The sequence below is a fragment of the Glycine max genome, chromosome 18 (genome assembly GCF_000004515.6).
Source record: "Glycine max cultivar Williams 82 chromosome 18, Glycine_max_v4.0, whole genome shotgun sequence".
Taxonomy (NCBI): domain Eukaryota; kingdom Viridiplantae; phylum Streptophyta; class Magnoliopsida; order Fabales; family Fabaceae; genus Glycine; species Glycine max.
In genome coordinates this window covers 18025131-18088596 of record NC_038254.2, presented here as the reverse complement: position 1 = coordinate 18088596, position 63466 = coordinate 18025131, and the positions used below count along the sequence as shown (strand labels likewise).

General features: G+C 33.6%; 1 protein-coding gene across 6 annotated transcripts; it reads right to left on the bottom strand.

Annotated features, from left to right (window-relative positions):
* Positions 1 to 19578: 19578 nt before the first annotated feature.
* LOC100813398 (paired amphipathic helix protein Sin3-like 4) lies at positions 19579 to 31913 on the bottom strand. Of its 6 annotated transcripts, none has more exons than XM_006602292.4 (26): positions 31697 to 31912; positions 31539 to 31574; positions 31350 to 31433; positions 31126 to 31201; positions 30337 to 30489; positions 30018 to 30204; positions 29470 to 29568; positions 29228 to 29359; positions 28872 to 29148; positions 28287 to 28423; positions 27038 to 27113; positions 26923 to 26952; positions 26545 to 26786; positions 26278 to 26432; positions 25964 to 26091; positions 25595 to 25849; positions 24546 to 25160; positions 23886 to 23956; positions 22138 to 22767; positions 21912 to 22012; positions 21676 to 21814; positions 21434 to 21586; positions 21129 to 21295; positions 20936 to 21041; positions 20595 to 20775; positions 19579 to 19960 (listed from the first exon to the last, which is right to left on the bottom strand). In XM_006602292.4, exons 4-25 carry the CDS (start codon positions 31197 to 31199, stop codon positions 20623 to 20625), a joined length of 4080 nt encoding a protein of 1359 aa, XP_006602355.1. In that variant the 5' UTR covers positions 31200 to 31201; positions 31350 to 31433; positions 31539 to 31574; positions 31697 to 31912; the 3' UTR covers positions 19579 to 19960; positions 20595 to 20622. The 6 variants fall into 6 exon arrangements, with proteins under 6 accessions (XP_006602355.1, XP_006602354.1, XP_006602352.1 ...); XM_006602291.4 differs by having other exon boundaries at positions 24480 to 25160; positions 26923 to 26949; XM_006602289.4 differs by having other exon boundaries at positions 24480 to 25160; positions 31697 to 31911.
* Positions 31914 to 63466: the final 31553 nt, after the last annotated feature.

Sequence of the window (63466 nt, the reverse complement as noted above, 5' to 3'; positions counted from 1 at the left end):
TAATATTTTTAATGTATTGAAAATAAATTTTATAAATTGCATAACATAACCACTTAAACATAGTTTTAAGGGTCGAAAACAGTTTTTTTTTTACTATTAATTTGAGGTCATTCTTGATGAAATTGTTACACGATATTTTTTTTATTCTTTGACGTAAAAACTATGAAATAAATCTGTCACAAATATTTTTAATATATTGGAAATAAATTATATAACATGGTGACTTAAACATAACATAACATGGCATGACCACTTTAACATAATTTTGAAAACTACATCAGAAGGATACTTAAACATAGTTGATCCCATTATCACAACATTTTATACTTTAATGACCAAGATGATGACCAGTCCCACAAGGTAGTGGACGTCAATTACATCGCAAATTTTTTCTCTCTCGTATCATTAGTTCTCCCTCATGATGATGATGTTGTTGTTTTGTCTTAGGGTTTTTACCGTGAGTTGCAACAACTGATGAATTTTGTCCTTACTCTCCAAACGGATATGGTGCATTGAACTATTATAAAGAAACTAAATATAATGCCACGGAATTTGATGTATTTAAATCAATACCAAATAAATTGGTCATCCATTCAAGGTTAGTTACATTGAATGACTCGCGAGTATAGCCAAAAGTTTGATGAACAAGTGATGGAGTACATGACGTTGACTGAGGATGGGGAATTGGGAAATGTGTTTCTTCAACGATTGTCCTTGCAACATTATGGATATTTGTTGTGCGTGGATCATTTAGTTGTTCTGCAACAGACAAGAACATAATAGTGTTTTGCATATACCATTTCATATACTTCGGTGTATGTGTCACTGACCCTTCAACCTATTGTCCAGTTAAAATATCATTGTATTTGTTTTTCCAGATATTAATCCACCCTACATGATATTCCATCCAATTATTGTAATGATTTCCTCGCATGTCAATCTAGTGAAGTCGATTAAGATTCATGGGATCAACAAGGATGTCTTGATGTAGTCCAAATTGTAGCTTGACCCGGTTTTGTTTTATATTTTTTTAAATATTTTATTTAACATTTTCTATATTTCTCTTCCTAATGTTAAGAATTTTTTTCCTAATTGTAGTACATTCCAAAGCTCAACTTTAAATCCTACATATAGTCACAACTTCATTTTATTAGTGCTTCATTTGTAGAAAATATACTAAATAAAATAATATAAAAAATATAGAAATATTAATTAAAAAATATACAAAAATATAAAACAAAATATTAAATAAAATAATATATAAAAATATAGAAAATATTAAATAAAACTAAAACTAAAAATATTAATTTAAATAAAAAATATACGACTTTGTATATAATTTTTAGTTTTATTTAATATTTTCTATATTTTTGTATATTGTTTTATTTAATATTTTCTATATTTTTTAATATTATTTTATTTAATATATTTCAATAAATGAAGCACTAATAAAATAAATTTGTGGCTATATGTAGGACTTTAAAGTCGAGCTCGTTGGAATGTACTACAATTAGGAAAAAAATTCTTAACATTAGGAAAATAAATATAGAAAATATTAAATAAAATATTAAAAAGCAAAAAAAATATTAAATAAAATAATATAAAAATATAGTAAATATTAAATAAAAATAATATACAAAAATATGTAAAATAAAATAAAATATAAAAATATTAATTTAAATAAAATTATTTACAACTTTAATATCGTTATTTATATTTAAAAAAATTTAGAAGTCATAAATTAACTTACAACTTCAAAATAAACAAAAAAACAAAAGTCGGAAAATGATTTACAATTGTGAACTCATAAATCATGGGATACCCTTCGACTTACCCCTTTCTTGAGTATTTTTTTTAATTTATCATGATTTGATAATTAAGAAAAAAATTACCCCTAAAAGGTCGTAAAAAAAATTATCCCTTTCTTGGTTTTTTTTTTTAAAAAAAAAAAGTCGTTTCGCAAACATATCATTGGTCTATGTCATATCATATTGAACTCAAATCTATTAAACAAGGTTTGAGGTTCAAGCCTTGAACATAATTGATAGAAAAGTAAAGGTGATTAATCAAATTCTTCAAAGTTCAAAGAAATTAATCATTAATGAAACTTATGTTTTTTTATCAAACTTATAATTTATTTTAATGATACTATAAATTACAATTTTTACTAAGGAGCTGTAAGGTTGCACTTTTTAGACTATCTAGTCATTTGGATTGAATTCTCCTCTTCTACTTAAGTTTTAGATACTAATATTTTTGTTGAGAGTTAAGCTACATAAAGAACTACATATAAGCTTGATTAAAATGTAATTGTCAATTCTTAAAAGATGTGACAATCTTATGAGTTTCATTGAATAGAATACGAAATTTAAAGTGATACATAAATCATGAAGCTACCAATCAGAATATTTTTTGGGTTAGATTTTCTTCTTATGCTTAAGTGATAACAAACTATCTAATTTATGTTTTTAAAACATTAAATATTTAGTTTTAATTTAATATTTTTATTAAATAATAAGATGATTATTAGAGGTATGTAAAAGATAACAAAACTTTGTTTTTTTTAACTATGTTATTGACATAAAATATTAACTAATTTTATCGATGATTAATTTTTATCTAAAATTCTTGAATAGGTAGATTCTTCATCTAGAAGACTCAACTCAAAACTTTACAATAAAATAAAAGTGATAACTTAATTTCTCTTATACATATTAATTTTCTTTATAATTTACCTCATTTAAATTTCTAAAAATTAAAAAACGTAAATTGATATTAACTTATAAGATTAATTTATTTTATTTTATCTTTTTTTATATAAATTTTTATGAATAAACTTATTTATTTAATTATATTTTTAGTTTTTTAAGATATTATGATTGTGCAATTTTGCTCTATTAAGATTGAGTCCATCAAGCTGCAAGCCATGAAGTGGGTTTCCCAACTACCATATAAGCTGGCTATCTTTCGAAACTGATTACAAGGGGTTGTTGATCATTTGTATAGCTCTAACTAATATCTACATCACAGAATGCGGATTATTATCCATCAGCTTCGAAATTTGCTAAGACTTCATGAAGGCTTTCAAGTTAATTTTCTAAATAGAAAGGCTAATATGGTAGCCCATAGTCTTGCTAGACACTCTTTAGAGAATCCTCGGAATAATATTTTCCGTTATACACCTCTATGCATTCAACATATTATTCAAATGAAAAAAGTGTTAATTTTCTTTTGTCACAAAAAAAGATTAAGTCCACAAGGTCGATTCCTACAGATCGCATTCAATATTTAAGTCATTAATTTGCTTAAAAAAATATCTTAGCCATGAACATTGTAGATTATTGCAATAAAAAACATTGTAGATTATTATTTTTTTAGTTTAGTCCTTGTTCGTTATAGCTTTCAATTTTAAGTTCGATTTTTTAAAAAGTTAAATCTTGTTTCTATTTTGAGTTTTAAGCTTTGATTTCTTAATTCACTATTTTTTTAAAAAAAAAGTAGTTGCAAAATCTTTAGGTCATTTTACATTTTCACCTTCACCCTCTCCATTGAACCTATCTCATGACATTTTTTTACTTTGCAACTTCATCTCACAAAGGCAATTTGCACACTCCAAACCGGTATTTTGTCTTTTTACTTTGTCTCATGCCAGAGATTTTCTTTCGAAACCACTATTTTTTTCATGATTAGTTATATGTAGCATTTCACAAATGAAGAATAAATTAGGTTTAAAAAACTTTATGTGTGATGAAAAAGAAATCAAAGGAGTTCAAATAAAAAATATTATATATAAAAAAGTATTTTAAAAAATGTAAAATATATTTACACTTTTAAATTTAATTACATTTTATTTCAAGTTAAAATTTTTACATTTTAAAAATAAAGATAAAAAAGACTTGAACATGGCCTGCTTGGGATACCAGTAGTTATACAATATATAAATGCTTATTAATTTTTGGCTAAATGACCTATTTTATCTTTTCATCTCATTTTTTGATTCATTTTAATCTTTTATTTTTTATAAAGTTATTTTAGTCATTTTAAAAAAAATTAAAATACTTCTTTCGTCCATCTAAAGCTAACATATTCATATAAAGATATTGACGACTAAAAATGTAACACCATATTTTTCATAATATCTAATTAAGTGGTTTTAATTAATTATCAAGTGTAACTAAATTTAAATTAAGTGCAAGTAAACTAATTATTTATGTGATGTCGTGTTTATGTTTGCGTCTACTTAGTGAGTTTAGGCCTAAGTAGATAAGCCTTGATGTGTGTTCGAGGGTGGGTGTGCTTAGAGAAAGACTAGGTGTGAAAAGGAGAATTGTAAGGGTCATAATCCGGCAAATTGCCCTAACCAGTGCACTTTTGAAAACTTATTCCCCAAATGGGGTTGTTTTAAAACTTATTGCACAGGGGTGCTGTTTTGGCACTTAAAGCACATGCAAGGCGCCAATGGTGGTGGCGCAATCCGGCAAGCTGTGACATGTGACCTTGGTGTCGCCAGCGAGAGTGGCGACTTAGCTTTTATGTTGGTGTCGCCATCTTAGATGGCGATTTTGCCATGCATGATGTGTGGCGCCAGTCAAAGTGGCGCGTTCCAAAGACACAGAGTTTTCAGGCCAACAGGCTTTTCAGGTGGTGCAGGTTTGCTTTTTCAGATGCCATATGCTTTTCAGGTGGCATATAGGTTTTCACATGGCACAACAAATGTATAGTGGCAAAATAAAAAAGATGTAGCCAGTGGTACTAGCGAGACATGCTAGAATTTTTCTTTAAATAGGTTGTTGTTGTGTGTGCGTTTTTTAAGTTTTCTTTGCAACACTGAAACCTTTCTCTTTGTCTGAGTTTGTTTAAATACCTTCTTCAAGTTTCTCTTTGTCTGAGTTTGTTTAAATACCTTTCTCAAGTTCTCAGGTTCGAACTTTTTAATTTTGTGCCATAAAATTTTTGGTTGAAGTAATTTTTTTAGGATTGGAATAAAATTTGCTTAATTTTGTGCCATAAAATTTTTGGTCGAAGTAATTTTTTTAGGATTGGAATAAAATTTGCTTAATTTTGTGCCATAAAATTTTTGGTCGAAGTAATTTTTTTAGGATTGGAATAAAATTTGCAGGTAGGTTGTTTATTATTATTTTAATTAAATTAGGTTTGAATTTGATGTTTTGTTTAAAATTTTACGAGGATTGAAGTAAAACTCTATGTTTAAAATTATTATTTGAAGTAATTTTTTTGAGGATTGGAATAAAAAAAAATTAATTAAATTAGGTGTGCGTTTAAAATTTGTAAGGATTGAACTAAAACTGTGTTTAAAATAACAAATGTTTGTGGCATCATATTTATTTGAAGAAAATATTTTGAGTCCGGTAAAATTTTTGAATATGAAGTTTCTAATATTTTTTTAGTTAGATTAGTTTGGTATTAAAAATTGAGGAGTTTTCCACTAAAAAAAAATTGTGACATGATATTTATTTGAACTAAGTATTTTAAGTGCGATTTTTTTTTTTAATATGAAGTGTAGTATTTTTTTAATTAGATTAGGTTGGTGTTGATGCTTTGTTGGTGTGCCTTTGTAATAATAACTTCGTTCATGGTTTGTAATGTGATTAAAATGTGTACTTTCAAAGCGTTATTTGATGCTTTGTTCTACCTTTTTCAATTTAAACTTTGAAGTTTCTGGCATCATATTTATTTTAATGTATTTGGAGTAATTTTTTAATTACTTTTTTTTTATTTTGAAGTTATTATTGTTAAGATTAATTATTTATAATAGTAACTTCGGTCATGGCTTATTTTGCCTTTAAAATGACTACGTTGAAATCGTTCATGTTTTTTAAGTTTGTGTCATCATATTTTTTAAAGTTAATAATTTTTTTTAAGAATAAAGTTTTAATGTCAAGTTACAGTAAAGAGGTATTTTGTGATTAGATTTTATTATTTTGAATTTATTATGATTAATTATTAAAAATATTATTTTTGTAGGTACATCATGAATTCAGTTATAACAATGTTGTATTTCAATGGAAGGGTATATGAAGAGAATGATGGTGTAATATTTGAAGGGAGTAAAAAAGCGATTCAGATAAAACATGGAATTAATTTCAATGCTCTGAAAAAAAAAATCAGAGATAAGGTAAAGTTAGAAAATAATGAAATTATTTCTGCTATCAGTTGTAGATTTTTAGTTTCTGGAAAGTATGTTGCTTTGCAAATTTGTGATGACGAAGATGTTGAAACCATGCTCAAAAGTTTTCAACAACAAAATCAAATGTCAGTTTTGGAATTGTACATAGAAAAGGATGTGGCTGGTGGTTCTATGTTTCATTCTACAAATTCTCTTACATCATGTGGAAATAATTTATCTAATAATGAGGCGCAATCAGCAAGAAATGTTAGCAATTTACATGGTGACGAAGATGATGATGATGATTATCTTGTGTCTAACTCATACGTTGAAGGCTCTTTAGACGAAGATGATAGTGTTGACAGTATATCTGATATAGACGATGAAGTTACCGAGATGATCCAATCAGTGAGAATTGTTCACCTAGCAGAAGGTATAATTTATTAAATAAAAAATAGCTAAATACATTTATCATTTTATGACAATTGTATTTAATGATAAATAAGTATGATTGTGACATTGACCTGATTTTTTTTAACTATAAGGTGTAGAAGGAATTCAAAATTCATTTTGGAATGATGCTTTGCATTATAATAATGTCAACTGGAATCATCCTGATGAGGATGACATTTGCAGTTTGGCGATGCCATCGAGTTTTAATGTTGGGCAAGAATTATATGTTGACATGGAATTTGATAGTAAAGATGCGATAAAAAATGTAGTCAAACAATATGTTATGAAGGTGCATCAAAATTTCAAAGTTGTTGAAACCAAATCGAACAAGTATGTTGTTTGTTGTTTGAATAAAAGCGCAGAGTGTCCTTGCCCTTTCTATTTGAGGGTAATTTTATCTTAAAAAATGGATTCATGGAAAGTCACACAATGGGGTGGACCTCACACATGTCTCAATATGACCATGACACAAGATCACAAGAAGCTTGATTCAGATTTAATTGTCACTTGTGTAGTAGGTACGTATTATGTGTGCATGTTATGCTACTTTTGCGTTAATTGTCATTTAAATTTTCTTATTTTATTGACAGGCATGATCAAAGAAGATCCGTCAATAAAAGTGTCTTTGATTCAAGAGAGGATTAACAGTGAATTTGCGTACAAGGTGTCGTACAAAAAAGCTTGGTTGGCAAAACAAAAAGCCATTGCAATTGAATATGACGATTGGGAAGACTCATATGCGAAACTTTCGTCGTGGCTAACACACATGCAAAATCATTCTCTTGGATCATATTTTCAAATACTACATGACGATTTTATTGTTGGAAATACGGTTAGTCGCGAACACCATCAGTTTCATAGAGTGTTTTGGACTTTTGGTCAATGTAAAGAGGCTTTCAAGTATTGTAAGTCAATCATACAAGTTGACGACACACATCTGTATGGCAAATACCGTGGCACTCTCTTAATGGCCACATCACAAGATGAAAATGGTGGTGTCCTTCCTCTAGCATTCACCGTGGTCGAAAGAGAGACGTTAACTGCGTGGTCGTGGTTTTTGGCACACTTGCGTGAACACGTCACAGATAAAAATGATATTTGTCTCATATGTGATCGTCACACGAGTATAAAGTCTGTTGTGACTAACAAAGCACTTGGTTGACAACCTCCCTATAGTTATCATGTTTACTGCGTGCGACACATAGCAAGCAACTATCGCAAATTCAATAATGCTAAACAAAAAGAAATGTTGAAGAAATTAGGTAACATTTCATTTATCATGGTCACGTTAATTTAAGTTTGATATATAGTTAAAATTGTTGTTGCTAACTAATTTCATGCATGCTACACTCCTTGCAAGCACATTTTTGACCAAAATTTAGAAAAATTCTGTCAATTGAGTCCAGCCATAGCAACATGGATTGATCACATTTCAAAGGAGAAATGGACGATGACTTATGATAGAGAAGGACGTCAGTATGGCCACATGACAACGAACCTCTCAGAATGTATAAATAAGGTTTTGAAGGATTGTCGCAACATACCGATAACAACGTTGGTCAAATCAACATATAGTAGGTGTCAAAAATACTTTGTTGATCGTGGCCGCCAAGCCCAAAGACAATTAAATGAAGGTCAAGTATATTGTTCTAAGCTTGTTAAAGAACTTAGAAAAAATCAAGAACAAGCTTGTTCGCATATCGTTCGCATGTATGATATCCACTCGACAAGGTTTGAAGTAGAGGAGACCTTCAATCCTATCACGCAACGTGGCAGACAAAAGTGGGCAGTTAACTTGAATGACCATTATTGTCAATGCGGAAAGTATTCTGCGCTTCACTATCCATGTTCACACATTATTGCAGCTTGTGGTTACGTGAGCATGAACTACTACCAATATATAGATGTTGTTTACACAAATGAGCACATCTTAAAAGCTTTCTCCGCACAATGGTGGCCTCTTGGGAATGAAGCGGCAATTCCTCCTTCTGATGACGCATGGACACTTGTCCCTGACCCAACTACAATTCGTGCGAAAGGTCGGCCAAAATCAACAAGGATAAGAAATGAGATAGATTGGCTCGAACCATCTGAGCACCGACAAAAATGTAGTAGATGTGGAACAGAAGGGCACAACAGACGTCAGTGTCCAATGCAATCTGATCGTGGGAGTTGTTCATTTAATTGATTTATGTATGTCAGACGAGTGAAAAACCTAACCCAAAAACATAACCCTAACCCTAAACCCAAAAACACATAACCCTAACCCAAAATCCCACAGCCCAAAACCCTAAACCCAAAAACCGCAGACCAAAAACCAAAACCCATAACCCTAAACCCTAAACCATGAACCCTCAGCCCATCCCTAAACCCTAAGACCTAAGCCATAAGCCCTAATCCATAAACCCAAAGACCTAACCCATAACCCCAAAACCAATAACCCTAAGCCTTGATGAGGAACCTTATAATTTGAGCAAACAAGAAGGTGGAAAAAGTCCAGATTGATTCATGTGATGAAGAACCTTTTAATTTGACCAAACAGTTAGTAACATTAGTTATTTATGTTTGTCTACTTTAGTTTCTTTTTAACTTCAATTATTTTTATGGTTTCATGCACGATTTAAACTGTATCCATGAGTAAGCGTTAATAAAATTGCATACGATAGATTAAGTGTCAAATTAAAATGAGAAACATACAACAACAACAACAAATTTAAGCAGAGACATGAAAATCATTCATTATGATGTCCGTGATGATGTGAGGATGTGCCACATGGTCGATCCCATCTTCGCGCTTGATGATCAGGATTTCATCTGTCCTGATGTCTGCCCGCTTCTACTTTGTCAGCCTCAGCAGAAAATTGGTGACGCAAATCAACACCTAATAAGTCACCCATATCAGGTATTGCTCCGGGTACAGACCATTGCATACCTAATGGGGCGTTAGGTGTTGCAATTGGGACATCGTGTTGCTGTGAATGGGTCATAGTCGGCCATGAAAAATGAGGATGTGTTTCCGCAACACCACCAAACGAATGTTCGCTTGGAGAAGTATCAGTGTGGTGACCTTCAAAAGGATACTGATACATCTATGAAGGATACTGAGAAAATGTTGGTGACATGTAATACATTCCATGGCCACGGTCCACCATTTGTTGGGAATATTCTTCCGCTTCAACAGCCTCCCTTTGTCTGCCTATGCCCCGAGTTTCAACACTTGACTGAAGAATATGAAACTCTTGTACTAGAAATTGATGCTCTAATGTTGGACCATGTGACACAGGCTCAGTGATTCTCTCTTGCTCTTCGGATAAAATCATTATCTTTTCCACGTAAGGCACGAGATCATCAACTGTCTATGTGTTCCTCCCTTGTGGTGACACCATATACTATAATGTCTTTGCAACTTCAGCCTGCAATTATTAGGGTGAGGAAATTATGCCGATGCTTTAAAAAAAAATTTTAACTTAAATATTGAAAAAAAGATAAATACCAATGTAGCTGTGTTTGCATTGTTCGGGTCAACAAGCATATTCGTTTTTCTCCTATACCAGACCATGTAGTCGGAGTTAAAACTCAATAGGCTCTCTTATCGAGGATAAACGTCGACCCTAAACTCAGCTCGATTGTTCCATTGACTGATCATTGGGGCCCACAGTTGTCCCCAATTTTCATCTTGTTTGCCTTTCAGCGTTATGCCATGGATATTTTGGGGTTGCGAAGGACACCCGAGAATAGGTTGTTGCATTCCAAATTGTCGCAAAACTCTATTGGGTTGGTGCCACTCAACAACATGGAAACAAATCAGTGGCACCACTGTGAACCACGCTACACTTCCAACCACACAAATTGGAGGTAACACTGACATAACAGTTGCTGTGTAAGGCTCCCACAGAAACTGCATAAAAAAAACCCAATTGTTAATTTACATTGAAACATGACATTGTTTATTATTTAACCAATACATTACGATCTTCTTACCTCATGTCGTTTCATGATATCCAATTTGCGACGAAAAACTCTAAGATCATCATTACCAATATGCTGATTTCCACTTCGTAACCACCTACAAAAAAATATTAAATCATCATTGCTGACACGTTACATTATTAATTATTTTCAAATAAAATCTAATTTTTTAAACGAATAACCTGTGTCCGAGTGGTTTATTTTCTATTATGGGAGGAGTCCTCTTTGGAGCCAAAGTCGTGCATCGTTCTCATACCCACATTTGGATTAAGATGCACATACCTCCGATTGATTTAGTTTTGTAATCGGTGGCGTTGCACATCTCTCTATATAAATAAGCAAGCACGGCAGGTCCCCTTGCATTCCCCTTGCATACATGCTGCAATGTTCAAAGTCACGTAAAAATTGAAGGTACCTTAGGGAAACTCTGCTACTGCTTTTGTTAACAAATAGGACACCTCCTATGAATCTAAGGATCCATGCACGGGTAAACCTTTGTAAATGTTCTACGTTACCGTCATGGTTATTTAATTTTGGAAAATGGTGAGCTAACCAACTTAATTTAACCACACTCCCTTCAAGTTCACGTTCCTGTAGTCTGACTCCTAACAATTCTTCACATAAACCAGTCCAATCAAGATTTGTTGGACCAATTAATGGTGCCCCATCAATACGAAGACCTAATAAAACTGAGACATCTTGAAGAGTAATCGTACACTCTCCGCATCTCATGTGAAACGTATGTGTTTCGAGCCTCCATCTTTCAATCAAGGCACTAATTAATGTCGCATTTATTTTTAGGTATCCCATCTTCATTATCCAGTAAAAATCAGATTACCGAAGTAGAGGAATAATTTCCTCTGGTATTTCTTCTTGACCTTGATACGTGGGGACAACTCGTCTGATGTGTAATTTTCCGTCTTGTTTCCCATTCCAAACATGTTCTGAAACATGCTTAGGTTGCATCCATAAAACGTCACCATCAATTGGACCAGACATAATTTGTATATTTGATGAACGTGATGAGGAAGATGCCATTGATCTTGCAATATAAAATATAATACAATAAATTGACAATAAAATTTATACATTAAACAAAATTAAATACACTTACAAAAAATTAATTAAATATACATACCAAATAATTACAATTTCAATAAATAACAAAATACATATATTTTAATAACAAAATATATGATACAACTAATAAAATTTAAATATACTCTCCAAATAAATTAAAATACATGAAAAACTTAAAATAGTAACTAAAATACTCTACAATTAACAAAATTTAAATTTAAATACATAGATAAATTTAAATAAAATGACAAAAAAAATTTTCAATTAACAAAATTTCAATTAAATAACATATATTATACAAATCAATTAAAATAAATAGAAAAATTACTATGGAAACAAAAAATTAACGTATCATATATTTCAATTAAAATATCATACAAATCAATTAATATATATATATATATATATATATATATATATATATATATATATATAATCACATATCATATATTTTAATAAAAACTTAAAATAACTTAACTAAATAATATTAACATTCTAACTAAACCTAACATACCATATATATAACACAAATAATACCATACAAACCTAACAAATCTAAACCAAATAATGATAACATACTAACTAAAATTAGCTTAACATGTATATAACACACATAATAACATACAAATTTAAATAACCTAAAAAAAAATAATATTAACAAATTAACTAAATCTAACGTACCCTATAACACAAATAATAACATACTAACTAAAATTATAACATATACATATGACACAAATAATATTAATATTTGAAATTATTACTTAAAATTTAAAACTACCACCTAAGCTAAACAAACGTAACATATACATATAAAACAAATAATAACATACTAATTTACAAAATCTAAACAAAATAATATTATGAAATCAACTAAAACTAACCTACCATATGTATATAACACAACAAACCTAACCTAAATAATATTAATATACCAACTAAAATTAACTTAACATATTTATATATAACACAAAAAATATTTAAAATTATCAGTTAAAAAATACTTACCAATTAGCAACAGCAACGAAGCCAAGTAGGAAGGACGAACAAGCAAAGGATGGAAGCAAGGAAGCTAGCTCAAGAAGCAAGCAAGAAGGACGATGAAAGAGGAAGTAAGAGGAGTGAAGGAGCACTGGAGTGGAGGATGCACCATTTATAACGGCCAAATTTTTTTCCCTTGCAACCTGCAACGCGCAAGCACCAATGGCGCCTCTCCCTCTGCAACGCGCAAGCGCCAATGACGCCTTACCCTACAACCTGCACTGCTTCCCTGCAACCTGCACTGCATCCCTACAACAGCTACAAACCTAGGGCTTGGAACGCGCCACTTTGACTGGCACCACACATCATGCATGGCAAAATCGCCATCTAGGATGGCGACACCAACAGAAAAGCTAAGTCGCTACTCTCGTTGGCGACACCAAGGCCACGTGTCACAGCCTGCCGAAAAGCGCCACCACCATTGGCGCCTTGCATGTGCTTTATGTGCCAAAACAATACCCCTGTGCAATAAGTTTTAAAACAACCCCATTTGGGGAATAAGTTTTCAAAAGTGCACTGGTTAGGGCAATTTTCCTCATAAACCCTTTCTTAATCCTCACTATTAAGATTTTCCATTTGCAAGGGAAACTCTTTCTCTTCTCTTCTTCTTCTCCAAGAGAGACCCAAATCCTAGTTTGGTGTTGGTGATCAAAGTAGACAATTTTCCTCTCCATTTGATGTTGTTTGGGTGAGCCATGGAGTGGTAAGCACTTATTTGTCCTCCCTTAGGTTTCATTTTCATCTGTCTCATAGAGAACCCATGGAAGCTCATGAAAAGTTTTGTTTTAGGGTTTTTGATTTTGTTTTTGGGTGAGGTTTTGTGATGGGCTTGTTGTTGGAGAGGAGGAAAGTTCCTCCTTGAATTCAAAGCTCATTCCTTTCTCCTTCTTCATAAAGATCTCATTTTTCTTCTATAAAGGTAAGGGAAGCTTTAATTTAGTTTGATTAAAGCTTTGATTGTGTGATTTATACTTGGAATGATGATGCTTTGGTGTTGTTATATGTTTGATTTGATGGAAAACTATTTGTGTTTGATGTGGAATAAATGGGCTTTTGGAAAAACTTCAAAAATGGAAGTTTGGTGGAAGATGTTAAACCAATTCGAAATTTGTTTTGCATAATTCTAGCTTGGTGCAACTTTTGGCTCGCTAAGCTATAATTCAGTTTCTAAAAATGTTGTCTCCGGAGCATTCTAGTTAGGCCGTGTGTTTGTTGGCTTGTTGGCCTAAACATTCTGACTGGACCACAATTTTGGCTGACTAGTCTAGAATCTAGTTATTTTGAATATTGTCTTGAAACTCTTCCTTTCTTTTTTTATGATTCAAATGACTTTAAAATATTTATGCAAATGTAGTATGCTTATTTATACGATGATTATGTTATTCTTGAGATGCTTATATTATGTTGAGGTGATTGCATTGTTGAAGTGATGAAATATGTATGCCTTAATTATTGTAGTATGAAATACCCTTAATTTTGTATTGGTGAAGGATTTGGGTTGTGTTGTTTGAATTCTTAATGATGAAATAATTATGTTAATTGATGAATGTCTTGAGTTGTGTTGGCTGATTTCATAAGATGAGATAATTATGTTAATTGATGAATGTTTTGAGTTGTGTTGGTTAATTTCTTGATGATGCTATGAACATCGTTTTGATGAGGTGAGTGTGGTGATATTGATAAGATAATGATAATGGATAATAATCTTATCTTGTAACTATCCATATGCATTGGAAGGATTAACTATGGCCTTTGGGAAGTTTTTTCTTTTGTTGAAAGGAAAATGGTATACTTGGAAGGATAAGTTCACGCCAAAACTTTGTCTCACTAAAATGACCTGGAGGTCTCGCCTAGTGGGGTATCTTCCCGAGTATCACCCCTAGGTTTTGACTTCGAATGACATGTCAGGGTGGTGAAAAATACTTCCTGAGAGGTTTAGTGACTTTTCAATGTATATGGGATGAATTGTTGTTAATGGTCAAACTAGGATTTTTGAGACTGACCATGTGTGGGATGGTGGGTATGACACGTTATAGTATCTTAAACCTCAAGGAATCCAAGTTCATGTGTTATTGTGAGTAGGCATGTAAGTTGAGGATGCTAAGAAGGTCCTCAACCTAATGCTAGAGGTTATGGGTGGTGGCTAACGGTGAAAGGGCCTATAGAATGGATGGGTGGACGAACTCCTAAATAGGTTAAGCTCTTTGCAAGCCTTGTCGAGGTAAGTCATTACCCACGCTCATCCATTTTCGATAAAATCATACTTCCTCCGCAGAATTAATCTGGGTATCCCTAAATAGTCAGATCATAGAGTGCGACTATGTTAAGGAATGTGCTTAGGTTAATCACTTATCTAGTATAAATTTCCATGGAGTCGAATCTGTCTTTGCTGTCGATGATTAATAGACTGATGACGATGATGTTTGATGGATGAATCGTGGTGATGATGGTTGATTGACTAATGATGACAATGATGTATGATTATTGAATTTTGATGGTTAGTGAATTGAGAATTATTATGAGATGCTTTGTTATATTAATTTCTAAGATTTATGAAAAGTATGATTTTCGAATATTACGTTATATATGTATATGATGGTGTCTATTTATGATTTAACAATTAAGTTGTATATTGTCTTAGTATGCTTGTTTTTGGTAAGCTTCTTTTGCGTTGTTGCACGTGTGGTTCATGCTTGTAATGATCTTGTATCTGACATATGTGGGAAGCATATGGTTAAGAGGTGGTCATGTGTCTTTCATATGCTTTGTTTGATTTTTGTTTCTTGTTTCCTTTTTAGCGTTATATACAATGTTTATCGGCTCATAGTTTAAGTGATTTATCTTTATAGAGTTATTTATGTTATATGTATGTTTTGATGAGATTTGAGTTGCTATGATGTTGTGTATGATTATGTTGTGATGAAGTGTCATAAGACATAGTTTATTTAATTGTTTACATATTATGTGATGTCTTATCTAGATATCGTGTGTTTTAGCTTTAGCCTTAGCCTTTGAAACGTGAAAAATTTACAAGTACTTTTATAATCTATATATACAAAACAATCCCTTGCTATCGTCTCCTGCCACATGTCCATCTTATTAGAAAATTTGAACCTAAAATTCTTACATGTCATCTTCTCCTTATAATTTGGAGGTCAATTAATTTATTGATTAAATTAGTCCAAGTAATCATTAATTTAAAATAATTGATGAAAAAATAGAAGATTATATATAAAAATAATTTAATATGATATCTGTTTACATGACAAAAACATTTTCAAGGTGCAATCCTTTTTGTAAATGTTTTAATATGAAATATATTTCAAGAAATAACTCAATTTAAATGGAAATAATCAAAATGCAGGTAAAGGTAAAATATATAATTAAATTGTGATGTTCTTTTACTTATGGAGATACTTTAGTTAATGGTTGGCATCAATCCAAAATTTAAAATAGTCGATTAATTTAAATTATGTGATTATTTATGAAAATACTTTAATAAAAATGAAATTAAACATAGAATCCTCATTTACTTATGAAAATTATTTAAATGATTGATTATCATGAGTCTAAGATTTTAAGTGACTATTAATTTAAGATGCATACGTAAATAAATATAAAAAATCGACGATTATATATGTAAATAATTTATTCTATAAAATTACTTTTGCTAAAGTATATATTTTTGTTTAAAATATATTACTAGAAACATTAATCGAAATATATTCTCATCATTTTTCTTTTGTTTATCAATAGTTCAAGTATATATTTTAAATCATGTTATATGAAGCTTGAGAACAATGGTATTATTTGGTCTTTTTCTTTTTACTTGTAAAATTGTTTTTTTTTCTTTCTTTCTAATATATAGGGGATAAAATGGAAAGATTCAAGATGCAGCTGAATATGGAATTAAAAAAAATATTCATTTAAATTAATTATGGTAATAATTTGAATTATTAATTAACACTCGTCCAAACTTTAAGTGACTACTAATTTAAAAAGATTGATTAATTTAAAATAAAAATTATGTACGTACATAAATAATTAAATATGTCATTTATTTATGTAACATAACTAATTTGATAATAAATTTTAAAACTATATAAACATTACTCAATACGATCTAGTAAAAATTTATAAAATAGTTTAAACAAAAAATTTAAACATCATTAATATTTTTATATAATAAGTTTAACTCTATAAAAAATATAATAAATTTAACTTAAAATTATTATATATTAATAATCATATATATTCTAGTGCAAATGCAAAGATTTCTATACCAGTTAAATTAATAAAAGAATTTTAAATGAATTAAAATAAATTCTACCTAGTTACATGTAAGAACATGTCTTTACAAGAAATGATCAGAAAATGTAACATTCTTCTCCCTCTAATTCCTTTACTCCCTCCTCTAAACAAAAACAATCAAGGGAAAATAAGCTATTTAAAGAACCAACAACAATAATGAAGTGTGACAAATTCAAACTAGAAAACCCAAAGTCACACAATGTAATTACAATTTTTTTTTCTAAATAGAAAATTAAGGAACATAAAGAGAAGAATTATGTAGTTGAAGAAAGGAATGAAAGCTTAGAGAAGAGAAGGACCAATCAAAGACATAACAGGTGCCACTAGAGTTGGAGAGGATGAAGGGATCAACGCCAAGGATGTAGGCCATGGTGAGGAAAGTCGCAAAGCTAGAGTTGCAACATCGTCAAACGGGCTTGAAAGCCGTGACAACGGGCCTCAAAATCGCACCTCATACCTCCAAATTGCATGACAAAATCACAATTTCTTCTCCCCATTTTTGTTTTCTCTCCTCTCTTTTTGTTTTCTCCCCTCACAAAACCCAAAACTGCCCTATGCCACCATGTTCTTTCTCTGCATCACAGACCTACACTCTGCATGACAGATTTGCCTCCTTTTGCGTCACAGAATAACCTCCCCTCCCCTACTGGTGTCGCAGAGAAACCCAACCCCTCTCCCCTTGCATCGCAACCAAACCCTTGTTCGCCCTTAACATGTTGTAAAGAAGAAAAAAAAAGCTTACATTTTGCGATAATTTTTAGCCACGAAAATCTTTATTTGATTAATGACATCAACTTTAAATGGAGAGAAAGATATTTTGAATCATTTTAAAAAAAATAAAGGACTAAAAGGACAAAATGAAATAAAAAAATAGATAAAAGACTTAAAAAAGCCATTTAACCTTAATCCATTGTATTTTTGCATTTATATGATGCACATATATGCATTATTATCAAAACTAATCTAGTTATGACTAACAACTAGTGATATCACCCATTTGAGTAGTTTGTTATCAAGCATGTATTTGACCCATGATAAACAGGTTGAATCAATCGATTTGAGAGAAAATCGATCACTCGTGGTTCATAATAAATCGCACAGCCATATAAAATAAATCCTTGGGGCACTAGTATGTTCTCATTGGAAGTTTGTCGTTGAACTTTCATTAGCTCACATGTTTGTCAATCGCAAGAAGCTACAACAAAGTACGCGAGGAAGAAATAAAGAGCGAAAGACAATAATGGTATAGAAAAAGGAAGAAAAGAACTGTGCTTCTTGTCTTTAATTCAGAAAGGCTATGTATGCGAATAATTAAGCATTGCTACAAAAGTTTTTGTTTTTAGTTTTCATGCTTCTTTTAGTCTTTTAGGATTTCATAATTAAATGGGATTTTCACGACCCAACCCGCCCACAAAAGCCAGTTTATGTTATTTATTTTGCCTTCTTAAATCACTTATTTAATATTATAAGCCTATCTAATTAGGTATTTGCTAGAGGTGATCAAACCAAACCATTGTAAACTGCCCAAATGATAAAAAAGAACCCTAAAAATCAATTAAACTAAAACTGAAGAATTTAGTTTTTGAAAAATTACATATATTTTACAATTTGGTTCAATTTTGGTTTCTTATTAGGAAAATTATACCAAACTGAAACACAAATTATATGCAAAACTAAACCAAATCAATTTCTGGTCCAAGTCTAATAACAACAGAGTAAATTACATTAATTATTTAACTAAAATTTTATAAAATTATACAGACACTCTGCACTAACTTCCCCTAAGTTTTGAAAACTTAAGCTAACCTAGTTAATATTACACTACCCCCCCCCCCCCCCCCCCCCCCCAAAAAAAAATAAATAAATAAAAATATTACACCAAACTCCCCCCTACCCCCACACCAAAAAAGTCACTAAATGTTAAAAAAACATAATTTCACAAAATCTCATAAATGATTAGCATAATCATTTTGAGGTAGAATGATGACTGTAAATACTCACTATTCTTCTGTTCTAATGACATCAATTATTTGAATTTATTAATTATAATACTATTACATTACCATGTATCTCAATAAAGTACTACAAATAGTTACTTAATTTTTTAAATATTCACAATCATTTTATCCTTTAAAATTGTGGTATAAAATAAATCCTTTAAAACTTAAGACTTGTAACATCATACACATGTATAGTTCTTTGTTTATGATATCGTTGGTCTCCAAACAGTTTCTTCCCCGAATGTAAAACTAGGTGCATAATTTGAATGTTGCAATTAAAATTAAAATATAATATAAAATAAACTCCCCCTCTCTTCCCGTCATTAATAAACATTATCATCCAACGGCTTCTAAAGCTTTTGTTTTTTTAAAAGGAAGCAGAATATTCCAGTTATAACTAAAATTATCCTAAAAAAAGTTACAACTAAAATTAATTCTAAATGCCAAATGAAAAGTGTCATCACATAGATTATACATGCGACGACATTATTTCCCCAACATTCCATTCCATTCCAAGCTAAATCGTTACACGAGAATAAGAAACGGGGGCAAGGAGCAAATATCAGTATAAAGTGAACCTGGTTCATGCACTACGAATTAGAATATGGGGGCCAATTGCAGCCACCTAATAGTTCATAAAATCAATAACCTCAAAAAAGTAGTATCCAGCAAAATTAAGAGAAAAATAAAACTTATTACGATAACAAAAATATGGATGAATGGAAAAAAAATGTCCTTTGGTTTCGTCACAAATTACCAATATTTACATGATTGAAACTCATCAGTCACCATGTCAAAGTATACTACAATCTCTCTGCCTCATCTCCCTTTTGTGTTTGCCTTATTTGGTAGCTGGTATAGAAGATGTGAGGAATGCAAGAAAGATGAATTTCAGAAAAACATCCTTTGCTCAACTTCTTGGATGGGACGCCATTTCCATTTGGCTTCTCTGCCTGCCATTGATGCATGACCAAAAACACTGATGGACAAAAAGACAGAAATTAATACATAACATGTCGTTGACTTTGATGATTAACAAAAGGTTTTGCTTTAATGGAAGTAAAAAGTCACATTGGCTTATGGATGTGTATAGATGTGTCTAGAAATTATCAAATTGGTTTAGGGGGTGTTTGATTTGACTATTTTTTGCTTTTATTTTCACTGAAAATAAAAAATGGTGATGGAAATGAGTTTGGTTGAATTTTTGAAAACATTTTCAGTGAAAATATTTTCTCAAACGAACCAAAAACTGGAAACAATAAAATCTCATTTTCAGTTGAAATCAAGAACCTCATTTTGGGTAAAATGAAAACACGATAACAAGGAATGCAATTTTAAGCAAATCTAAAGATACATTTCCTTTTTAAAACGCATTTTTAGTATTTTTATTTTTTGAAAGCAGAAAACAAAGTCAAACCAAACATGTTTTCAGAATTTTAATCTTTTGAAAGTGGAAATAGTTTTCAGGAAATGAAAACACAAAATGAAAATACAAATCAAACACACCCTTTTGCTATTTTTAGAAATCAAGTTATATCTACAACAATTGGAGTTAGATGAAAGTAATTGAGCCCAAAATGCAAAATTCAGCAATAAAAAGGAATATCACACACCATCTCGGGTTCAAAATGAATATCATCTTCAAATTGAAAATAATTTGCAGAACCGTTGTGCTCTGCTTGAACAAATGATTGAGGACTTTGCCTGTTCATGGCATGAACTGCTCTGATGCAAGGTTCTCCTTTTTCTTCTTGTTCGATGTAAAAAGTCTTCAGTATCTAAAACGTATGAAACCTAACATGCAACATGTTTCCAGGAAAATACAATGGAAATTCAGAAGCATATCAAATGAATGGAATTAACAAAATGAGCAAAAAAGAAAATAGTATTAGTAGGATTCAGGAAAGAATAGCATATATATTTATAAAATATGCAAATTTAAATTATTAAATACCTTAGATGAATTGCAAACTATCTTACACTCTAGACCATTGATAATTTCTAGTCCATCCAAGGTCTGGCTTGAATATTCATCACTAATAGCATACTTGCGCTTATTCCTGCAAAAGTACATAAACCAAAATAAATACAAATGTTATCTAAGCATTGGCATGCTATGGAACCAACCATTCTTATTCATCAAATACCTCTTCAGGTAAATTCCAGACTTCTCCATTTTGTCAGGGACAACAGATAGGAAGTCATTGTGCAGATAGGCTGAAAAATTAGGGTCCATTGACACAGCAGTCAATTCAGGCTTATCATATCCATAGTCCATCAGTTGAATAGATGACAATTGGGTAGGTGCAGGAGACTGCAATGTGTATGAAATAAAAATAAGTTATAGAACATACAAAACTTTCCATTTAAAATTTCATTTCAAAGCTCAATACAATACAATAAACTAAAATAAAAATGCTAAGTTTAGAAGTGGAACAAATAAAAGCTTTACACATTCAATACGATATATGTTCTCATCATGGAGAAGAACACGGGCATTTTCGTGATAAACTAAATCAACAAATCTTCCAGGTTTTCTTGAATTTTCATATGCATATAGTTGAAGCAGCTTGTTATCTATCTCTTCAGTGGCAACAGCTTGAAGCTGAAAGAAAAAGGACAAATTTTCAGGATTAGAAAGAACATGGAATGACATGGTCAAAGAAGAGAAGAATAGGGTTTTATGCAAGTTACCTGTTTAACAAGTTTATATATCAGCTTGTCTAATGTGAATAAGACATATGACTGAGTTCCAATAATAGCTCGACAGTCATCCTCAAATTTTGTACTATCAGAAGAACCATCCAGTAAATTGTAAAGGGCATCCATAAACCTGTAGCAAAAAGGTCACCCTCAATCTTGCATAGATAATTAAATATTTAAATGCATGCTCAAATTTAAAATAGAATGTAACATTAAGGTATATTTACCTGCCATATTGATCACTAGAGCCTGTATCATTTGAAGCCCTCCACTTCTTTTCAGCAGATGATGAGTTAACCTTTGCAGATTGGATCCTCTCATACAATGTCTGTCAAAAGTAGCAAAAGAAAATGCATGATAGGGAGATATATCATAAGGTCTGAATGAAATCACTGGTTAATCTGCAACAATAATCATAATTATATACAAATGTGAAAATAAAAACATTTGTACCTGATGAAGTCTAAACAGCACATAAAAGGAATCATTTCCATAAAAGACTCGAGCAGTCCTTTCTTTGTCATGCAACACAGGAGGAACATGTTTTGCCAGAGGCTTTACAGTGACAAGAAAGCACTCTGAATATGGCAATGAGGCACCATCTCCTTCAACATCATTGGCATCAGCCATTCCTTCTGCTTCACCTTCACTCTCAGCCTTGTTATCATGTTCATGATCTCCATCCTCCTCATGTTCTCGAGAACACTCCTCACCATCAGCAGACTCCGTACCAGAAACATCACCATTTTCAGAAGCATTTTCACTGTCCTCCATTGATCTATGGGGACTTTCTTCAACTTCATCATCAGCATCATTTTCTCCTCCTGCTTCACCACGAACTTCTTCCCCATGTCTATTTTGGTATTGTCGACAAATGGTACCATTTTTTCCTTTATGAACTGCCTCCAAACCAGCATGTCCATAAACTGCAAACTCATCCTCTTCAAAGTCTCCATTAGGTGATAACTCACCCTCTTCTCTTTCACTTTTGAAGGGTCCAGCGTCTTCGCGATATCTGTGAACTTTAGTGTCCTCAATGATGGCCCCATTTGTGGATGTAACTGGTCTCGTAGAATCAGCACCCTAAGTCAGAATAAAATAAAATAGAAAATAAGGACATTGTAGCCAATAGTGTGCACTGTACAATATACAGAATGTGTAACAAAAGCAAGTCTGAGAAGACAGACAATGAAGGAGGAAGAGAAGAACGTTATGCACAGATAGATTTTCATTAAGGCCTAAGCTCTAAGAATTACTGGTCTTCAAATGACATAAACACATTAACACCTAATCTTCAGTTGCATGTAAACACAATCTGTCTTGGTATCATGAAATGAAAATTAAAATTAGAAGAAAGAAAAAAAAATAGATGCAAGCCAGGCTATTATGAGTGTTACTGGGAACTTCAGCAGCATGGTGACCACTGAGCCCAAAAACTCAAGTAGAAAGGAAATGGTGCTCTTGATACTCATTTTTAAAAAAAGCCAACAGTATATGGCATTAGGGCTTAACATCTAAGTCAAAGAAAGAATATAAATTAAATAGAAAGAATATAAATTAAATATGAAGATCAAATTCATAGCAGAAAGAAAATCATACTAATCAAATGATAAAACATCCACCCACTACAAAAATAATTATTTTGCCAACTTGCTTTTAAGAAAATCATCTTAACAAATGCAAGAAGATAAGGAGGAGTCATAAGAATCCAGTTTGCAATATAGAGGCTCCAGATCTATAAGCCCAGCAGCTTTAAATTGCTAGTTAAGTGCAAGGTAAAATGTTAATCAGGAGAATGCTATAAAAAGGAGAAACAAAGTCATATCATTCATATAAAGCCATCATATTATGTCCTTCCTAAATACAGATAATATATGTTTCTTTGCACCGTTTGATTGTCTTACTTAAAATTAGAAGTGAAGAGATATAATTAAGACAACGATACACTGTTTTTAATTTCTTATTTGAAATTAGAAGTGAAGACATATAATTAAGACAACTATATGCCATCAGTAAACTAGAAATTGAGACAACACTGAATACTTAAGGTATTTCACTCACAGCAGTTAACTGGTTTATTACTTCAGTAAAACTCTACACTAAAAGTGAATCAAAATTAATCCTCTTATGAGGAATAATTTCCATATCCACTTTAACTTGAAAATAGGCTTACATAAGATGAAAAGGGAGCTAAGCCATACCTCTAATGAAGGTAAACCAAGTCCTCCCGCACCAGAAATATTACCAGGTCTTGATGGAGTAGCAGCAAGTCCTTGCAGAAAAAAGAGGTATCTCAGAGTTCCATTCATGATCAGAAAAAAAAACAGTTGAAAATCAAAGGAAAGGAAACAACAAACAAGGATCACGAATTTGAGATAAATAGCATAGATATCAATTATGGATAGTGGCCCAAAAGGGCCAAAACCACAATGCTGAAGATTTAAGACATGTGTTAAACAATTTATACTACACATATATAAATGCTAAAAAAACCCCCAAATCAATGACATTCATAAATGAAGATCAAAAGTCATAGCCTTCTAAACACACAGGTCCATAACAACAAAAATCAAAGAATAATTAAGCCTCTAATGGTTATAACTCAATTCACAAACAAGAAATGCTTATATTTTTCTTTAGTAGATTCTACTATTGATTTCTTAACACGTTTCTATAGGGTATGTACTAATGAAACCCTAATAAAATAATTCTGTGAGGATGTAACAACTAAGTATTAAGATAAATGGAACAATAAGAATTAAGTAGTGTCATCATTCTTGAATCAAGTTGCCAACCTGATGCATTATCCACATTTGTTATTCTACTAATTTGCTCCATACCCGAGGATGGTGAGACATTACCATTCACCAACCGTTCAATGGAATGATCTTGCTTATTGGCTCTTGATACTTCATCAGGCATGGATGCATTTATATGCACTTTATCCTGCTGTGTAGTACTTCCCAAGGTTTCAATCTTATGTGCCGGGCATTCTGAATCAAGATAATTATCTTCTTTAACCTTATTATCCCCATTTGTTTGCCATTGTTTGCAGGAATTTATTTGCTCTGATGGAAAGTTCTCATCCTCATTTCTTTTAGTGTTTAAATTCTTAGGATTTGTTACAGGACTACTATCACCATCATCAATTGCAGTGCCACTTTTGCTAGAATTATTCTTATTAGCCTTGACAACATCTTCTGTATCCTCTGGACCTTGGGGTCGAGAAGGAACACCAAGCATGGGTTCTAAAAATGTTGTCCAAATCTTCATAGCTTTATCCAACTGTTCAGTTGTACACATTTCTCCACATGAATATTTTATGAGTTGATACAGATCTTCATGAATCTCTGGATCAGGATACACAAATTCCAAGTGAGGAATAAAAGGCTGTCTGTTTCCAGCAGCAATTGCAAGAAGAACATCATCTTCTTTTCGTTTCTTCTCACTAATTTCTTTGATTTCTGCCAGTAAGACTGTAAAATGCACCGCAAAAGCAAGGAATTACAAGTTAGACCTCAGGAGAATAAAAAACTATTGTACCATGATCACCACATATTTGAATGTTGAAGTTCCACTGGACTCGAACAATAATATGCCACTCATTTTGCATGTGGTTATTTGGTGTCTATAGAAACTATGTTGTGGTGTAATCAATACAATCAAAGCAAATGCATGTCCTGGTACATATTATGTGCATAAGATTGCTTTCAGACAAAGGCATCAGGCAAGGAAAAAGAAGGGTGGGGGGGGGGGGGGGGGGTTACATAAGCATGTAGAAGAAAATAGAATGAAGATGATATATCACATGGTTAACCTTTTAGAAGCCATAAAAATATTAAATTGTTTAAATAGTGAAAGAAAAAAAAAATTTAATTCCATGTTCTTGCAGGGCAACACAATCCTTTACCTTTAGTGCTCAAGCTTTTTGTATCCTGCTGCTTAAAGTAGAAACTACGGTGATCAAGTGATTTGTGATAATTCTTTGCATATATTTCAGCCCAAACTTTATTAAAATCAGCACGACACCTTGCCCACTCATCCTGTTTCTGCTTCAAGCGAGTTAATATGACTGGCAAAGCTAAAGAGGCATTCTTCTTTAGCACATCCATTACATCAAGCCCATGATCACCATATAATCGTTCAATGCACCTAAGATTTAGAGCTAAAAGAACAGAGCAAAAAATTCATATCAGAACATGGAAAACATCAAGAAATTACTTTGTACAGCATATATGTACTTTGAAAATTTTGATTCATCAAATGGAAAGCACATAACCTGTTAAGTGCTCCTCGATACAAATTGGACTGTCTCCTTTAATTATATTAGCATTAACCTTTTCTAAGAGCTCTTCAACCCGCTTAGTTGCCACATTTACAGACTCTAACAACATATCAAGTTCAAACCTGCCAGCATAAGTTTAAATAATATCAGCAATGTGCAAGCCAAGATAACCTGTGGAAATCACGTCTCAGAACATTCCAGTGATGTCAAAATTAGCCAAAAAGTAAAAATATGACCACAACCAATAAAATATAAATCATAAAATAGGTATTTTAAAGGATAAATATAAATCAATGGTAAGCTCAAACCTGTCATCTTCACATCTAAACAAGCTCTCCTCATACTGATTTTTGCGCATGTGTTTAAAGGAATAGTCCTCACTGCCAGAAGTAACAGAAACCCAGTGATCATTCAACACCTCTGCACCAAGTTCTGTTCTCTGGCTAGCTGGTGGTATTGGGTACTGTGTGAGTATAAATAGTACATATGTAAAACACAATCAGTGAGAGATTATTAGAGATTTCATTAGGAGTTAGGACATACTTAAAACAAAGAGACAAGTCAAGCAACCATACATTTTTCGGTAGAAGACGGTAACTGGGAGTGCATTGTTCACAGTTAGAAAGATCCAGCTCACTTATAGGTTTCGCTGCATACTTATCCTTGCTGGTATATAGAGACGTCTTAGGAACTGAAACATCCTTGTTAGCAGTTGCTTTGTCCCTTTCTCGGCATTCACGATCCCTTTCTTTCATCCCGTCATCCCTATCACGATCTTGATCCCTGTCCTCTACCTTCACTGGTTTTGGTCCGTGTCCTTCATGAAAAAAGGACTTTGATTAATAAGTATCGGTCAGATTTTTTGGGCCACAACAAGAAGCTGAAAATGTTCATGTGGGCCCATGCTACATAATATCCCAAGATAACAGAAAAAAAGAAAACATGATACTTACTTTTTTTCAGGAGACCAGCAAGGAATCCTTCTGTGTGACAAATTTGATTAGAAAGAATAAAAAGAAAAGCTAGATTTTGTAGAAAGTGAAAACTTAGTTTGAACTTGAACATTACCATTCTTCTCACATTGAGCCAAAAATTCATCAAATCCCTCCATAAGATCTGCATGTTTTCCCAGTAAATTGCCCACCTTGAAGAAGAAGCCACTAGAAGTTAGCAATAAAAGATAAGCCACTTCAAGCTGATAGTGAAACTAGTGACCCCAACTATCTTCAACAAAAGATAAGCCACTTCACAATATTATTTAACATTTCTTATTCAACATTCACTCTTCTCAGATTCTCAACATGGAGGATGGTTGGAACTTGAGTGTATTTGTAAAACTCTTCCTAAAACAGATCAATCAGTAAGTTCTGTTTGGAAATCCAGTTAAGTCAAAGCATAGAAAATTTTGAAGTTGAAGTAATTTGTGACATTATTGAAAACTAATCTTCTTTCATGATGCATGAGTATGGAGTTGCACAAAATTGTCCAGTAAATAATCAAAAAAATTAAAACTATGTAAGCACCCAAATGATCATTTAAGAAATAATTCTATGAAGCATGGACACCTCTCTTGTATGAAGTGCCGCAATGTCAGAATGTTTCTGACACTGACAGTCTGACACCAACACTTGTCTAACATGTGTCAGACACTTCTCGTTAGGTGTCCAATTAAAAAAAAATGTTAGCTTGGAAACTTAAGTCAACACCCCTATAAAACTTGGACACTTCAGCCCATACGCCTCCATATGGATGGACACACATTAACATTCATTTTTCAACTTTAAAAATAGTTAGCTTAAAATATAATATAAAATATTAAAAATATGGCTCTCACCTTTTCTATGAGGCTTGTTATCATAGAAAAAACATAGGCTAGTATAAAACTGAGAATGTTAATATACCATCAATTTAAATCTTTTGTTCTATTACTCAAATTTCATTTCATTAGAGTTTATTTTCTCTCTCTTTGTTATGTTACTCGTGTGTGTATGCAGTGTCTTGGTGTCCTATATTTTAGACATTAGTTGTGTTTGAGTATCCATGTCAGTTTAGAGTCTGTGCTTCATAAAATATCATAACCTATTGTTTTATCTTGGTCACTCACCCTGATAAATAACCATGCTGATTGGCTCCTCTCATTGTAATGATACTTCAAGTCTTTCATATTTTCCTATAACTAGTTCTTCATTTCCATATTTCACCATGAAATTTTTTATTAAAGGTCAATCAATGTTCAATGCCAGCCAAATTAAATTAAACAATATTGATTTTGACAAAACCAGAAAAGAAGCTATTAAATTAAATGTATAAACCATACCAATGATTGCAACTCGTGTCGGGCAATTATTTCCTTGCTGTAGATATTTAGGCACTTCAAAAATTCCTGGTAATCCTCAGGATTTCGTAATTTATCCTTCACTTTGTCAAGGTAACCAAGCACTGGACTATACATACCTGAGACAACAAAGTTTTAAATAATCAAATGAAACATAGAAGGAAAATAAATGGCTCAAATTACTGCTGAACAAATAATAGAACACTAGCAAACATTGGACAAAGGATTTTTCTTCTTACAAGTAAAACATGGAAAAGATTTTACAATTTATAAAGCCTAACAGCCTTGATATTAAATTAAATATTAAATACATAGCATGTCTGAATTATAGATAATCCAATCAACAAAGAGGCCATATTTTTCTACCTTTTACCATAATAAATGGCAGAAATATGAAACGTTTTTGCATTAGATAATTACTTTTCACATGTTATTGATTTGCTTCTTTTTATAGTATAGATTGAACCATATGTTTCCGATGCTATAACGTGCATTAATGTTCATAAAATTTGTTTGAGAAGGTAAAAACATTTCTAAATTTAAAATCAAAAGTATTGACATACGTACTTTTCAAAGAACTTTTGTCCTCACAAGCATATGAAATACGGTGCATGCCAAAATTTTCATCAGTATCATGCAATGGTTCAGCTCCAGAGTCTTCAGCCCTACAACCAGATTTCCGCTTGTGAGATATACCATCATGATCATAATCTCTACTGTCCTTTTCCTTCTCATCACGCCTCCTCTGATCCTTATCAGCCCTAATCAAACATCTGTCAAGTTCTGGATCAGGATGGTCAGCACCGAGATCACGATCACCATGTGAAGCTATGTTCCTTTCTTTCTGGCGTAAAGATAGGTTAAGTGTCAGCTTAGTGACCAACTATAAAATCACAGGGACATGGGATTACAGAGAGATAAACCTTTTCAACATGCATTTGCCTAATTGTTGTCCTATCGTGAAGGAGAGAATTGTTGGCTGTTCCTGAAGTATCAGGAAGAAAATGAGTAAACTCCCTAAGAAGATCCACATGGTCCTGGAAAAGTGCAGCAACCTAGAGAAATCCAATATATGATTAAAATGGGTGTCTAAAGAAAAACAAAAATAACAAATTTTCCAAAGTGTAACTTGATAACATAGGCATAGACACCAAACAGCACTGACCTCCTTGTAAACCTCAGCGATAGACTTGGCTTCCATTCTGTACATATTTAATATGTCTAGAAATGACTTATAAACACGGTCATTGGCATAAAAACGAGCCTGCATGAGAAGAACCCAGTCAATCAGATTCAAAAGTTTTTGTCCATATAAATTGAAAGACATAAATAAAATATATCAATTATAAAATTAACAATGTACTCCCTGTGGTCCTTATTATAAGGCACTTTGGACATCAGTCACACAGACCAATATAAGTAATTGATTCAGTTGATTTTATTGATTTTTTTTAAAAAAATGTTACTGATGTACCAATTATACCCTTATTAATAATCATTTACTTGTTATGGGTGATGTGAAAACATTAAAGTTCAAGAGTGTATTATGCACCACTATCAATAAAAAGTATAACTACTTAGAATATTTAATAAGGACAACTAATGGAAAAAAAAAGATTAAATGCTTCATAGGAATTCTAAAATGTCTTATGAAAAAGATCATCAATTCTTTCTAAACTATGCCTTATAATAATGGCCAGAGGCAGTATTTACCTTAATCTTTCCCACAAAATTTATGGCTTCTGCAAATTCAACGGGCTTCTTTTGGGGAGGTTGTTCATCCTCCAATGGAAGTGTAATTTCATATCCCTTTGGCAAGAAGGTGTTAAATCCCAAAATTAGATCTTTGTGCCCTTTAAACAGCTCCTTCACTCTTGCTATGACACCTGATGTATCAATTCTGCAAATGAAGAAATGAGAAACAAATCAATTTCAGCTAACAAAATCCAGATCCTCACTACTAAGAAAATATAATAGACAAAGCAAATGAAAAATCTTGGAGTTGGGAGAATGTAGTACAACATGATCAAACCTTTGAGCCTTGAAATCCTTCATGACTTCCAGAAAGTCATCATACTTTTCCCTCTTATCTTGAAAAATGTCCTTTACTGCCCTGAGATATGCCAAGGCATCATTTGTGGTTAGTTTCTGACCACCGCCACTCGTCATCTGTGGTTGCCCCGAGCTTCATTACATAAAATTTCAAAAAATTATTCAAACCATTGGAGAAGTTGACGACTGAGTATTTAGCACTTTATCACACCATTCAATGATGAATGCAGCAGAAGTGTAGAGGATCTACTATAACATGATTGAATCTCAATTGCACTCAGACTTTATAAATTGCACAACCTAGAGCAGCTGGTTTGGTTTTGCAATAATTTTCTCCTATGATTTTTCATTATCTTTATCTTGTTAATGCCTGCAGAACATTCATGTCATAATAGAACTGAATGTAGAAAACTATAGAGAATTTAACTCGTATCAGTTTCAATTACTCCATAGTCTTACCAATGGTAAAGATTACACAAAATTAACTTGCTGAATAATGCAGATAACTCCAGAAATTACAGAATAATCTTCAAACAACGACTATCTCACTAAGTCAAACTTAAAAAAAAAAAAACATAAAACAAACAATTGAACCTTCATCAGACCTAAACTTGCATAGATGAGAAACACCAAACAACCATAGTAGTGCATTAAAACTGAAGATGCAACTGTTTCATCAACGCGGAAAATAACGTTTTAGAAGAAACTATAATAAAATCCACAAAACAAAAAATTGAAGACAAATATAAAAAAAAAAAAATGAACTTACGGTTCTCCTCTAGAAGACACCATAGGCCGTTTGAGTTGTGAACTCATGTAAACATCATCCCTTGTCCTCTTCATTCCTAACAATAACAACAAAAAACAGAAATTAAAAATCAGTAAACAAAAACAATAAAAAACACGTTCTTTTCAAACTCAGACACAATTGAAAATCCAAGAAACCCAACTTTCACATTCGAACAAAAGCAACAAGCAGGAAGCAGATCTAACCGCAGGGAATTCACAAAGGCATGAAACGCGAGCAAGATTTCCAGCCCCAAAATAGCACACAGATCACCCTCGAAGAGCCAAATCCTAACAAAGAGAATCAAGAAAGCAAAATTTGCATTACTTCAATGAAAAGCAACGTGACGATAATTCGCAGCACAAAGAAAGGGTTCAAACAGAAAAAAAAATTACAGAGTGATTGTGAAGTGCGGGAACTGCAGAACAAGCCTTTCCACAAATACACGGAGCACACGAAACGATAGAAAGATAAGAACACACAAATAGGAAAAAACGAAAATAATTAAAAAAAATTGAATTTTCAAGTTAACAGAAAAGAGAACAATCGCAACCTCTCAGATGATGATAAGAGAGAACACATAAACTTTGGCAGCAGAGTTTCTTTCTCACTTTGAGAAAAAAAATTTGAAAAATAAAAAATCGCTTTATTTTTCTCTGGGTAAAGAAACAGAATGCGGAGAAAGAATGAAGGTGAGAGAGTTCACAATGTGATATCAATATGCGTATATATATATGCGACGGGAACGGGATATAACATAACATAACACACAAAGTCACAAACACAAACACTCCCCAAACAAAATATAGAGAACCATATTTTTGTGCGTTGTGGGAACCGTATTTTTACGCAAAAATGGAAAAAAGTACTACTAGTAGTAGTATATTTTTTCTTTTTTACACATTTTTTTTGTTACTGATAAAATTCATGAGAAATTCACTAAACAAGGAGTGCTATTTTTTTCACTGGGGAAAATGTAAATGATATATTCATTAAATAAAAATTAAGATTGTGTTTTTTTAATTTAGGTTTGATGTAGATTTTACCTAATAAAGAATATTTTGGTAGCAGTTTTATTTTTATTTAAATTTAAATATATTTATTCTAATTTTGGTTTGTTAACTTTGCTATTTTTGTGAACTGGAATTAGGGCTAGACAAGATTCTGTGAGGATGGCAATTTGGGTACGAGGATAGGCGGTGATATCGGAGGGATAACTTACTTAGCACAAAAAAAAAAAAATTAAAAAAAAGGGAGGGCTTGTTGCAAATTAGGTTTACAGGTTTTGGGGATTAGGGTCTGGTCTCGGTGTGATTTCGTGAATACTTTTTTGGTTTTGAAAATTATTTCGACTGCTGTATTTTTACTTATCTTGGTAAATAAATTTTTATACAGTGTCAGTGATATCCCGATATTGGAATTTGGAAGAATGGGTAAAATGTATTTTTAATTTCTTAAAATATTCTAAGATTTAATTTGTATCTTTTAAAAAAACAGATACTTTTTTTAATTTCTAGATTTACGAAAAGTAAATGTATGTACCCAAAAAAAATACAAAAGTAAATGTATAACTAAAAACATGAGCTTCCTTTATAAGCTTTCTCTCTTATATTAAACTACTAGTGCATTTCATTAATTATATTATATATATATAATGAAATTATTAATTATTTCATTAATATATTTAATAATTATATTAATTATATATATATTAATAATTATTCTTAAATTATATATATGAATTTTGCTAACGTATACACCATTGTTTTTTTAGTACAAGTGCATTAGTAAGCTACACAATTGATCAATTTTAATATATATTTATAGTTATAATTTGCTAAGACATTCATACTAAAAAAATAAAAGTGTGTATATTAGCAAATCCCACAAATATTTGTTAATTTACATACCCTTATTTTTTTAGTACGAGTGTGTTACCAAGCGATTGTTGAATCTAAAACCCTTGATATCTTAGGGTGTGTTTGGTTTGCATTTTCATTTTTTGTTTTCATTTCTTGTTTTCATTTTCAAAAAAATAGAATTATGAAAATATGTTTGATTTGATTTCTTGTTTTCTACTTTCAAGAAATAAAAACACTAAAAATGCGTTTTCAAAAGGAAATGTATTTTTAGATTTGCTTAAAATTACATTCCTTGCCACCGCGTTTTCATTTTACCCAAAATGAGACTCTTGATTTCAACTGGAAACACTGAAAATGAGATTTTATTGTTTCCAGTTTTTGGTTCGTTTGAGAAAATATTTTCACTGAAAATATTTTCAAAAATCTAACTAAACGCATTTCTATCACCATTTTCTATTTTCAGTGAAAATGAAAACAGAAAACAGTCAAATCAAACACCCCCTTAATTATGACAAACCTTTTGAACATAAATTATATGCAGATGAGTTTGCTTAAGTGTATTTAAAGAAGACAAGTATGTAAAAAACAATTGAAGTAAACTCAGGACTATCATGAGTCACTAAAAAATGATGATATAAATTTGAAAGCTCAAAAGAAGACTCAAAGTGCCATTGATTATATGCTGCAATGAAGAAGTCAACGAGCTCGCATTGAGCAGACAACATCAGAATAAGGTTGTACCGAAGTCAACATCAAAATGGTGTAATTAGGGACTCTGAGAATGAGAACATCAGAATGATACTCTAGACCATAATCAAGACAAGAGAGATTATGAGATAACTACATTAGAATGATGTATTGAATCAAGATCATGCAATATCTATGCATCAAAATAAAGCTGCACCAGAGTCTAGATCAGAATGATAAAGAACTTGATCCTAGAGTTTGAACTTAAGAATGGTTCATGTTGGACAAGTGACCTCAATAACTTAAGAGGGGGGGGGGGGGAGGTTGAATTAAGTCTTACAAAATTTCCCACCCACTAACAAACTTTAAGCCCCTTTTAAATGATAAACTCAAAATGCAGAAGAAAAAGCAATAATCAATTTAATAATGTTCTTTAAATGTGCAAGACAAAATTGATTGCGATAAAATAAATAAGATAAAGGAAGAGAGAATTGCAAACTTAATTTATACTGATTCGACCACTTCCCGTGCCTATGTCTAGTCCTCAAGCAACCCACTTGAGATTTTCCACTATCTCTGTAAATCCTTTACAGACTTTGAACACACCTTGGGATCCCTCACCCTTATGTTCAAGATTCTCCAAGAGACAACCAGTTTCTTGATTACAACTGAATTTCTGAGATGAATAGAAAAATTTATCTCCTTTAGAGTAGATAATACAAATTGAAGATCCTAGAGGAATTTCTCTCTTTTAGAAATAATAATACAAATTGAAGTTCCTAGATGAATTCTCAATAGATTTGCAAGTGTTTACCGAATAGTTCTTGAGAGAGTATTTGACAATTAAGTTTTCTTAGAACATCTCTCTCTTCTTTTCAAAGTCAGACACATATATATAGACTCATTGTGCCTTTTCAAAATGGTTTGAAGAGATGTGTCTTTTCAAAAAGCTTTTCTGAAATTTTCAAATTTTGAATTTCAAATTTCAAACTTTCTGAAAAAGCTTTTTAAAATAATTTTGCTTCTGGTAATTGATTACAATGCCTAGTAATGGATTACCAGTGGAAAAATGCCTTTTTCAGAAAATGTTAAAAATATTTTAAAACCTTTTTATAATAAATTTAAAAACTATGTTGCAAGACCAAACCTTTGCAATCACTAAGAGACTCTTTTAACAAAGATAGACTAAGACTTAGATTTCTTCTTGATCTTTGTTTTCTAGGTCTTGATTTAATCTTGAAGCAATCTCTGTTTGCTTAACCTTGGATGTTTCATGAAGCAATCTTGTTTGATTATACTTTGGCATCATCAAAAACCTATATTCATACATTCACATTCTTCCCCTTTTTTGATGATGACAACCATTATCAAGTAAATTCTTTTTGGCACTATCAAAACCTGCATGATTCACATTCTCTCCCTTTTTGATGATGACAACCATTATCAAGTAAATTCTTTTTGGCATCATCAAAATTGCATGATTCACATTCTCCCCATTTTTGATGATGACAACCATTATCAAGTAAATTCTTTTTGGCATCATCAAAACTTGGATGATTCATAGTTCAGAATGCACCTCAGAAGACAACATCTCACTTTTCATATGTTGCTACACACACCAAGGGTTCATCAAAAAGTGAATGCTATCTGCATTTAAAGATGCACAAGTTGAAAGTTGAAATGTCCTTTAGAAGATCTGGTGTGCAACATTATAATGAAGACTAAAGAGACTTTGTGAAATTTGAATCAAGGATAGAACACTAACACAACAACAACAACAACCTTCATATGTTACCAATGTTGAAGTATGTTACTTCAAAATGATCTATGTTGTGATGAAGTGTTTGGATTGATAGAGCTGAGATATCTACATTGTCACATCATGTTATCTTCATCAAAAGGATCCTACATCAGAATAGGTCCTTCCTCAGCAACATCAACATGTATTTCTAAGAGACCATAAAAATTGCTCAAACCTGGCCCAATAGGGAAATCCCAATTCATTGGGCCTTTCAATACAATAAAATAGAAAGCCCCAAAGGCTCCATATTCTAGAAGCCCAAACGATGTGATTCTACATCAAAAGGAAGTCACCCAATTGTCATAACAGCTAGATTATGACTAGTTTTGACATGTGGGGCCTATAGAAAGACAAAAGACTATTGCAAAACATGAGAGAGAAGCTAGGAGGCAACTTACACTATGCAAAAACAAGATTCATCTCCTATTCCCACTCTAGATGCGTTCTAAGCTCATAATGGTTGCAGCAGGAGTGCATACAACTTAGAGTTTCAAAGAAGGTTCATCTAAATGAGTGTTTTCAAGCTATAAAAACCCCTCAAGCACATTCTCCTTATATGTAATCTATATATATCCCAAATTAACCATGTGGTTAAGTTTGGATGTAAGAGGAGTAATAAGAAGAACCTATGGAAGGTGGGTAGCTTAGAAAGAGTCTCTAAGATGACAGCCTTAAGAGGCTCAAGTGAAATAATACTTGGGTAGCCTGAAGAGGTTAAAGAAACACTTGTATTATCTTTCCCATGACCAAGTGGGTGTCATGGTTGAGTGAGTTTTGCTTCCCAAGAATGAAGAGAATCATTCTATGGGTGAAGCCCACCTAAAGAGGTGAAAAATACTTGGATTGTCTCTCCCATGGTGTTGTGGTTGAGACAGGTTATCTCTAAACCAAGACCAAGTGTGGTGTTGTGTTGAGGGAGATGTTGTGAAGTCTAACAAGTGGTTAGTAGTTGTAAAAATCCAATAGGTTATTGGTTGTGTTAGTGGAAAATCCCATCTTAAAGGATAAGGACTAGACGTAACCCAATGTTAGGGGGAACCAGTATAAAAATCTTTATATTAAATCCTTTCTTCCATTCCTCTTTACATCATTGTTGAGTCAAAAGGACATTTACATCTTAAAGACGAATCGAGACTCTTAGTTATTTTGTTTAAATGTAAACAAATACAAAGGTTAAAAGTTGCATGTTATGTGTTTGATATTTCTCTGATAAAATCTATGTTTAATGTTTTAGACGATAGTCAAATGGAGTAATAATCTGATACGACATGTGTGATGACATTTAAGACCTCATTTAATACTCTGTGTTTGAGATTTTCTTTGAAAAATCATTCTTCTAGGATCTGTAAAATCCTATGAAGAATAAATGAAGTTAAGATCTGAAATCCCTTAATTGCCATCAAAAGGAGAGCCTTACTACGTAGGACCTACTCCGACACAAAGAAGTGATTACATGCTACAATTCTCTAACACACAAGCATTGAAGTGAGGACTTTCTGCATGAGAAAAAGACATGCATTTAATGCTCCCAATGACCATTTTCATCAGACGAAGATTAATTGAAGATATCTACTTGTTGTGAGACAACATATACTTAAATATGAAGCTATATAAATTAGAAGCTTTGAAGAATGAAGTCATCCTACAGAAAAAAAAAACATTCATCATTCCTTTTGCAAAAAGCTTTTTGTATATTCTTGTAAAGTTAGAAAAAGTTCTCAAAACACCTTGAACACATAGAGAAAAAAATGACTAAGCACTAATTTGTATATCCACCTATAAGAAGATTCTAGTTTTAGTCTCTGAGCAATCTTCAACCACAAATCTATTTTGATTTGTTTAGAGCCAATAGTGGCTTGGTAGGACAAAGAATACTAGGTGTTAATCAAGCTTGGGGGTAAAACTTGATTTGTATAGCTAGAAGTGGTCATGACACAAGACTTGTAACTTGTGAGAAGTAAGTGGAACTTGGTAGTTTGCCAAGAATTGGATGTAATCTTAGTGGTAGAGACGAAATTTGTAGTTTGTGAACCCTAATCTCCCAATTTCAATTAAATTTTGTTTATTTAGCCAGTTGAATTGTTGTGTTGCATTACTTCTTATTTGGGATTGATCACTCCAAAAACCTAATTCATTAATGTATGTTTGGATTAAAGTTTGCAAAAGTGTCTTAAGTCTTACTTCTCTATAACTGAGTTTTTAGGCCAAATTTTACTATCAAACATATTTTTTTGGGCAACCAAACATGACCCTAAACTGATTTTACTCTCAAACACACTTTGGGAACACTCCCATTGGAAATCCAAACATACCCTTAATTGTTGTTAACCCATTACTCTTAACCTATGCATTAATTGAATTCTTGGAACACAATATGCACAAACCTGTAACTTGAATTTCTAATCATATTAACGTAAGTTAATTAACTTCTCTGCACATAATATCTACTCTTATTTAATCCATAAGGTGGCGTTTCGTACAATAAAAATTTTTAGTTTCTGGGAAATCTTAAGTTGGGAATGTTTGTTTTCCATGTTTGTTTTTTTAAAGATAACATTCCTAGAAAAATGTTTTTCGGGAAATTTCTGGCTATGTTTCCCACATAAATATTCCTATGGGGATGTGAGAATCTAACTTTTCCAAGTTGAAAACATGTTTTATCATGGTAAAAATATCACGTTACTCTTTTTAAATCATTTAATATGGTAAATAATTAAAGATTGTGATAAAGATATTATGTTACTCTTTTATTAATAGAAAGCTTAAATGAAAATATTTATGATCAACCAAACAAATTTAGTCATTTTTAGGAATTATTATTCTCAGGAATCATGATTCTCGAACATGAAAAAACTTTTCTTGTATCGAACATGCCTTAAATGTATATGGGGTAAAGTAGAAGAAAGATGACTCAAAGTATGACCTAAGTCTATTAGTCAATTTAAGAGGAAGGATATTGAAAGAAAACTTTGGGTTTAATTAAGTTAGAAATTAGGAGAAACATAAAGTTATGTTAGTAGTCACAACCCTAACCCTATGTCTCTTTATCTGTCAAAACTTTCACTCATTTTGCTTACTCCCAAATTTTCTTTGCTTTTACAATTAATCGTTGAAACCACTTCCAATTGTGATTGGCTTATACTAATTTAGTTATTCGGAAACCAATACTAATATCTAGGGTATGATATTTGAACTTTAAGTCCACTATTACTAATGTGTAGTAGGGATGTTCAAAACTAAATCAAACCAAAATGAAAATCGAAAATTAACCCAAAAACTGCAAATCGCTCAAAACAAAAATTCATTGGATTATTTCTTTTCCTCAAATTGTGTAGTTCGGTTTGATTCGCAGTTTGGAATTGGAAAATCAAACCAAACCAAATTGAACCACTTAAGAGCTTTAAGTGTGTTTTTTTAAGCACGGTACGTATATTGTACAACACAACATGATTTTTTTTAGCTTATGCTGGGATTACAAACGAGGCTATTGATTGTTTTCTCTTGCTTGCAATGTAGTTTGATGCATTGAATTTGCATAACTTAATTGGCTTCTAAGCTGATATTAAGGTTATAGCACTTTGTAGAAGCAAACTTCATTGTTAGACAAGTGGCCTCAGATATCTTAAGAAGGGGGGGGGGGGTTGAATTAAGATATTCCAAACTACTTCCCCAATTAAAATCTATTTCACTTTCTTTTCAAGTTATAAATTCCCTTAACAATGAACTTCTTAAATATTAATTCAAATAAAACAATTTAAATATGAATATAAAGCAATAATAAGCAAAGAAGATTAAGGAAAGAGAAAGTGCAAACTCAGATTTATACTGGTTCGGCCACACCCTTGTGCCTACGTCCAGTCCCCAAGCAACCCGCTTGAGAGTTCCACTATCTTGTAAATTTCTTTTACAAGTTCTAAACACACAAGGACAATCCTTCTTTTGTGTTTAGAATTCCTTTACAACAAGAGACCCACGGTCTCTTAATCCCTTAGAGAATGAGGAGAAGAAGAAGAATGAATCTCTCTAGAAAGAGATAGATTGAGCACTCAAATAATTCCTTAATGAATTGCAATTGAATTGGCCAAGGAATTTTTAAGAGGATAGAATGATTTTTGCTCTTTGAGAGGATAAACACTTGTTGTTCTGAAAAACTCTGTCAAAATCGTGTCTCAAGTCACATATATATAGGCCTATGATAGCCATTCAATAACCACATAAAAAGATGTGACTGTTGAGAATGTTTTCTGAAAAACTCCTCTGGTAATCGATTACAATAAGTGTGTAATCGATTACACTCTTTAAAATTTGAATTAAAACGTTCAGAAACTGCTGGTAATCGATTACACAGTGCAAATTTTGAATTCAAATTTTAATAGCTGTTGTAAATCAGTTTTGGCCACTGGTAATCGATTACATCCTCTGGTAATCGATTACCAGAGAGTAAATTTGTTGAAAAAGACTTTTTTTAACTTAAAATTCTTGGCCAAACCTTTTGCGATTTCAATTGGAATTCCCTTCCTATTTAATATCCTTTCTAAGACTTTATAGACTGTCTTGATCATCCATCTTGAATATCTCTAATTGCTTTGTCTTGAATAAATCTTTATGAGGCATATGATTCATGTAATCCTTTGGCATCATCAAAACATTCAGCTTGATCCTTTGTCTACAATCTCCCCCTTTTTGATGATGACAATACCTGAAATCAAGACAAGCTATATACAAGATGATAGCACGTTCATACAACCCTTACTCCCCCTATCTTTTGGCATGTATGCCTAATTGATTTCTAACCCATATGTGTTCTCCCAAGTTCTCTCCCCCTTTGGCAACATCAAAAAGAACTAGATCAAAACAATCAATATCCAAACATTAACACAAAACAATCAATATCCAAACAATAAATATCCAAACAAAGCCAACCATTAAATCGAAATAAATCCATACAACGTCATAATTAACCAAAACAAAAGCGAGAATTATAATAATAGTGCAAGACTAGAACAAAAAGCCGAATACATGGCGATAAAGCAAAGTACTAATAATATTTGACTACTAATTAAACTAAGTTAGAATAATAACATATAATCTAAGAGGATGAAGGAGGCGGTGGTGGTGGATCAAAGCAAGTTCGGATGAAGGAGACATCTTCTTCAACCCTAGTGATCCTTGATTCCATAGCATCGAACCGCATGTCAACTTGCAATTCCATGGCATCAAACTTGTCACCAACAAAAGTCTGAAGTCCATCAAACTTGTCCATAAGCCTTTGAAGAAGAGTGGAATTATCTTCAACTGGTATGTGGCCTTCATCATCAGCAGGTGGAACACCCTTTTTGACCCAAGAGCCATCACGCTCTTTGCGGTAACCAAAAGAAGCAATCACAGCAGAACCAATTAAAAAAGATCGCTTGATTGGAACATAAGGTTCAGAATCAAGAGGAATTTGAAAATGGCGGAAAAAGAGAGTGACAAGCTGTGGATATGGTAGTGGAGCATTTAATCGCAATGCCTTATGGATGCGATATCTGACTAAGTGTGCCCAGTCAAGTTGATGCCCTGTATGAAAGGCCCACATGATAATTAGATCTTCCTCAGAAACCTGGGCAAGGTTGGAAGACCGTGGAAGCAAAATACGCACGATTAAATAGTGAAGGATGCGGCTTTCAAAAGCCAATGACCCGGCAAGAAGACGTCCGGTCATATCCGCATTGTTGGTGCAAACCAACTGGCGGGCATCATAGGCAGAGAAATCAAATTTCCAGTCGTCATTCAGTGTACCTTCAAATGGTACACCGTCACTGGGTAATTTGGTTAAGTCATGGAAAAGGGACTGGTCAATGACCATTTTCATCCCAAAAATTTCAGAAATCAGAGTGTTGTCCTGAATTTCAAGATTACAATAAAAAGCTTTAACCAATTCAGGATAAATAGGCAATTGTAATGACATAAAAGGTAGAAGACCTAAGTTTTGAAAGGCTTGAATGCAATCAAAGGTTTCAGCAGAAAAGAATTCCATATCAATAAACTTAGGGTCGATAATGGAACGAGATGAGAAAAGATTGGAGTACCGTTTCTGCTGTTCGTCGGAAGAAAACACTGGGGAAGAGGACAATGAGGGTGGAATTGGTGTTGTGGATGCGCTAGTGGCTCCAGAACGATGAGCCCTTGAAGCCGAAGCGGAGGCGGAAGAACCCTTTCGTTTCTTGGACGATTCTTCCATTTGAGGGAGTTTTTGCAGATTTTAATCGGTGAAATCAAAAGAAAAATGAAAAAGAAGAAGATTGCAATTTACGGGAGTTGATTTGATGAAGAAATGAGTGAGATAGGAAGGTTTGGAGGTTTGGGAATGGAGGTACGGCGCAAGGAGGAAGGGGCTGCACTGGAGATTCTGAAAACGTGATATTTATAGAGCAGGGCGCGTGGTAATCGATTACAAGTAATGGTAATCGATTACAGGAGGAGGCAGCTTACTGGTAATCGATTACATGAATACTATAATCGATTACATGAATACTGTAATCGATTACAGGCCATCTGTTCTGGTGTAATCGATTACAGTATTCATGTAATTGATTACCAGAACAAAAAATAGCCTTTTCCTAAAGGAAAACTTATTTCTTAAGTCTAAAAACTTATGTTATTTAAAGAGTTAATTATACTAACAAGAAAAGTAAACTAAATTAAACAAAACAAGCATCATACTTCATCAAAAACACAATCAATCATTCATAAAAAATTACCTATTCAAATCACTAAGGTCTAAAAGCCCTAATTCTCCTCTTATTGAAAAGAATATTTCTTTTGGGAGAGGTTTTGTAAAGATATCAGCAAGCTGATTCTTTGTATCAACAAACTCTAATATACAATCTCCCTTTAGGACATGATCTCTAAGAAAATGGTGCCTAATTTCTATATGTTTGGTTCTAGAGTGTTGAACAGGGTTTTTGGATAGATTTATGGCACTAGTATTATCACACCTAATAGGTATACGATCAAGAAGGATACCATAGTCAGATAGTTGTTGCTTCATCCATAAAATCTGTGCACAACAACTGCCGGCAGAAATATATTCCGCTTCAGCAGTGGACAAAGCAACACTGTTTTGTTTCTTACTATGCCATGAGATAAGAGCGGATCCAATGAATTGACAAGTTCCACTTGTGCTTTTTCTATTAGTTTTAGATCCGGCAAAGTCAGAATCAGAATATCCTATTAAGTTACATGTTGAGTTCTTAGGATACCATAATCCTAAATTTATTGTACCTAATAGATATCTCATGATTCTCTTAACTGCACTCAAATGTGATTGTTTGGGGTTGGATTGAAACCTCGCACACATGCATACACTAAACATAATATTAGGCCTACTAGCAGATAAATAGAGAAGAGATCCGATCATACCTCGATATTGTTTCATGTCTATAGATTGACCAGATTCATCTTTATCTAAGTAACAGCTAGTGCTCATCGGTGTAGCCATGTGTTTTGCATTTTCCATCCCAAATCTTTTTATTAATTCTTTGCAGTACTTGGCTTGATTGATGAATATACCTTCTTGAGTTTGCTTGATTTGTAATCCCAGGAAGTACTTTAGTTCTCCCATCATTGACATTTCAAATTCACTTTTCATATCAAGGGAAAACTCCTTGCAAATGAATCATTAGTGGATCCAAAAATTATATCATCAACATATATTTGAACCAACAAAATATCATTATGTTTTCTCTTTATGAATAATGTGGTATCCACTTTACCTCTAGAGAATTCTTTTTCTAGAAGAAAATTACTTAAGCGTTCATACCAAGACCTAGGGGCTTGTTTCAAACCATAAAGAGCCTTTTGCAATTTATAAACATGATTTGGTTTATCTGGGATTTCAAAGCCTGGGGGTTGTTCAACATATACTTCTTCTTGAATTAAACTATTTAGAAAAGCACTTTTAACATCCATTTGATAGAGTTTAAAATTCATTATGGATGCATATGCTAAGAGCATTCTAATGGCTTCTAATCTTGCAACTGGAGCATATGTTTCTTCATAGTCTATTCCATCTTCTTGATTTTACCCTTTTGCTACTAACCTAGCCTTATTTCTAATAATTATGCCATGTTCAATCTTGGCATGAAACAAAAAATTCATATCAATCATCTCTTTCAATCATTCTATCTTTCAATCTATCTTTCAACATCTTCTTTCATTTGTTTCAGAACTTTCTGGTTTCATCTTCTCTTCATCTTTCTAAAAAGTTTTTGTTCAAAACTTTCTCTTCCAAGAAAAGTTCTTTGTTCAAAAACTTGTGCTATTTATCTTTTTCATTCCCTTCTCCCTTTGCCAAAAAGAATTCACCAAGGATTAACCGCCTGAATTCTTTTTGTGTCTCTCTTCTCCCTTTTCCAAAAGAACGAAGGACTAACCGCCTGAATTCTTTTGTGTCTCCCTTCTCCCTTGTCAAAGAATTCAAAATGACACAGTCTGAGAATTCTTTTGATTCTTCCCTTTCCCATAAATAAAAGATTTCAAAGGACTAACCGCCTGAGAATTCTTTTGTTTCTCCCTTCACAAAGTTTCGAAGGACTAACCACCTGAAAACTTTGTTTTAACACATTGGAGGATACATCCTTTGTGGTATAAGTAGAGGGTACATCTACTTGGATTGTTGTGACTGAGAACAAGAGAGGGTACATTTCTTGTGGATTAGTTCTAGTGGAGGGTACATCCACTAGGTTGTTCAAAGAGAACAAGGGAGGGTACATCCCTTGTGGATCTTTGCTTGTAAAAGGATTTTTACAAGGTTGAAAAGAAATCTCAAGGACCGCAGGTCGCTTGGGGACTGGATGTAGGCACGGGTTGTTGCCGAACCAGTATAAATCTCTTGTGTTTGTCTTCTTCTTCCCTACTCTTTTAATTTCCGCTGTGCACTTTAATTATTGTTTTTACTTTTGGTAATATTAAGAAGGATAGATTTTTAATTAGTAAAGGTTTGTTAATAATTAATTCAACCCCCCTTCTTTATTATTCTGAGGTCACTTGATCCAACACACTTGGCAAACAAAAATACTAATAATGATTATAAATTTTATGACTTATTATCATAACATATTTTTTAGGTGACTCTACTTGAACAAATTTTGGATACAAATCATTTACGTCAAGTAATCTCATCTCATTTTAAAGAAAGGAAAAAAATAATAATTTGAATTACTGTTGTGCCTTGAATTGACTTAAGACTTAAGACTTAAATTGGTGCTGATGTGCCTTGAATTGTTTTAAATTGATGTATCCAAATCATTTGGATATATTTAAAGTTTTGTCTAATTAATAATAAACTTTTTAAGCATTTTTTTAATGCATACTACCAGAATTTTAAAATTGCAAAAATTAAATCAAATCAAACCACATTTAATTTGTTTGTTTGATTCAAACTATTTTTAACCTAAAAGCGCACCAAACCCCACAAACACCCCTAATGGTTAGAAAACGCTTACCGTTGAGTGCAATTTTTAGACATCATATTGTTACTTGAACTTCCATTCAACACAAAGCATTTAGTAATTCACATAATATTGGGAACGAAAAATAAATTTCAAAATTTTTGGGATAAAAAAATAAACTTTTTTTTTACAAAGACTAAAATAAAAAAGTTGCTCATTATATAGAGTAAAAACATATTTAAGCCATAGCTATACAAGTAACTGATTTTTTTTCCCTTCGTAATGTCACTATTTTATAGCAACCTCATATAAGATGGATGGAAGAACATAAATTGCAATGACAACCCACGTGATGCTAAAGATATGTCAAATAATAACTTTTTAAAAAATACAACAAAATTATTATCATAACATTACAATGTAAAAATGGAAAAGTAAAATAGATGTAGAATTACAAAGTTAAAAATGAAAATACTGAATATATATATACTAATGGCAAAAAAAATCCAAAAGTGAATAAGATCATAACAATCTTCTTCACTAATGTACCCCATACCAACAACTCAAAAAATTTCCTTTGTAATTTGTAAAGTCTCTTGGTTGCCTCCCTTAAAAAATCTTTATATAACTCAACATGCGATGATATGAGTCAACCAATGGGTGGGCATGAAAAATGAAGTGCATGGCTACTCCTTTTCAAGAGTCGTGATAAACACATTTGTACGATGAGAAGTTTTTCCCATTTCTCTTGATGCTATAGGTGTCTAAAATTTTGTGGATGGTGTTAGATACAACCATGAAACAAAATTAACAATATATCAAGTATGCAATAAAATGACATACAATCAAACTGATTCAACACACAACAAAAATACCTATTACATATTTGATTATTGACATATCATTACTAATAGGTACATGAAGTGTTGCATCTCCACACAAAAAATATCAATCACAACCTTTTTATGGTCAAGGAACAATAGTTGACAATGTAATGTATTCGATCCAATGTTATATATCATTCTCTTAGCAACAAACAACTCATGAATTGTGATTGATACTAAAGAATGAATGAACAAACTATCAGTTCACCTAATTAATACTCCTCACACTCGTGATCTTCTGTGGTGTATTTGCGGATGGGTTGTCGATTGCATTAAAGGATTGCACCAATTTGCTAGTCAATAATTTTCTTGTTGGGAATTATTGTGATCAATTCATTCAGATGTAACTTCTAAAAGGTGTCATGAGGGGTGAAAGGAGGGGGAAGTGGTACAATGGGAAGCAAAATGGAAGAGTAATATGATTCTTTTTTTCTTGGTTCCCTGATGAGCTCAATGTGAGTGACCTTTGGCGTATCTTTCAGATATGGGAGGGTTTAGATATGGTTTTGTGAAATATGTGGGGTTAGGGATGACTTAGAGCTAGAGGAGTAGTTGGACCAAATATACATAGGGAAAACAAAAATGCATGTTAATATGCCATGGTATAGAAAAAACAAGGTGGAATATGCAGAAAAGAAAAATGAAAAGGAAGAACCACTCTTTGAACAAAGGAAAGGGAAGGCAATCATGATGGAGGAAGAGGGAGTTTCGAAGAATTCATATACAAGGGTGGTTAATGAAGAAAATATGATGGGGAGCAACCCGTGGAAAAGTAAGCAGAAGGAAAGTATGAGGGTCAGGATGGGAAGAGAAGTAGATATTTTCGTGGAATAAAGGAGTGGCTTTTGCAAAGTCTGGTGGGTACTTTGAATGACTTATCTAAATTTGATCAAATGCAAGACACACTTGCTTTGGTGGAGGGGGGGAGAGGTAAAGCTGAACTACTTGGGTGATGATTTGGTACTCATTAGGGGTTTTGGGAAAGGCAAAGGAGATGCTTCATGCTAGAGAATGTGGGGTGAAGTTTTTTTTTTAGCTCGGTTCAACAATGGCACTCTGGCATAATTTTGAATAATAGATTGGCTTGGGTGACATATGAAGGAGTGAGTTTGAATGTATAGGGAAAAAGTTGCTTTTCCAGTGTTGTGGTATAGTTTGGATGCTGAAACGGAGGAAGTGGTCAGATTAGATAAAGCAAGATTCCTTGTCAAAGTATATGGTGAGCAACTTGTATAACTGTAAGTGCTAGATGTGGAATAGTCAAGGTGGCTTCAGGGAAGATGAATCAAGAGTAAGCATCATTGGAGTGGAGATAGTATCCTCAGAATCAGACTGTTCGCTATGAGAGGAAGAAGAAGGGGGGCACCAGAATAGAGTGGTGAAGGAGACAATGATGGAAGGTTTCATGCATTACCTAGTGGATAATAAGAAAGACGGTTCACGGGATAAAGACAATAAGGAATGGTGATAAGTAAGGGGGTACAAAGAAGAAAGGGCATCATGCCATGATGTGATAGGTAGTGAGAATTTTGTGGTAGGGCAATGTTAGGAAAATTTAAAAGTAGGGGGGGTGAGAGTCTTGGAATCCAAGGGGGACAAATTGAGGATGAGGGGAGTAAAGGGGTGGGGAGGTGTAATAAGGAAAATGTTTTGGGCTATGCAACAAAGACCCAACAGAACAAAGAAGGTGGGCTTTTCTTAACTCAAGCAATATCCGAACCTTTAGAGTCTGGGAGTGAAGAGCTAGGTGATGTGGGCCATCTAAATAATGAAGTTATCAAAGTGTCTATTAGTAATAATGAGGGGCCTCATAAGTCGTGTAAGGGTCCTAGGAAGGAGACACCAACCGATTCTATGCAGGACTATGAGAAGATGATGAGGAATCGAGGTCAGCATATGTGGGGATTGGCTTTCATATGATAAATATTCCTAAATATGAAGATCACGACTTTATGGCTTCCACTCTCAGCAAAGAACCAAAGGCAAAATAATGGTGGGGAGAATACTAAAGAAGACCATGCTGAAAATAATGGTGGAGCTAGTGAGGCTAAGATTAGGGACGAAGCATCAAACGAAGCTATCACAAGAGTGTTTTTCCATCAAGAAGCAAGCTTCTCGAGTGGTGCTAGTCAGGTAAGTTTTGACAATTCTTGTTGTAAAAATCAAGTCAACCAGGAGATGAAGGCAACGAAAAAGAAAAGGAAATAATTTAGGAGCCTAAAGGAAATTATGGAAAGAAAGGATTTTGAACAATGTAACATGAAGACTATAGCCTACAAGGAGAGAGACTTGCGATGTCCCTTTTGGAGTTATGATTGGCTTCTGGTGAAGAGGACTTGATTGCATTTTAAACAAAAGGATTCATGTATTAGTGGATTTTGGTTATTACGGTTTGACATAGGGATACTTTACACTTGTAGAATATACATTTGTGTTTAGGAAGAGGTCATGTTTCTTTTTATGTTCATTTGTATCTATTTGGCTAAACTTTGATACTTCTTATGCCATTCGGTCTTTATTAATATATTTCTTTTGCCTATAAAAAAAATAAAAATTCACCTAATTAATTAAGTAGAGATGCAATAACTTATAGTGCGTGTGTACTTCATATTTAAACAATTTAGTAGTTAGTAAGGTTTAATAGTTACCTATGGTATATGAGTAACTGTAGGTGTGCAACTATTCCTACCACTTAGGCCACCCAGACCTTCTTCCTGTGGCTCCTTATTCATTTGCATTTGCAATTCCATTTCCAACTTGTCCATTCACTTTTTGAGGTCATCCTAGCCCTTCTAGATTTGTTGCACATGCCCATTTGTAATAGATCGCGACCTTTGTTGGAGTGAGACATTAGTCTTCTTTGTCGATGTTCTACCAAGGATATCATTGGGGTCATGATCAACAACTTCCCTTTTTGAGACAAATTGTGACGATGTCTCCGGCAATACACAGATTGTTAGACGTTGATATGAAATTCTTTTAGGTACAAAATGCGTAGCGGAAACATAATCATACTAATCAAGTGATAAAGCACCTATATCCTACAAGAATAATTATTTGGGCCAACTTACTTTTTAAAAAACTACTTTAACTATTGTGGAAGATAAATAGTCATAGAAGTAAGAATAAGTTTGCAACAAAGAGGCTCCAGATCTATAAATCAATTAAGTTTAGTTGCTAGTTAAGTGCAAGGTGAAATGTCCATGCTTATAAAAAGGAGAAACAAAATATGTCCTTCCCAAGTTTTTCGATTTCCCCTGCAGTTACTTTTTGGTCCAATTTTCCTTTATACAAATATGTTTAAGGGAAATCCGATTCGCCGAAAAACGCATCGGGTCATCAAGTATTTAAAATTAAAACGGAGTGATCTGAGTATCGAACTCAGGGAACTTGCTTATTAGACAAAGTTTTATTCAGAAATCAGGCATTGTTGGAATAACATTGATAAACGATGGTTAAAAGTAGAAATAAACTACTTCTATGGTAAAAACAGTAAATGCAAATAAGTAAAGTTGACAACAATAGGTAAAAAGCGTTGGGTCTTTCTAACAAATAAGCTGATGCATATGAAGATATTTCTCTAATCAATCATGCTTTTGTGTTCTATGCTGTAGCCTAAAATACTAAACCTCGATCCCTCATAAGTTTAGACTAATTTAACCTAAGCTTCGTCTGCAGATCCCTCTTGTAAGACTAGGCTTAACTTAAACAGCATTATCGTAACAACATATACAAAAAACCAAAACCCCAACAATACATCCTTGGTAAAGTGATTATTCGGTCCTGCTTCTATCAAGTTCTAAGGCAATAGTACATTTCCTAATGCTAAAGTCACTTAACTGTACACACAAATAGGTGATCAGACCAAGAGCATGCAGAAATTAAGCATTGAAAGAAGCATTGAACACATAAAACACAATTAATTAGATATTAAAGTAATTACATCAGCTGTTCCTTAGAAATCCCCAACAAGGGTGTTTAGCCAGCCATTACAGAAAAACCCTAACACAAATGAGATTGAGAGTACACAATAATTGTTCCTTACATAAGAAGGGGGATCCCTCCTCCTCTTCTCAGCATCTCACAATCACTCTGCAGCTCACTAATCTCTCTCTAATTAAAGAACCCTAGGCTTCTCTGCAAAGCTACTCCTCTTGCTGCCTCCAGAGCCTCTATCTCGAAATTAGCACTGTGGTGTCCTTGCTCTGGAATTCTAAAAAATTATCTGTGTGTGTGTGTGTCCTAATTCTACACAAGGCAAGCTTTAAATAGGCTATGAATCCGTGACGTCGCGCTTAGCACCACCCTCGTGCTTAGCGCGAGTAAGTGGATTTGAGTTTAGCACCAGGTATGCGCTTAGCTTGGCTAAAGACAACCATCGCGCTTAGCGCGTGGCCTTGATATTGATGCTCTACCTGATTCTTTTGTCGCGCTAAGCACGCTGAAGCTGCGCTTAGCATTGGATGTGCGCTGAGCCCAAATGGTGAGTTGAGCGCAACTGCTCCCTTTAGCACCTCAAGATTTTAGTCTTTTTTGACCTAAAATTGTGCAATGTTATCATTAAATCACATGGGAGATACTCTAGAGACAACTATAACAATAAAACAAGATTTATTTACAAATCCCTACAAAATTACTATAAATTGGGGAAACTATACAAGTTTTGGAAAATGTTTTCTATACAAAAGTTAGTCGTGTAAGATGACTAACAAACTCCCCCAAATTTACAGTTTTGCTTGTCCTCAAGCAAAGAAAGAACAATTCACTTGTTCTCAAGTGATAGAATACAATGGTCAATCAAAATGGTGTTTATGAATATCATGGAATGCTTCAATCAATTTCTTTTCACAAACATGCAACTTTTCAAAGATAGGAACATATGCATTAGAGTCACAACTGAAATAAGCTAGTGAAAATGACAGATATGAAGGAAGGATCATCAACCAAAGCCTCACAATCATTGTTTCACTCAAGCTCAAGTGTTTAGGCTCATTCCATTATAAATAACTAACACAAGTCCTAACCTTTGCATTTCATCTTATACTATACAGAAATAAACACACAAAATGAATCCAAAGGACTTTCTAGGCTTGTGATGAGGTTAGACTGCCAATAAATCATGGTTTTTCTAGGATTCAAAAGCTTAGGTTCTAGAAGAGCATTCATCCATAGATAAACCTTAACTTTTTCATTCATTCCTACCTCATACTTGCCTTTTATTTAAGCACTTAGCTTCATCTCATTACTTTGCAACATACACACTTATTAAATTCATTTGTACTTATAGTTTTTTTTTAACAAAGCAGTGTGTATATGCTGCTTTTCTTTGACCATTTTAATTCTTACCCAATATCTCCCCCAAATTTGAAACAAATTTGCTTTGAACCAAGCTTCCTGTGGATAATGCTCTCCTACAACCTAAGACAAGGTAGCAGGAGATAACACTGTATAGGCTCAAGGTTTAATCAATCAATAATTCATTCAGCTCAAGCTGGGTGCAAAGGATAAATCATTCAAGCACATGGTTAGCTTTTTGGCTAAGTGGCTATCACAATCAAACATGGCCTTCATCATCCTCAATTCATGCATTCAGTCCATACTTCATAGATTCATGCAAAAAATCAGTACTAAATGATAGTTGTTTCTCTCAAAATTTAAGGATCACACTCTCACCGGGATATGGCCAATGAATTCCTTCACAATTAATCTGACAAACTGACTAACATTTTCAGTCAAAGTTCTAATCACATGTTCTTTCTCTTCTAGTGGATGCAAGCTTGATCAAAACAAAGTCTATACATTCCAGTCCACTCAATTCATACAACTCTCATTCATTTCAAACACAACCATTCATTTCAAACAAAACACACCACTGAAACATGATTCAATCATTTCACTGTTCAAACAAGCTTTTTGTACAAGCAATCAACACTAAAACAACAGAAATTTAAATGATTGAAATTTAAATAACTGATAAAGCATAAACTAAATAACTAGCATGAACTAAATAACGGATAAAATAAATTGTTCATAATTTGCAAAATTTTAAAAACTATGCAGAATTTAAAACTCCTAATCATCTTGCTGCTAATCTTCTGCATGCTCATTCAGATCCAACACCGGAGCAGCTGGTAGGTCCTGAAGAATAGGTTACTCTAACTGATCGAGGCCGTACCCGAATCAAATAAACATTAAAATATAGTAACTAGGAAGTGATCCTAGGTCGTTTCCCAACGAGCAATGATACACCAAATGTTCATGACAGATAGTAGGAAAATAGTAACGAATGGGGGGGGGGGGTGGTTGTTTTCTTTTGTAAATTAAACATTGAATAAATGTGAATTAGAAAATATCAGAATTAAAACACGTTGCTTTCCCTTGATTCACAGGCAAGTCTCTTATCCTAGGTTGCGAGAATTTATCCTATATCAGTTCAACCACTTAATCCAACCCTAAATTACATTACTAAGCGAAATTCAACATAAGGCATTCATTATGTGATTAAGCAACACATACACCAATTACTCATAAACGATCATTAAGCATGAACGTAAATTAAGCAAGCACTAAGCATGCATGAATTAATAGCAACAAATTCAGAGTAATTAGTGAAGAGGAAAAAAAACTGAACAGAATTTAACAATAATAATAAAACCTCAAAGAGAATTGTGCTTGATCCTTAAGAGAAAACAATGCTGGGGACTTAGCCTTCCATTAATCAAATAGAGAAAGAAATTATAGATTGAAGAACGAAATTTTATTGTTAAAACGAAAAGTCAGAACTGGAATTGCAAAACCGAAAATAAAGGAGAAAGAGAAGAGAGAGGAGAAGATAAGATAAGATAAGATAAGATGTAGATGAAATAATATCTAGAAGAGATCAAACCTAAATAGTATCTAGATAAGATAAAGTATAGATAAGATAAAATTTTTGTAGAATAAAATAGTCTGCCCTCTTCAAGTCCAAGCCCAATTCTGGATTCAAGCTTAATGCTTCATTAATTCTTGAAATTAGATTAAAAACATCAAATTAGCTTAATGGGCCCAAATAATAAAACTGCCTAATTAATTTGACAATTAAGATTAATCAGTACTTTAAATGGTGCAAAAAGGGTTAAGAAATAGGAGAAAATAATGGCACATCACTAACTCCAATACTGGTGCAGATGGTTGGGAATCCTTAGGAATGGGTGCTGGAGAGATATGAACTGGAGAAGTAGGCTCCTGATCTACTGCTTCCTCCTAAGCGACTGGATCAATCTCAAAGATAAATGGCTCAGGAGGAACAGGCTCATCCTCTACATCTGGCATAGGCTCCTCTGCTGGCACAGGCTCTTGGGTTGCAGGGGCCTCACCCCCTCTAGAAGGAGAAGGCTGGCCTCTTAGCTAAGCCACCTAAGAAAGAAAATCCTCTACACTCATAATAGACTACAGGCTGGAGCTCTGTAAGCTCTGCATGATAATAACCTGGCCTCTATGAAGGCTCTGCAACATGGCAAATAAAGTCTCTGAAGGAAAAGAAGATGGTCCTGTAGGAGGAGCTGGAGCAGGAACTGGAGCTGGAACAGATGGAGCTACAGTAGAAGAAGATGGAACAGTAGTGGAAAGAGTTGTAGAAGGAGGAATGTCAGAAGATGGAGGAGCCTCAGACCTCTTCCCCTTTGCCTTACGTGGCCCTCTGAAAGTAATTAAGGGGTCATCTAGATTCCAACAGTTCTTCTTTATATATGCCATGTTAATGGTAGGGCTGAGGCTTTCCAAGGATCTGGAATCTGATGTGACCCCTCTAGATTTACACAAAGCTGTGATTAAGGCTGGAAATCCAAGCCTAGAGGAGTTATGCTGGGCAATAATAGAAATCTGGTGGGAGATGAGGTAGCCCAGATTCATGTCCATCTTCATAATAATGCCATAAATCAACTTGGCCCAGTCCAGTGTGATGTCAAAAGTGTGGGAGGTGGGGATCAAGTTGGAGTAAGAAAGAACACTCCATGTCTAAGCGAGTGTGGTCATGTTCTTCCTGAAGATCTTCAAAGGCTGACCATCAACATTCAGCTCAAATCCCCTCACTGGGATGCAGAGCTTAGCAGCCAACTCTTGAGGATTAGGCCTCAAGAGTGAAAATCTAGAGTAAGCTGGTAATGTCTCCCCCTCCTCAATGATCACAGGGGTCTTCAGGAATGTGTTGAGGGCATCTTTATCAAATTTTATCAAATGACCTCTGACCTTGACCTGCTTTGGTGATTTGTCCTCTGGATGATAGAGGTTAGCATAGAATTCTTTTACTATGGCAACATCAATGCTGCCTTCCTCAAAGCTGGTCAATTCTTCTTCCCATCTTCTTCTCTCCAATTCTTCCTTGAAGTCATCAAATTCAGTGTGGTAGATTACCACATTTCTCTCTGGGAGTAACTTCCTAGGAACAATAATGTCATTATATCTATCCCAAGCTTCCTATGAATGGAATCTTGATCTGTCAAATCTAATTTGGGAAGTAGAAGAAGCAAAAGATTTTCTTTTCTTTGATGCCATCTGGAAATATAAGATCGAACAACAAGATTGATCAGGGTTATTTTCAACAAAACAGAAAAATAAAACTAAAAATTGAACTGGGCACTTAGCGTAGCAGGTTGGGCTTAGCGCGCCTTATAAAATTTTACTTATGGGCTAAGCGCAGTAGACTCGCGCTTAGCCTAAAGACACAGAAAATATTATTTTGCAAATTAGGCTTAGTGCAGCATGCTGGGCTTAGCCTAAGTCTACAATTTTCAAAACAGAAGAGGGTCTGAGCTTAGCGCAACATGGCACACTTAGCTTAGCCTCACTAGAATGACACTCAGGCTTAGCGCACAGGGCGCGCTTAGCCTAACTATTAAGGCAAAAAACAGAAATCAGGCATTGTTGGAATAACATTGATAAACAATGGTTAAAAACAGAAATAAACTACTTCTATGGTAAAAAAGTAAATGCAAATAAGTAAAGTTGACAACAATAGGTAAAAAGTATTGGGTCTTTCTAACAAACAAGTTGATGCATATGAAGATATTTCTCTAATCAATCATGCTTTTGTGTTCTATGCTGTAGCCTAAAATACTAAACCTCGATCCCTCGTAAGTTTAGACTAATTAAACCTAAACTTTGTCCGCAGATCCCTCTTGTAAGACTAGGCTTAACTTAAACAACATTATCGTAATAGCATATTCAGAAAACCAAAACCCCAACAATCCATCCTTGGTAAAGTGGTTATTCAGTCCTGCTTCTATCAAGTTCTAAGGCAAAAATACATTTCCCAATGCTAAAGTCACCTAACTGTACACACAAATGGGTGATCAGACCAAGAGCATGCAGAAATTAAGCATTGAAAGAAGCATTGAACACATAAAACACAATTAATTAAATATTAAAGTAATTACATCAGTTGTTCCTTAGAAATCCCCAACAAGGGTGTTTAGCCAACCATTACAGAAAAAACCTAACACAAATGAGATTGAGAGTACAAAATAATTGTTCCTTACATAAGAAGGGGGATCCCTCCTCCTCTTCTCAGCATTTCATAATCACTTTGCAGATCACTAGTCTCTGTCTAATTGAAGAACCCTAGGCTTCTCTGCAAAGCTGCTCCTCTTGCTGCCTCCAGAGCCTCTATCTCGAAATTAGCATTGTGGTGTCCTTGCTCTGGAATTCTAAAAAATTGTGTGTGTGTGTGACTTAATTCTGCACAAGACAGACTTTAAATAGGCTCTGAATCTGCAACGCCGCGCTTAGCGCCACCCTTGCGCTTAGCGCGAGTAAGTGGATTTGAGCTTAGCGTCAGTTATGCGCTGAGTCTGGCTAAAGACAACCATCACGCTTAGCGAGCGAATCTTGCGCTTAGAGCGCGACCTTGATATTGATGTTCTGCCAAATTCTTCTATCGTGCTAAGCGCGCTGAAGCTACGCTTAGCGTTGGATGCGCATTGAGCCCAAATGGTGAGCTGAGTGCAACTGCTCCCTTTAGCACCTCAAGATTTTAGCCTCTTTTGACATGAAATTGTGCAATTTTATCATTAAATCACATGGGAGATACTCTAGAGACAACTATAACAATAAAACAAGATTTATTTACAAATCCCTACAAAATAACTATAAATTGGGGAAACTATACAAGTTTTGGATAATGTTTTCTATACAAAAGTTAGTTGTGTAAGACGACTAACACAAATCCACACAATGACACAATATATGATTCTTTCCACCATTTTTATTGTCTTATTTTAAATTAGAAATAAAGACAGGTATAATTAAGACAACTATATGCCATCCCCCATTAGTAAACTATAAATTTTTACAACACTAATTATTTTAAGCTATATCACTTGGGGTAAAAGTTATACTTTTCTTTGAATAAGGAGCATTTAACTGGTGCGTTGCTTGTGTAAAACTCCACTAAAAGTGAATAAAAAATAATCCTCTTAAGATGAATAATTTCAATATCCACTTTAAATTGCAAATACAATGACATAAGCTGAAAAGGGAGTTAATCCATACCTTTAATGAAGGTAAATCAAGCCCCCCTTACTAGAAACATTACCAGGTCTTGCTGAAGGAGTAGCAGTAAGTCCTTGCCCCAAAAAGAAAAAGTGTATCTTAGAGACTCAGTTTGATAGAACACCAATTGATAGAAGTAATAAAATATAATATTGAACATTTGAATCACACACAATATAGCAATATGAGGAGTGCTAGGAACACATTCTCTAACAAACTCTTCCTAACACACCCTCTATAAGGTTGAATTTTTTTAAAAAACTACAAAATCATGATAGTCATTTAATAAGATGTGGGACCCATAATTTTTTACAATTTTCAATAAATTTCAACCAATAAAAGAGGGTGTGTTGAAAATAGTGTGTTTAAGAGTGTTGCTAGTATTTCTCTAGCAATACAGTTGCTGACCCAGAGATAAAAGTCTCATACAGAGTATTTTTTTATCACAAACAACAAATAACTCAACATTCCTAATTGCATAACCTACAATCAGTTATATGCTCCTAATACATAACTATCATAAGGTATTTTCTACACATAATTGCCATAAGACTCATAATTGCCCCAAATTCTGAACTCCTATCAGAATTCCATTCATCATTAAAAAAAAAGTTGAAAATCAAAGGAAAAGAAACAAGGATCAAGAATTTGAGATAAATAGCATAGTTGTTAGTTTTGGATAATAGCCCAAAACCACTATAGTGGGATGACCTCTATAATGAAGATTTATAACATATGTTAAAATAATTTACTGTTCACATATAAATGCTCAAAAATAAAAATAAAAGACATTTGTATTAAAGTTCAAAAGTCATAGACTTCTAAACACACAAGTATAGAAGTCAAAGAATAAAATAAGTTTAAGCCTAGAGGCTTAAAATAAACTTGGAATGCACAAACAAAAAAAGTTGAAAGGGTGAGCAACACTGCAACTAAACAGAGGTAGACCAAAGACAAGACACCATTATGAAATTAAAAGGACTTGTGTAAAAACTGAACTGAGGGTTTTTTTAACGTGCCATTAGAGTACATATTAAGCAATAAAAATTAGCATCTATTACTCAAATTATTCAAAGAAGAAAGCATTGTCTTTTAGATTTCAAAGATATTAAATGCTTGTGTTTTTATTTCAGTGGATTCTACTACTGATTTCTTAAAATGTTCCCATAGGGTACATCTTAATGATAATAATCATACAAGATGTAAGTATGTAACAACAAAGTATTATGATAAATGGTATAATAAAAATCAAGTAGTGTCATTATTGTTTAATCAAATTGCTAACCTGATGCATTATCCACATTCGTTCTTCTATTACTTTGCTCCATACTAGAGGACATTGAGACAGTAGCATTCACCAACTGATCTATTGAATGATCTTGCTTTTTGGCTCTTGATATTTTATCAGGAATGGATACATTTATATGCATTTGACCATGTCGTGTACTACTTCTAAGGGTTTCAGTTTCAGTCTTATGTGTAGAGCAGTCTGAATCAAGATAATTATCCTCTTCAACCTTATTGTCCTCAATTGTTTACCATTGTTTGTAGGAATTTGAATATTCTAAAGAAGCACTCTCATTCCCATTTGTATTAGTGTTTAAATTCTTAGGATTCATTATGGTAAATCCAACACCATGGCTACCATGACCCTTGGCAATTGAAGTACCATTATGTTGATAAAGTGATTTATGATAGTACTTTGCATATAGTTTAGCCCAAACTTTATTAAAATCAGCACGACTCCTTGCCTACTCATCATGTTTCTTTTTTAAGCAGGTTAATAGGACTGGCAAAGTTAAAGGCACATTCTTCTTTAGCACATCCACTACATCAAGCCCATGATCACCATATATTCGTTCAATGCACCTAAGATTTAAAGCTAAAAGAATACAACAAATTATGGTTAGAACCAGAGGATTGCATTGGGTTTTAGGTAAAGTTTTAGGAAGAGCTTTAGGTAAGCAGGTTAGTGGTGATGAGGAAGAATCCCCTCAACGTCGATGGCTAATAACATTGGCATGTAGATAACAGGCACTTGTAGCTATTACAGAGGATGTTGAGAATGTGGGTAATGTTGCTGACGAGGTTCATGAGGAGCCTCACAATCTAGTTTCGGATCATATAGGTGCTGATACAAAGAGTTTTCTAGGCGGGCCCCAAGATACATCAGTGTTGACAGATTATGCTTAACATGTGCCAACCAGAGTTTGGGTAGGACAAATTAATTTTAATTTATCATTTTAATTTACCTAATTAATTTTAATTATTTGTAGGAACATACTGAGTTGAAGTTGCCCTCTCATAGGAGGAAGGTAGAGAAATTTGGTAGGCCTGCACTTGAGATTGAAGGCATAGTGACTCCTACAGGATTAAGTTCTTTGATTACATGTTTGTTGGAGACAGGTGATAGGGGACTTTTATCTGCTTCTGCAGAGAGGTGACACAAGGAAACTAGTAGTTTCCATCTACCGATAGGAGAACTGACTATAACCCTCAATAATGTGGCATCCTTATGACATCTACCGATTACAGGTGTCTTTCATACCTTTGATGTTATTTCTGTAGAGGAAGTTTTTGACTTGTTAATTGAGTTGCTTGAAGTCAATACACAAGAAGCAAAATATGAGACTAAGCAATACAGAGGGGAATATGTTCGCCTAGCCTGGCTGCAAGACATTTATCGTACCAAATGTGACACAAGACAATGGACCCTAGCAGCTCAAGCATATTTATTGCATCTAGTAGGTTGCACACTCTTTGCTATCAAGAGTGCCACACATCAATGTGGCATTCTTGGAAGCATTTCGTGATCTCGGCCAATCTGGAGGCTATTCATGGGGAGCGATTGCACTTGTTTTCATGTATGACAATTTGAATGTTGCGCCCAAGCATATGACAAAACATCTTGCAGGATATATCACTCTGTTATAGGTAATTATTATCATTTTTACCTCCAGTTATATGTTTTGAACTTTATATGTACTATTGATTAGAATTTTTATTTGTATTTTTTTATATGTGCAGTCTTGGATCTACGAGCATTTCCCTAGAATTACGTTCATTATTGTTGATGAGGATTACCATTAGAGGAAACCATGTGCTTGTCATTGGAAATCTTGAAAGGCATTACCAGTGACGACGGAGCATAAGCGCTTGGATAAATTGATGCCAAATGTTGTGCGTTGGATACCTTATGGTGACCACCATGCATTCAAAGAATTTGAGCTCATTTCATTATTTTCTGGACATGTCAGATGGGGTTCATCTACTGCCAAACACCTACCAAAGAGGGTAGTGTGGCAGTTTGGTTATGTTCAGACAATTCCTCCACTCCCTACTGCTCCATCCTTGTCCACAGAAGAGACTGTTGACAAATGGCTTCAGTTTTTTAGAATACCTTGCACTAGTTGGACAAATTTGTAGTTCTCTTGGCCAATATGCAGTAGACTACATGGAATAGTTTTATATGATATCTCACCCATTCATGAGTCCGCCATAACTTGGGGATCCTCGTGGACATCCACCTGTGGTGCATGATGATACATTAATTGTACTAGATTCACCTGTGTTTCCCATTCACTCAACAGCTATGCCACAACCACCTGCACTTGCGGCTATCGATGCGGACATGCCTCGACATATAGTGGTATAATATGGTTTCAATTCACTATTAGCGATTTTTTTTATCATGCTTCCTATGTGGTATTTTTAACTTTGTTGTCAATGTCATAGGCCACTTGCCAAAGGATAGCAAAAAGTTTGGAACACATGATCAACATGAGGATGGTCACTACTGGAACTGATGCATACACTTTGACTGAGCACTGTCTAAGATTAGCCAGGGGTGTCACAGACCATGAAAATGTTTATGTTCGGTCCAGACAAAGGAGGGATACATAGAACAGAGATGATGGTGGATGACGATGAAGACGGTTGCAATTGACTAAGTACTATAGCATATTTGTATGCAATATGACTAAGTAGTGTTTAACAATTTTATTATTTGACTGACTATGTATATTATCACTATGGTTTTCATTTGTGTTTATATGGTATTTCGCTATTATGTTGTTTGGCTAAATAGATTAACCCTAAATACTAAACCACGTAAACCCGAAAATCTAAAATAAGTAAACCTTGTACACTAAACCCCATAAACCCTTAACATTATAATAAGTAAACCCTAAACCCTAAAGTAAATCATCCTTAAACACTAAACCCTAAAATATTTCATCCATAAACCGTAAACCCTAAAACCTAAAATATATCATCCTTAAATCCTAAACATCTTGAAGTAGTTTTTGCTTGTGAACTTAGAGCACTTATTCTTCCTTTTATCTTTGGTAAACATGCTTTTTTGTAATCTGAATATTTCAACAGCTCATGAATATGTAACAAAAAATAATTATATAAACGTCCACTCAAAGACATGTTAATTACAACATTACATGCATTATCCATGTTATCACAACTATGTAAGTTACAAACATTGTCCAAAAAATAACAAAAAGTCCAATCTTCTCCTAAATCAACATATTATGTGGTCAACCTCATGAAATTGGTACACTAGATCATTCTACTAATATAAGGAGTAGCTCACTGTTTTGCTTGATGATGACAATATGTTGACTATAAAAAAGCTGTTGGCGGCAAGGGATAACCATCTCTTAGAAATACCTATTACATAGACATATACACATTCAAATATTCATAACACATGTTGTAATTAAAAAATGAACAAACAGGATGGTCATTGTTATACATAAACAAAATGATTGCCATACACATGATCAATACATATAATGTGATGTACAAAACTATTTCTCGGTGGTTGACTTCTAAGAGAAAAAAATGTCATGCTTTGTTGGAGAGAAAGAAAACTAAGGATGACATTATACCTTGATGCAATCACATAATCCATATCGGTAATATTCATCCACTTATCCATGGTAACCTACACAAAACAATTTTAATCAGTATTATATAAAGGAAATTTATCCATGAATACGTAACAAAAAACTTATATACCTTGGATATTTCATCAACAAGTAGTGACCGCTTTAACTCCTCACATCTGTCCATGCCACCAAGCAGATGTATATACTCATCAGACCATTGTCCAAGTTCTTTCAACAAATGGTTATGAACCAAAGACCATGAATCTTCACCCATACCTAATAAGCCAACAATTGCATGATATCCAAAATTACCATCAACTTTGACATCGACAATGTTTTCAATGAAAGCATGAATGCATGGATGAAATTGATCCAACATTGGCATCTTCCTATTAGGTTTTGGTTGTTCAGATGATGATGCACAACGTTTCACTAAAGAATTGCTACTTTGGACAGAGTGTAATGCATCCACATACTCCTAGTAAGACGGATCACGCTTCCTTGATCTTTTTTATTTGGTCATCCATTTCTTTTGAGCACCATTTGTTTTGACCTTTTTAGGAGGAGCACACATAGAATTTAGATCAGGGTAGGTGTCGCAACCTACCTCATGACGGGATGACAAAAACATATAAAAGAAAGCACATTCGTCTCCTAGGGAGAAAACAAGTGGAGTCACCACCAATGTTTATTTAAGGGCAAACGTTAGAAAAACCAAAAGAGATATGTGAATTTCAAAAATAAGGGTTTGAGAGTTGTTTACGCATGGGGAAGGTATTAGCACCCCACGCGTCCGTCACAAGGGACGACAATCATTAATCGAGTGTGTACAACGTGACTTCAATATCATTTATTTTTTTGGGGTCGATAAGGGGGCTGCCCTCGCTCTTACGTATCCTCAAGTGCGATGAGGAATTCAGACCTACATAGTTCTTTGAGTCTGAATGTTTGTGTGTTAAATTGATTTTATGTTTTAAAAAGATTTATTTTAATTGCGAACAAGGAGTCGTTTAAGGCGTTGGACCTTGAAACGATGTTCTAAATTTTGAAAAGCAGAGAGAATCGTTAAGGCGTTGGACCTTGAAACGATCTCAAGTGATATTTGATGAAATGAAGTTTAGTTATGAGTTGGTTTTGTTTATTAACTTTCAATCTCTTTTAAAGACAATTTTACAGCACTAGTGATCGGTTAGGATTAAACTTTACAAATAAAAACAAGATCACTGATGATAAATGGAGAAGATGAATATAATAACAGAGGGGACCCCTAAGGGTACATAGATTACATTCAACTATTGGAAAAAAAAACTAACCAACTATTGCATGAGGGACACAGAACAAGAGAACGATGTAGGGAATGATCACGGTAGCGATTCGGTAGCATCTCGACCTCTCTTTTCTTCCTTCTTCCTCTTTGTTTTCTCTTTCTATTTCTTTTTCCCCAACTTTTGAACACTTAAACCCCTCCCCCAGCATGGCTATTTATAGGAAAAATCCATTTTGGGGTAGGGGAAGCTCACCCAGGCGAGCTGATGCTTAGCTCTGATGGAATGAGCTCGCCCAGGGGAGCTGGTTGCTTAGGCATGAAGCTATTCCATGGCCCAGGCGAGCCAGATGCTAGCCTGGGCGAGCTAGGGTCTAGAAAAATCCAAAAACGACCCTTTTTTTCCGTTTCCTTGGTATCTTTTTGTTTTCTTGATCAAAACACTGAGTGATTCCTTGCTTCCCATTGTAACTGGCACCAAATATCGTAATTCGACTAGCAAGAATCAACATATCATATCGAACAATATTCCTTGGACAAAATTAGGGTCTGACAGTAGGAAATTTTCCAAAGTTTACTCTTTAGAGTCACTTTGCCACATACATCAAGCTCTTTAAACCGCTTGGATATGGCTTCCATCTCTTCGATTATGCTGACTTCGAACTCAGATAAACCTTGGTCTGAAAAACTTAGCCTCCGCGAAAACATATGGATTGTGTCAAGTGGTATGCTACCAAGAACATATCTAGCTAGCTCACGTGCACATGGAAGACCATGACTAGTTCTCATTATACATCCACAAAGACAACTGTCAATGCCAGCATAATTTACACGCTCAAATTCAGCAACAATTTGGTTTAAAGCTTACCTTGATACCATGCCAATTAGTCTCTTGTATAAGGTAAATTTAAAAATATGTCCAACCACATGTGTACTTGTCTCAAAAGATGACTTAATTTCAGT

Excerpts from the sequence above, each read along its gene's own strand:
- LOC100813398 (XM_006602289.4), bottom strand. The coding sequence starts at position 31,199 with ATGAAGAGGACAAGGGATGATGTTTACATGAGTTCACAACTCAAACGG. Across the intron at positions 30,205-30,336 it reads AAGGATTTCAAGGCTCAAAG|AATTGATACATCAGGTGTCA; the intron begins GTTTGATCATGT and ends CTTCATTTGCAG. Across the intron at positions 25,161-25,594 it reads AAAAAGCTTGAGCACTAAAG|TCTTACTGGCAGAAATCAAA; the intron begins GTAAAGGATTGT and ends TGCATTTTACAG.